Genomic DNA, 72,089 nt, shown 5'->3' with positions numbered 1-72,089 from the left:
AGATCCGCCGGATCAGCTCTTCCTTGAGCCGTCTGTAGGATGACTGCGTCAGCGGGGCATCTTGCACTTCGGCCGCATAATTCTGGTCGAGCTGGCTCACTAAATGTCCAAATTTTGCCAGGTTACAGGTTATGTGGTTGCTCATAAAGACTGCCTCCACTTGGCTGAACCACAAGGGAGGCAGCCTGATCAACATCCGACCAGTGCTTTTTGGCGTTCCAGTGATCATAGGAGGCATCACTGTGGCAGGGATTTGCACGCCAAAATTGTTCTGGGCTGTCTGTGGCTGTGCAGCATCCGCACGTGTAGTCCATGCTTGTAGCTCACTCTCCAGCCCCTTGTTGCATGCGAATGGGTCTTCAACAGCCTTTTGCAACTCTTCCAATGTCGCTATCTTAGCTCAGAGTCGAATCCTCACTAAAGAGTAAAGCACACAAAATAACACGACAAAGGAAATCACACAAAGAAGAATAACACTAGACAGCTCACAAACGAAACATATGCGCACAAAAACAATACAAAAAAAGAGTTCATACACAAAAAAAGTTTATCACTAAGGAGCACTGTTCAGCCTACTCGCGGTTCCACATTACTCATACCGACAAACATTCGTCACCATGTGTTTTTAGCCTTGGATCACGTCGGGGTCACCTGTGAAGTGGGGACATGTGGTATCACTGTCATGATGTGCAGTGAACCAGCTTTATTGCCGTGCCAATGCACTGTGTTCAAGGGAGAGGCTTGGTGACAGAAACAACTAGGGCAGTTTTTGGTCGTGACACATTTATTCTTTACTAGTTTTACAATAAGTAACAAATACCATTCATCAGTAATGTCCATCCATACAGGTGTGTTGAGCTAGCTGCACACCTTGATCACCAATCCTGGAGGGTGTACACTCCATTGATGAGCCTTGGCGCTACAGTGTGGACTGACTGAGACAAAAGCCGTGTCACCAAAAGTTTAGTTCCTGGCACGACCGGAGGCGCCATGATGTCTGTGAAGGGGCGAAAGGCACTGCCAATGGAAGAGTGTACACCACTAAACGGGCGACTTCATTTAGGACTGTGCACATGCATTTGCGGTGGAGTCGCTTTCACTCGATGCATGTGGTCCGCGGCATGAGAAGTCAGAGACATGTGTTGCGTCGCATTGATCAGCTCGCACTGTCTGTCTGCTTTGTCCTGTATGATCTGGAGTGGGATGCACCAATGCCAAAACTTGGTATAACGGTGTAGCTGCACTCGTGAATGCCGAGCGTCGCTTACTTGTGTCGTCTGTGCAATAGTTCAGCCCTTTGTGGTTTTGAATGGTGTGGCCGCCACAAGCCTATCCTCAGTTCATGCCAGTGGCTCGGGGAAGTGGAGTAGCCCGCTGGCCTCGCCTGTGGGATGCAACCAGAGATGGCAAATTGCAGCATTGTTTCCTCAACCATTATCTTTGGCTCTGTGATGATCTTGGATGCAGATTTCTAGGGCTACATTATTGAGTGGAAAGTCGTAGGACCCCTGTTGACAGGTCACGGGTGTATTACACAAAGGAAGGAGCTACTCATGTAGCAGGGGTATTCGTGGAGTGCTCAAGGTTTTTTTTAAAGGCTATGTGATACTTTGTATGCATCTCATAACATACATTTACAGATTATCCGATCATGCTGTACAGAATACACGTCAAATTTAGCCTTATGATATACGTAATTACATAACAGTATTTTTACCATTACTGGTTGATACTGGACACAGCACTATTATTAAATTGTTTATCTTATGATGTGACGGTACATTACCTTTATATATGTGTACAATATTATACACAATTCTATAATATTAAACAGTCACACTGTAAAAATGATGGCCATAGTAATTATATAAAATTGTTTTTCTTATGATGTAACAGTACATTATCTTTATATATGTAACCAATATTATACCCAATGCTATAATATTAAACAGTCACACTATTCAAATGACAATTTCATTGTTGATAAATTCCTCAATTGAATAGTAGCATTTTTCCAAGAGGATATTATATAGTTTTCTCTTCAATGAGCCTATCTCAATGCTCAGTACATCTCTACCCTTGAGTTTATTGTAAATTTTCATTCCCATGGACTGAGTTGTCCGTTGGTAGAGTTTTAAGTGATGTGGAAGCATGAAATTTTCTTTGTGTCTAGTGTTGTACGTATGTTTAAAATGGTTTTCTTCTGTCAGCTCAGGTTTACTATTTAAAAAGATGATAATTTAAAATCTGTACAATGCAGGGATAGGTAATATTTTTAGGTTCTTGAATAATTGGTGGCAGGATGTTCTTGGAGGGGCAGCACAGATTTTTCTAATAATTATTTTTTGAAGTAGCTGGATTCATGACATGTAGCTTGAATCCCCCTCCCCCCAAATTAAACCATATCTAATTACAGGTTCAGAGTAACTGTGGTTCACCGCTTTTCTGCAGCTTATGTCTGGTATACCACTGCAAAGGCAAGGCTGTTTAATTTTGGAGTTAAATAATCTATATGTGCTTGCCAGCTTAGATTTTTGTCCAAGTTTATTTCCAAGAATTTAATGGACAGAGCTTCGACCATAACTTGATTTTTGTGTACAATACTGAAGTCACTGATTTTTTATTGTTTGGTTCTAAATTGTGTAAAGAAGGTCTTTGAAAAGTTAAGTTTACGTCCATTTTCTTGAAACCATGTATCTAGGTTGTTTAGTGTGTTTATAACACCATCTGGAATTTCTCCCACATTTTGTTTTTCAAGGAGTACTGAAGTATCATCAGCAAACATGACTGGCTCAGCAGTGATATTAAGAGGTAAATCATTTATGTAAAAGAGAAACAATATTGGCCCTAAGATTGAGCCTTGATGGACTCATTGTGATAATGTACCCCCATGGCGTTAGTTGTTATGATTAGCATTTGCTACCTGTTTGTCAGAAAACGCCTGAGCCACTGCAGAGCATTTTGCCTGATGCCATATCTGTCTAGTTTATGAAGCAGCATGGAGTGCTTCACAGAATCGAATGCCTTTGTAAGGTCACAGTAGACATGTGATATGTGACCATAATAAACTTTATGTCCTCCTTAGCTGAAGAGCATTTCGTTACCAGCTTGTGGACTGCAATATCATCTCCGTAACGCTTTCGCAATTACTAAATGATCCTGCAACAAAGTGCGATGCTCTCTGTTGGATCTTCTCTATCTCTTCTATCAACCCTAACTGGTATGGATCCCACACCAGTGAACAGTATTCAAACAGTGGGCGAACAAGTGTACTGCAACCTACTACCTTTGTTTTCGGACTGCATTTCCTTAGGATTCTTCCAATGAATCTCAGTCTGGCATCTGATTTACCAACAATTAATTTTATTTGGTCATTCCATTTTAAATTACTCCTAATGCCTACTCCCAGATAATTTATGGAATTAACTGCTTCCAGTTGCTGACCTGTTATATTGTAGCTAAATGATAAAGCACCTTTCTTTCTGTGTATTTGCAGCACATTACACTTGTCTACATTGAGATTCAATTGCCATTCCCTGCACCATGCGTCAATTCGTTGCTGCATTTCAGTACAATTTTCAGTTGTTACAACCTCTCGATATACTACAGCATCATCCACAAAAAGCCTCGGTGAACTGCCGATGTAATCCACAAGGTCATTTATATACACTCCTGGAAATTGAAATAAGAACATCGTGAATTCATTGTCCCAGGAAGGGGAAACTTTATTGACACATTCCTGGGGTCAGATACATCACATGATCACACTGACAGAACCACAGGCACATAGACACAGGCAACAGAGCATGCACAATGTCGGCACTAGTACAGTGTATGTCCACCTTTCGCAGCAATGCAGGCTGCTATTCTCCCATGGAGACGATCGTAGAGATGCTGGATGTAGTCCTGTGGAACGGCTTGCCATGCCATTTCCACCTGGCGCCTCAGTTGGACCAGCGTTCGTGCTGGACGTGCAGACCGCGTGAGACGACGCTTCATCCAGTCCCAAACATGCTCAATGGGGGACAGATCCGGAGATCTTGCTGGCCAGGGTAGTTGACTTACACCTTCTAGAGCACGTTGGGTGGCACGGGATACATGCGGACGTGCATTGTCCTGTTGGAACAGCAAGTTCCTTTGCCGGTCTAGGAATGGTAGAACGATGGGTTCGATGACGGTTTGGATGTACCGTGCACTATTCAGTGTCCCCTCGACGATCACCAGTGGTGTACGGCCAGTGTAGGAGATCGCTCCCCACACCATGATGCCGGGTGTTGGCCCTGTGTGCCTCGGTCGTATGCAGTCCTGATTGTGGCGCTCACCAAACACGCATACGACCATCATTGGCACCAAGGCAGAAGCGACTCTCATCGCTGAAGACGACACGTCTCCATTCGTCCCTCCATTCACGCCTGTCGCGACACCACTGGAGGCGGGCTGCACGATGTTGGGGCGTGAGCGGAAGACGGCCTAACGGTGTGCGGGACCGTAGCCCAGCTTCATGGAGACGGTTGCGAATGGTCCTCGCCGATACCCCAGGAGCAACAGTGTCCCTAATTTGCTGGGAAGTGGCGGTGCGGTCCCCTACGGCACTGCGTAGGATCCTACGGTCTTGGCGTGCATCCGTGCGTCGCTGCGGTCCGGTCCCAGGTCGACGGGCACGTGCACCTTCCGCCGACCACTGGCGACAACATCGATGTACTGTGGAGACCTCACGCCCCACGTGTTGAGCAATTCGGCGGTACGTCCACCCGGCCTCCCGCATGCCCACTATACGCCCTCGCTCAAAGTCCGTCAACTGCACATACGGTTCACGTCCACGCTGTCGCGGCATGCTACCAGTGTTAAAGACTGCGATGGAGCTCCGTATGCCACGGCAAACTGGCTGACACTGACGGCGGCGGTGCACAAATGCTGCGCAGCTAGCGCCATTCGACGGCCAACACCGCGGTTCCTGGTGTGTCCGCTGTGCCGTGCGTGTGATCATTGCTTGTACAGCCCTCTCGCAGTGTCCGGAGCAAGCATGGTGGGTCTGACACACCGGTGTCAATGTGTTCTTTTTTCCATTTCCAGGAGTGTATATTGTGAATAGTAATGGTCCTACGACTCTCCCCTGTGGCACACCTGAAATCACTCTTACTTCAGAAGACTTCTTTCCATTGAGAATAACATGCTGCATTCTGTTACCTAGGAACTCTTCAATCCAATCACACAATTGCTCTGATAGTCCATATTCTTTTACTTTGTTCATCAAACACCCGTAGGGAACTGTAACAAACGCCTTGCGGAAGTCAAGAAACACGGCATCTGCCTGGGAACCCGTGTCTATGGCCCTCTGAGTCTTGTGGACAAATGGCGCGAGCTGGGTTTCACACGATCGTGTTTTTCGAAACCCATGCTGATACCTACAGAGTAGATTTCTAGTCTCCAGAGAAGCCATTATACTCAAACATAATACATGTTCCAGAATTCTACAACTGATCGACGTTAGAGATATAAGTCTATAGTTCTGCACATCTCTTCGACGTTCCTTCTTGAAAATGGGGATGACCTCTGCCCCTTTCCAATCTTTTGGAATGCTACACTCTTCTAGAGACCTACGGTACACCGCTGCAAGAAGGGGGGCAAGTTCCTTCGTTTTACTCTGTGTAAAATCGAACTGGTATTCTATCAGGTCCAGTGGCCTTTCCTCTTTTGAGCGATTTTAATTGCTTTTCTATCCCTCTGTCATCTATTTCGATATCTACCATTTTGTCATCTGTGCGACAATCTAGAGAAGGAACTACAGTGCAGTCTTCCTCTGTGAAACAGCTTTGGAAAATGACATTTAGTATTTCGGCCTTTAGTCTGTCATCCTCTGTTTCAGTACCATTTTGGTCACAGAGTGTCTGGACATTTTGTTTTGATCCACCTACCGCTTTGACATAAGACCAAAATTTCTTAGGATTTTCTGCCAAGTCAGTACATAGAACTTTACTTTCGAATTTGTTGAACGCCACACGCATAGCCCTCCTCACACACATTTCGCTTCGTGTAATTTTTGTTTGTCTGCAAGGCTTTGGCTATGTTTATGTTTGCTGTGAAGTTCCCTTTGCTTCCGTAGCAGTTTTCTAACTCGGTTGTTGTACCACGGTGGCTCTTTTCCATCTCTTATGATCTTGCTTGGCACATACTCATCTAAAGCATATTGTACGATGGTTTTGAACGTTGTCCACTAATCCTCAGCACTATCTGTACTTGAGATAAAACTTTTGTGTTGAGCCGTCCAGTACTCTGAAATCTGCTTTTTGTCACTTTTGCTAAACAAAAAAATCTACCTACCTTTTTTAATATTTCTATTTACGGCTGAAATCACCTATGCTGTAACAGCTTTATGATCACATGATCGCTGATTCCCTGTTCTGCATTAACTGTTTCAAATAGTTCGGGTCTGTTTGTCACCAGAAGGTCTAATATGTTATCGCCACAAGTCGGTTCTCTGTTTAACTGCTCAAGGTAGTTTTCAGATAATGCACTTAAAAAAATTTCACTGGATTCATTGCCCCTGCCACCCGTTATAAACGTTTGAGTCTCCCAGTCTATATCTGGCAAATTAAAATCTCCACCCAAAACAATAGCATGGTCGGGAAATCTACTAGAGATATTTTCCAGATTTTCCTTCAGGTGTTCTGCCACAACAGCTGCTGAGCCAGTGGACCTATAGAGACATCCAATTACCATGTTTGAGCCTGCTTTAACCATGACCATCACCCAAATTATTTCACATTCCAGATCTCCGTCAATTTCCTTCAATACTATTGCACTTTTTATCGCTATAAACACGCCTCCCCCTTCACTGTCCAGCCTGTCTCTGCAGTATACATTCCAATCTGAGTTTAGAATTTCATTACTGTTTACATCTGGTTTCAGCCAACTTTCCGTTCCTCGTACCATGTGGGCATTGTGACTGTTTATTAATGAGAGCAGTTGTGGGACCTTTCTATAGATGCTCCTGCAGTTTACTATTACCACACTAATATTGTCATTCACTGTTGCGTTTTGCCTACTGCTACCTTGTCGCGTCCTAGGAGGCGTCTTGTTGGGCCAAGGGAGGGAATTCTCTAACCCAAAAAAACCCACATGCACACTCCACAGGTACTCCGCTAACTTGTAGCCGCTTCCTGGGTGTAGTGCATGCATGACCTATTCATGGGGACCCTACAATTCTCTGCCCGATAGCAGAGCTCGAGAAATTTGCACCCCAGATCTCTGCAGAATCGTCTGAGCCTCTGGTTTAAGCCTCCCACTCAGCTCCAAACCAGAGGCCCGTGATCGGATCTGGGAATGACATTCAAAATAGTTAGCTCCGTTTCCACCCTGCGATCTAGGCAGCCACCTTCACCAACTCCGCCAACCGTCTATATGAACTGAGGATGACCTCTGAACCCAGACGGCAGGAGTCATTGGTGCCAACATGAGCAACAATTTGCAGTCGGGTGCACCCAGTGCTCCCTATTGCCGCCGGCAGGGCCTCCTCCACATCTCGGATGAGACCCCATGGCAAGCAGAGTGAACACTGGCCTTCTTCCCTGACCTTTCCGCTATTTCCCTAAGGGGATCCATCACCTGCCTAACATTGGAGCTCCCAATCACTAATAAACCCCTTCCCCCATGTGCCTGCTCGGACCTTGCTGAAGGAGCGGCCACATGTCCACTCACAGGTTGAGTGGGCGATGCCACACGGACAGCCTCCACATTGACCCTCCGCCTCATGCGACGCGAACATCGTTGAACCCGCCACTCCCCTTGGGAAGAGGGTGGCCCAACTGTGCCCGGTACCCGCGAAGATGTCTCGACAGCAGGGACTGTGGGTGAAGCATGTAACACCTGGGGTGTACCATGCGATGCATCAGACTCCCCACTGCCCCTACACTCCGAGGCAGCAGCCTGAAGACGGCTGACTGTGGCCATCAGCATGTTCAGCTGTTCACAAACAGTGGCCAGCTCCTCCTGCATCCGTACACAGCAGTCACACATCCTGTCCATCCCAAGGAATCAACAATTTACTGTAGAGCATTAAGTAATCAGTTTTGAACTAGACTGCTAATTCAGTAAAGGCGGCTAATAGCTGACTAAACTGTGGTTACTAGACACTTCTTGTTGGAAACAATGAGACTAAGCACTAACTGTCTCTGGACTTTATTCGAAACAAACACAAAATCTATGGAACACTATTACTAGTGCTTGAAAATTAAAGTTTCCTAAAAGCAAAAACACACGGAAAAAGAAGTGACAAGTAAGAAAAACACAGTTCATACTTAAATTTACGTTGCTTGCCGCACAGGAGATGTGTAGCAGATGGCAGTTACCACTGACAATCATGTGGTGTCAGCTAACAGATACCTTTCAGAACATTTCCAGAATGCTTTTTAATGACATTCTGCAGTATGTCTACTGATATAATAGAGGTATATGCAAGTTCACTGCACTACTAGAAAAGAAAACCCTCTGCATCTAAATTGACATCGATCTGTGCTAAAAGATGATAAAAAGTAGGTGGATTAATCAGCTGAGAGGGGCTGTAATGAGTTATGATTTAATGGTAGACTGATGATGCATTCTAGAGACAGCGAGAAGTTGTGGCAGGTCATGTATTGCACTTTCAACCATTTTTTTCTGATGTTTTCTCATAGTGTATCAGTTGTGTGGTATAACTTTCATTCAACTCATATATAATTGTATGTTCTATGTGTGATTTAGAGAGCTATGTACCTGCGATCATTAACAGGAAACCCCTCCATACCACAGCCAGCGGAGCACTTCCAACGCATGTGCGATGAACCATGTCTACCAAACCAATGGAAAACCTATTTCAGCATCCTCCTCTAAACAAATGAAGATGTATGCAAAGTACTCCATTCCCCTGCCACATCTTGAACATAAATTGAGGCAGGGGTTTGTGAGGTACTGTAATCCCTGCGTATACATTTGCTTCACAGTTATTGTGTTTGGAAGAGATTGTGTTCTGTTCTCATAGATAGTGTAGCATTGGTGTAGTCTGACATGTCAAACACCACTGCTATGCGTTTGTCTTTTTCCTCATAAGATGTGGTAGTTTCATGAATTTTCCATTGCTGACAGTCATTTAATATGACTGATGTGAGCGTAGAATAATTTTTGAACCATATTTGAACATGAACAGTGTGTGCTGTACACCTCCAGAAAGCTATATAGTGCATGTTTCACAAAGAATCTATTTTTTCCTTTTGGTGTAGAAGGTAGTAGTTTTATCATCATAAAGCTTCTCACCATAGTAAGTGGGATAGAAACCTTAGAGGGTGAATATATGTCAGGTGTTAGACATATATTTACTCCATTGGAGTATTAATAGCATCGCATTCCATGTGACTAACATATTGGAAACCACACTGCTTTTACATTATAGCATGTTTAAGTGTTGAATCGTGTAGTCTTACGAGTGTATGTTCATGTTCTGCGACAATTTATCTTTTTCCAATACTACAGAATTGCTAGCACAAGTGATTTATGTACAATTTTTTAAACTCCTTCCTCCTGGAGTTCCATCATGCATAAACCAGACGTTTCTTCTTCTTAATCATCTGTTATATCACCGCAACAGTCTCAAATGTATCAGGCTCATATTCGCTACACACCAGTAAAGGGTGCTAACCTCCTCAGCATGGATGCATCTAGAGAGATCGTGTGTAGTTGGATGAGTGATGTAAGATTGGCATCAAACAGTCTTCACAGAACAGCAGCTACAGTAGTGGAATTTGCATACTGGTCTGTATCGCTAGTATCAGTCGGTTGTGCAAGTTTGGAAGTCGTGTTATGCTCTTTCTGAAAGCACAATATCGAAATATATTGATTACATGGAACTCAGTTCATCCCGTTCTTTAACAAGGTATCGAATGTAGTGGGTATAGTGCGCTCATACTTCAGGTCAGTTCCAAATTAAGTTGGCGACAATGTGCGCAGGGAAGGTTGGTTAAAGGCCAAGGGACAGTTACAAGATGCATAGAGAGAGCATCTAGAATTTTTTCTCAGGATCATTAGTCGACAGGTTCAATCAAGGGGCAGCTCATTTCGATATAGAGGGCAGAGTGCTGCTATGAATATGATTCTTTTGTTGGGATGGTAGTTATCAAAGGTGATCTTTCAATCTCAGACTTTATTCTATGAATGCAAGGGACATAGGCAATTGCAATAAAATCTTACAGAATGTATGCAGTGTTTTGGCTAAGGAAAGTAGCTTTTGCACATTGTCTCTGCTAATGACTATTCCCCACATTAAAGAACAGTATTTGTCTCATGTCATGTAGGAAGTGTAACAGGGTTTTGCGATATGTCCACATGTATATAGCACTCGCAAAGTAATGGAGGGTATGGTTTAGCAGTGATACAGAAAATGAGACTCATGCTGCAGTCCCATTGGCTGATAGCATAACGAGATTGACACAACGAAACTCTTTGTTGTATTGACAGGTCGTCGAGAGTGGTGGTCTGGAAGTCGAGTAATTGGGAAAATTGCCTTATGGGAAACCTGGCAAAATTACGAAAATTAATGGAAAATACGTAAAACTGAGGTAAATGCGACAGAAATGTGGAGGAATAAGGGTACTTACATGATCGCCTGGGTGTACAAAAATCATTCCATTCCTCCACCAGTGTAATTGACAACTGATTCTGCATACTATCCATGCTCTATGGGTTTAAGTCCTACAGAATACCCCATGTTCCACATGTGGTTATACATTGTAAGCCATAAAAATGAAAGACGCAGTGTCCAAAGATTCAGAGATCATGATGACGACTACCTAGGCCACCAAAACAGTAACCCCACATGTGAGTGCAATAAGCACCACCAGTATGAGGAATCAATGCTTTTGGACTATTAAAAAATGGAACACTGAGACATCTGCTATCACATCACTGTGGAACTAGAGTTTAATTGCAGACGTCATGACCTTTAGATATCTGTTTGGAAATGCTTTTACATTACTGCAAAATTTACCAGTTTCCATATGTTGCAGTCTCATCCACATTTTCGTCACTAAGTAACACCACCCCTGTCTTTTATTTCAACCATCCTGTGTGTTTTGGGAGCAGCTTAGTTTACGCCATGGGATGTCCAAGTTTCTGTGAGAGCTCAAGGAATCGAAAAGTGTTAATGTCAGTTTAGCACCTGACACAGACCTCAAAGTCAAGGTAGGAAACCAAAATGTATGGTGGTGTACAAAGCTGTAGCCACACACTGTTTCGATGCATTAAAAAAAAATCAATGTATCAAACTGCTTATGAAACATCAACACAGGAACCCTCTATTGTGACTGATGGTCTGTAGGATATGGTCCTTCCTCCAGCACAGACAAAAAAACTTTGCGCTGCTCTGTGCAAGCAACTTTAACCACTGGCCACCTGCTTCAGTGTGCCAATACCTACATATTTAATAGGATTATCAGATATGTCAGCATGCAGAAAGTATTTGTTTTCGACATATTGGAAATGAGAGGCATGTTAAAACCTTACCACCGTTCTCTACCAGGTGGCGTTGGTGAAGTTTTAATAGTTCATTGGATATTAAAAAAGCAAATTGTGTGTGTGTGTGTGTGTGTGTGTGTGTGTGTGTGTGTGTGTGTGTGTGTGAGAGAGAGAGAGAGAGAGAGAGAGAGAGAGAGAGAGAGAGAGAGAGAGAGATAGAAGAATAAGAAAAAGAAGAAGAAGAGAGACTGGTTGGTTGGTTGTTTGGGGAAGGAGACCAGGCAGCGTGGTCATCGGTCTTATCGGATTAGGGAAGGATGGGGAAGGAAGTCGGCCGCGCCCTTTCAGAGGAACCATCCCGGCATTTGCCTGGAGTGATTTAGGGAAATCACGGAAAACCTAAATCAGGATGGCCGGACGCGGGAGAAGAAGAGAGACTTTGCCATTAACAAAGGATCTGATGATCTGACACTATTACACTGTTGTATATCTAGCGTAGTAATCGTAGGAATATGATAAAGATTAGGACATGTACAGGGGGATATTTATAGACAGTCATTCGATATCGATGAATTGTAGGTGTAGTGCTTCCGAATTTCTTTGTACCATCCATGTATACCCTGCATAGTTGAGAATTTCCTTCTGCATGTTAGTGTTCTATTTTTCTCGTTGCGATATCTCTCTGACCAATCAGTGATGGGTGGAGGAATAGACAGTCTTCTAACTAATAGAATGGTGGTGTCAGGATGTAATGAGATTTTGAGAGAATGAACTGGGATGTGGGACTTGCCAGGGGACATCTCTTTCTCGTTGGAATCAGGTGGATACAAATGCTATACTGTGGAACCTCACTTAATGAGCACTGCTCATAACGTGCAATTCGCATAACGAGCAAAACAAATGGTAAAATATGACTCGATTAACGAGCAATGTTATACATAATGAGTGACGATGGCTAGTGTGATGTCACCAGCCTTTTGTGCATAGCAGGAGAAACGTTCAACAACATAAACACCTTTCATTGTCTGCAGCTACCATCTTGGTGCAGATTATGATCATACATTTTTCTAAATTTGTGTTCACATAGTGTTTTTCTGTGTGCAAATGTTAATAACTTTCATACAAATATCCCTTAGATAAAGCCATTAGGAGACGACAATAAGAGAGAGAAAGTGGCCTTAGAAATGAAACGTAAAATCATTGAAAAACGCAAATGTGGTGTGAGCATTGCTGATTTAGCATCCATGTACACTATGTGATCAAAAGTATTTGGACAGCTGGCTGAAAATCACTTACAAGTTTGCAGCGCCCTCCATCGGTAATGCTGGTTTGCACCATGACTGATGGGGATAATTTCACCAATACCAAACCTTTATTCTTTGCAGAACACATTGAAGACAAGTTTGGTGAAGTGGACTCCCTGAGAAAGATGCGGTCGGGTTCGTTGTTGATCAAAACTGCTTCAGCTGCCCGGTCTGTGGCCCTTCGTGCTTGTAACCATCTTGGCACAATTCCTGATTCCTGTGTCAATTACCCCCCCCCCCCCCCCCACCAGTCTCTAAATATGGTTCAAGGTGTGATTTTTCACAGGGGCCTCATCCTTCAAACTGATGAGGAGCATCGAGACAATCTCGGATGGTGGGGTGTTCACTTTGTTCATCGTGTTCAGAAGGGTCTGAAGTACAATCGCATTGATCCTGATGTCTTTATCCTGGCTTTTGAAGGGGGATTCCCTCCCTGAGAAAGTAAAGATTATGTTTTATCGATGTGATGTGATGCCGTATATCCCACCTCCTATGAGGTGTTTTAAGTCTTCCCGCTGTTCACGGGCCCCTCTCTGTGGTGACTGTGCACGTCCACTCCATGAGAGGAGTTTCTGTGTTCCCCCTCCTGTGTGTGTTAATTGTCATGCCAATCACTCTCCACATTCACCAGATTGCCCAGTTTATAAGAAGGAAAGGAAGACACAGGAGCATAAGTCCCTTGATCGTTTAACCTACACTGAGGCTTGTAAGAGGTATGCATGTCTTCCCCTGTGTCCATGACATCTAGTTATGCTTTAGTTACATTTTCACCCCTTCCTCCCCCTTCCTTACCCCAGTCCCGGACGGCTCTTCTCCCCCCTCCCCTGTGGCTCCCACACCTTCACCTCCAGGCGCTGCTCCCCCTCCCAAGCCAGAGAAGTGTCCCACTTCTTCAGCGTCTGCCGGTCAAGGGCGCCCCTCACGGGGTGCCCCTTTCCGGCACTTTCCAAGCCAAAGGTCTACTGCCACGCGACGACCGCGACAACCGTGGTCTGTTGGACCCCAGGTCACCCGATCTCTTTATGTTCCCAATCTTGTTGCAGCTGGCTCCATTATGCCGCACAGCCCTCCTCGATCTCAAACAGAAAAGAAGAAAAAACGTAAGTCCTGAGACAAGGAGCCTCTTGTGTCACCAGAGGTCCCATCCCCAGCTTCACAACCAGATTCTGACCTGCTGTTCATGGATGTCGCCCCCTTCTTGTCGGTGATGGGTGGTGACCCGGCGGTATGACTGGCGTTAGCCTGTTCAACCCCCATTTGAATCATCGTTCTGTGGTTATCCAGTGGAATTCTAATGGTTATTACTGTCACCTTACAGAGTTGCAATCAGTTATTTCGTCTTACTGTGCAGCTTGTGTAGTTCTACAGGAATCTCATTTTACTGATAATCATTCACTGACCCTCTGTGGGTTCAGTGTTTTCTGTCAAAATTGGGTCTGACAGCTGCGGGCTTCTGGTGGCGTTTGTACGTTGGTCTGTACAGATGTTGCTTGCACGTGACTTCCTCTTCAAACTACATTGGAAGCGGTTGCTGTTAGGTTCCACATGGACTCTGAGGTCACGGTTCACAATCTTTATCTCCCTCCTGACAGGACTCTTACACCTGCTGCCGTAACTACCCTTCTTCAGCAACTTCCTCCTCCCTTCCTCTTTCCCAGGGATTTTAATGCTCATCATTGTGGGGCAGTGCTTTTCCATCTAGATGAGTTCTTCTCATACCCCAGTTTATTACAGACCTCGACTTCTGCCTTCTTAATGATGGCTCCCCTACTTATTTCTTGCTGGTCATGGTAACTTTTCTGCCTTGATCTTTCTCTTTCTTCTCCCTCCCTCCTCCCTTCATTACACTGGTCACCACACGACGACCTTTGTGATAGTGACCATTTCCCGTTGATTCTCTTGCTCCCTTCCTGCTCCCCAATGGACAGATTACCTCGTTGGTCTTTCCAGTGCACCGATTGGCCTCTATATACTGCACAGGTCATGTTTTCTCCCTCTTTGTCGGGTTGTATTGATGATGTCTGCTAGCATTGCTGTATTGCGCTCATCTGGACCATTTCGTCGCCGGCAAGTCCCATGGTGGAGTACGGCCATTGCCATTGCCATCCGTGATCGCTGTTGAGCTTTGCAACACCTTAAGAGACACCCATCCGTTGCCAACCATATTACCTTTAAACGCCTTCGCAGTAAAGCCTGTTATTTAATCAAACGGAGCAAATGGATATGTTGGGAGCGCTTTGTTTCTTCCCTCAGTTCTACTGTCCGTATGTCACGGGTATGGGCTACACTTCACTCTCTCCAAGGTTGCCATCGGCAGTCCACCCTCCCAGGCCTTCACCTTTGTACGGACCTGTTGATTCTTGCAGAACATCTTGCGACCCATTTTGCATCAGCATCAGCCTCCTATCCAGCTTCTTTCCTTCACCGGAAACAGCTGGCTGAATCTTCTGCCTTATGTTTTACCCCTTGTCAGTCAGAATCTTAAAACAAACCTTTTACTGAATGGGAATTTCTTTCCACTTTCTTCTTCTCATTATACGGCCTTTGTGGCCTTTGTCAGTCCTTTGGTCACCCCTGCTCTGTATGTGGATGATTTCTGCATCTGGGTTAGTTCCTTTTTGATGGCCTCTGCAGAGCGGCAGCTCCAGGGAGCTATACGGTGTGCCTCTGTATGGTCCCTCTCACACGGGTTTCAATTCTCTCCTTTAAAATTGTGGGTGGTCCACTTCTGTCACCGTACTACGATCCAACCTGATCCAGAGCTCTATCTTGATGCACAACGATTGCCTGTGGTCCCACACTTTCGTTTCCTGGGTCTTCTTTTCGACAACAAGCTCACTTGGCTGCCCCATATCAGACTTCTGAAGGTAGGATGTTTCCGTATACTCAATGTTCTTCGCTTCCTTGCCCACACCTCTTGGAGTGTGGACCGCTCCCTCCTTCTTTGCCTTTATCGTGCTTCAGTTCTGTCTTGCTTGGACTATGGTTGTCAAGTTTATGGCTCGGCTGCTCCGTCCACACTGCACGTGCTGGATCCAGTCCACCATCATGGTATCCATTTGGCAACCGGTGCCTTCCCTAGTAGTCCTGTTGATAGTCTCCTGGTTGAAGCAGGGATACCCACCCTTTCTGTTCGGCGGTCCCAGCTTCTGGTGTCTTATGCAATCGCTGTCCGTTCCTCTCCCATACTTCCTATTCTGTCCTGTTCCAAAACCATGGACGCCACCCACCTGATTCCTGCCCTTGGACAGGTTTACCGGTTGGGCTCTGCTTTGCGTCTCTCCACCGTGATTTTCAGCTTCCTTCTTTGTCCTGTCTTCCACGCTCCCTCCACCCACCTCCACCCCTGCTTGGTTAGTTCCTCAGCCCCGAATTCAGATGGATCTCTGCCAAGGTCCGAAAGATTCCATTTTATGGGAGTTTCGGGATGCTGCTGTTTTTTACACCGATGGCTGTAAATCTGCTGATCATGTCGGATATGCCTTCACGTCCTCTGTTGGAATGGAAAATCATCTGCTGCCACCTACATGTGGGGTGTTTACTGTGGAATTGATGGCAATTTCCCAGGCCCTTACCTTTATTAAACAGTGCCAACAAACAGTCCCAACACAACCACATTTTGTTATGTGTGGACTCAATGAGTGCCCTTCTGGCTATTGACCCGTGAATTTCGGGCCATCCCTTGGTCTCTGCCATCCATGACCATCTCGCTGATATTCGCCGTGCTGCTTGTTCTGTTGACTTCCTTTGGGTCCCTGGCCATGTGGGTATCCCAGGTAATGAGCTTGCTGATCGTTTGGCTGGGGGAGCAATCACTTACCCCCCATTTTCTGTAACCCCTCCTGTAGCGGATTTACGGCTTCAAATCAAATCCCACTTCGCACAATAAGGGGCAATTCTTGGGAGGCTACATCCCTGTCTAATAAACTTCATGCGATTAAGGTGACACCAGGCCCATGGCATTCTTCCTTTCGCCTCTCCCGAAAGGACTCGACCACACTGTGTCATCTCCGCATTGGCCATACAAGGCTGACCCACGGTTTTCTTTTGCGTGATGAGCCACCCCCACTTTGTGGTTGTGGAGCCTTCCAGTCAGTAGCCCACTTTTTCGTTGAATGCCCCCTTCTTCTGGCTCTGCGTGCTAAGTACAGACTCCTCTGCACTTTACCTTTGATGTTGGCTGACGATTCCTGGATGGTCGAACTGGTTCTCGGTTTCCTCTGGGAAAGTGGTTTTTATTCTCAGTTTTAAGGTTTTTAATCTCTCTCTGGTGTTGGGGCAGGGCGGTGAGTTGGGGTATCTCCCACTGTAAGCTGTGTTTGGAGATTCCCGAATCCCCTCCCTGGTCGAGATCCTCTTTTCTTCCCCATTTACTCTGTTTTTATCACTGTTTAGAATTGGTTAGTCTCCTTTTCCCATACACACTTCTACATTCTAGCAGTTGCACACTTTTAAGTCGCAGGTGGTCTTGCCTCTACTGCTTCAGAGGTGGGATATTTCCTGCCTCTAGCATAGCTCTGGGTTTGCTCTCTTGCTGACTTGCTGTTTTTACCATTGACAACGTGACTGCACTTTTACATATTTTAGCTTTTCCCTTTTATCGTTCTGACTTTTCTGAGATGTCCCACTATCGGAATGGACTACATTTGAAACAAGGGACTGATGCCCTTGCTGTTTGGTCCCTTCAACCCCAATCAACCAACCAACCATCCTCCCAGATAAATGGACACAACCTCCACAAAAATGCGGCAAGTCAGGGGTTTGGTATCAACCTGTTTCTAATCCACCATGATTTCAGCTGTGATAGATGTGGAGTGAGGCATAGATGATAGATGTAACAGTGGAGATGGGGTCCAGCAGAGGGTGAACACCAAACAGGGAGATCTCGAACCACAGATAAACAGAAAGTTGAAAGAAACTCAGATTTCGTGAGGTTACACCATAAGAGGTAAAACTAAATGTGCAAATTTTTCAAGTGATCTGCTGCAGAACAAAAAAATGCTTCAAATGGCTCTGAGCACTATGGGACTTAACATCTGAGGTCATCAGTACCCTAGAACTTAGAACTACTTAAACCTAACCAACCTAAGGACAACACACACATCCATGCCCAAGGAAGGATTCAAACCTGCAACCGTAGCGGTCGCGCGGTTCCAGACTGAAGTGCGTAGAACCACTCGGCCAAACCAGGCATCACTGCAGAGCAGCTCATGACATCATCATCCAGATAATTAATGCAAACTGGGACAGGCATAGTCAATTCCTCTAAAAATTCTTGGAAAATAGCAGGAATGCTAGCCACACCAATAGGAGGGTGCAAATATTGATATAAACAAAAAGGAGTATTCAAAACCAGAACTCACCAAGACACTTTGTCCACAGTAACCAGCAGATATGCTTTAGACAAATCAATTTTAGAAAAGTACTGGTCACCCAATATTTTTGACAACGGTTCCTCCTTGCATGGGAGAGCATATGTATCCACAATCGACTGTGCATTGACAGTAGTACTGAAGTCGCCACAGAGGTGAAGTTTCCCTGACAGCTTCTGAACTACAGTCAGCAGAGATGATCATTCACTATCTATAACACATTGTACCAACCCTAGAGATTGAATTCTATCCAATTCTGCTTTCGCTTGATCTTTCAGGGCAACAGGAATAGGACGCGCATGACAAAAGTGAGGCAGATACATGAATTTTAACAAAATATGAGCAGAAAAATTCTCAGCACATGCTACACCTTCCAAAAACAAGCCTAAAAACTCCTCACACAGTTTTTCCAATAGAGAACACTGTACCTGATTGGATATAAGGTGAACTGTGCCAGTGATAGAAAATTTAAATGCTTGAAATGTGTCCATCCTGAACAAGTTCTCAACACGAGCAACATCAAACACCAAAAATTTAATGGAACTCCAGTACATTTTGTGGTGCGTACTTGTATGTGGGAATGTGTTGTTTTATTAGTTTAAGTTGTATGGCAAGTTGTTGATGTATTATTTTTGCTATATTGTCGTGTCTTCTAGGGTATTCTGTATTTGCTAGTATTGTACATCCACTTGTGATGTGATCTACTGTTTCTATTTGTTGTTTGCGAAGTCTGAATTTATCTGTTGTGGTATTGGGATCTTTAATAATATGCTTGCCGTAATATCTGGTGTTTATCGTTTGATCCTGTATAGCAATCATGAATCGTTCCGTCTCACTGTGTATATTGCCTTTTCTTACCCATGTGTTGTATGCGTCTTGATCAATGTGTGGCTGTGTTAGATGATACGGGTGCTTGCCATGTAGTGTTTTCTTTTTCCAATTTACTTTCTTTTTATCTGTTGATATGTGATCTAAAGGGTTGTAGAAGTGGTTATGAAATTGCAGTGGTGTAGCCGATGTATTCATATGACTGACTGCTTTGTGTATTTTGCTAGTTTCTGCTCGTTGTATAAAGAATTTTCTTAAATTATCTACCTGTCCATAATGTAAGTTTTTTATGTCGATAAATCCCCTTCCTCATTCCTTTCTGCTTAATGTGAATCTTTCTGTTGCTGAATGTATGTGATGTATTCTATATTTGTGGCATTGTGATCGTGTAAGTGTATTGAGTGCTTCTAGGTCTGTGTTACTCCATTTCGCTATTCCAAATGAGTAGGTCAATATTGGTATAGCATCAGTATTTATAGCTTTTGTCTTGTTTCTTGCTGTCAATTCTGTTTTCAGTATTTTTGTTAGTCTTTGTCTATATTTTTGTTTTAGTTCTTCTTTAATATTTGTATTATCTATTCCTATTTTTTGTCTGTATTCTAGATATTTATAGGCATCTGTTTTTTCCATTACTTCTATGCAGTCGCTGTGGTTATCCAATATGTAATCTTCTTGTACAGTGTGTTTTCCCTTGACTATGCTATTTTTTCTTACATTTGTCTGTTCCAAAAGCCATATTTATATCATTGCTGAATACTTCTGTTATCTTTGGTAATTGGTTGAGTTGTTGATTTGTTGCTGCCAGTAGTTTTAGATCATCCATGGACAGCAAATGTGTGATTTTGTGTTGGTATGTTCCAGTAATATTGTATCCATAACTCGTATTATTTAGCATGTTGGATAGTGGGTCCAGAGCAAGGCAGAACCAGAAAGGACTTAATGAATCTCCTTGGTATATTCCACACTTAATCTGTATTGGCTGTGATGTGACATTATTTGAATTTGTTTCGATATTAAGTGTGGTTTTCCAATTTTTCATTTCTATGTTTAGGAACTGTATCAATTTAGGATCTACTTTGTATATTTCCAATATTTGTAGTAACCATGAGTGGGGTACACTATCAAAAGCTTTTTGGTAATCAATGTATGCGTAGTGTAGTGACCTTTGTTTAGTTTCAGCTTGATATGTCACCTCTGCATCTATTATCAGTTGCTCTTTACATCCTCGTGCTCAATCTTAACAGCGTTTTTGTTCTTTATTATTATTATTATTATTTATTTGTATAACATTTTTTAACAAACCCATACCCTGTTTTAGCTAAGTAATCCTTGAATGTATAAAATGTATTGCATAACAGGTACTTTTCAGCTGTATTTTTGCAAATTCTTTAATCTCTTTTGGTAATTTATTGTACAGTTTTATTCTTGGGTAGAAAGTGCTGTTTTGAGTTTTATGTTTATTTTTTCTTGGTAAATGTAAGTTGAGTCTATCTCTTGTTGGATGGTCATGGAGAGAGCTGTTTGTGCAGTAATTACCAATGTTATTTTTGATGTGTACAACTGACTGCTAAATGTATTCACATGGAGCAGTTAAAATCCCCAATGTTCTGAACAGATCTTCACAATGTGCTTGACTACTATTTTTGGTTATTATTCTTATGGTTCTTTTCTGGGGTTTGAAAATTGTGTTCATATTTTGTGCATTTGTTCCCCAATAAAGAATGTCATAGCTAAGAATTGAGTGTACATATGAATAATATGTAACTAAAAGACACTGCATGTTACACAGTGATGATAGGATTCTAAGGGCATAACATGCTGATGACATTTTGTTTGCAAGTACCTTTGTGTGTTCACACCACTACAACTCAGAATAAATAACCATTCCTAAATATTTTGCACTTGTTACACAGCCTATAGAGGTAAAATCTACATTTAATTTAACATGGTCTTTTTTCCTCTCCAAACTGAAATTCATGACATTAGTTTTCTTCATGTTCAATGTCACCTTATTGCTTATTGACCAATCATAAACTTCCCTGAGAGTTTCATTTGCTTTCTTAGCAAGGAGTTCTCTTGCTTTCTCAGTGAGTATAATATTGCTGTCATCAGGGAAGAGCCCCCCTGCGAGTCCGGGGTAAGAATAGGCCCGAGGTATTCCTACCTGTCGTAAGAGGCGACCAAAAGGAGTCTCAACCATTTTGGCCTTCAACGTGATGGTCCCCATTGGGGTTTGACCTCCATTTTTCAAAATTCTACAGAAGTATGAGCCTTTCGGGGAACGACACTTTACGTGGTGTATCACCGGTCCTCAGTGCAGTAAGACCTTGACACTCATCATCATAACGGCGTCGTAACTGCACCCACTGTTCATCAATTTGGGCCTAAACACCTGATGGGTTGCACAGGTTATGCCCGTAGTGTGTCCCCATCTGCACCTTCAATCGTGATGGACTTTCCATGGCACCCGATATCCAGCACAGTAGCTAGCCCATTGTGGTGGGGTCATCATGTACCCTCTAGGTTGTAGCCCCCTGACAACACAGGGATCGTACTGCCGGTACCTGAGCTGCACCCTCCCCACGTAAGACAAGGAGTAGATGCCCGTCTACCTGGCGCATCAGGACTCCCGGCAATGGTCATCCTGCCAGGTGGCCCTTGCTGAGGCTGGGTGGTGCCTGTGGGGAGAGCCCCTGGTTGGAGTGGATGGTATTGGGGCGGACGTTTCGCAGATGATGCGTCAACATGAATCGGGGCGCTCTGAGGCCGCGTCTTCTAAGAGGAAAGGTTCTGTTTCTGGTTCTGGTCCTTTTGCCTTTCCCCCCTTGGCCACTCCCTGGGAGGAAGGCAGGCCCGCCGGCTTGGGGCTAAATACTTCCCCCGCTATTTAGTCTGTTCTCGGACCAATGGGGGATGTTCGCCACCTCAAACCCCATGTTCTTTGTACAGCATATCAAGGATATCTTCGGAGAAATTGATGCTCTTAGTAAAATGCGTTCGGGGTCCATTCTCATAAAGACCACCTCCGCTACACAGTCGGTGGCACTCCAGGCATGCGACCAACTAGGGGACATCCCAGTGTCCATTGTCCCACATCTGGAGCTCAATAGGACGCAGGGGATTATTTTCCACCGGGACCTCCTGCTGCAATCAGATGAGGAGCTCAGGGCCAACCTGGAGCGCCGTGGCATGCATTTCATCTGGCGAGTCCAGCTCGGCCCCAAAGATCATTGCGTCGACACTGGGGCCTTTATTCTCACCTTCGAGGGGGATGTTGTCCCGGAGAAGGTAAAGGTGGTGTGCTACCAGTGCGATGTTTGACCTTACGTCACACCTCCTATGCGATGCTTTCAATGTTTGCGTTTCAGGCACATGTTGTCCCGGTGTGAAGCTGAGCCCCTTTGTGGCGATTGTGGATGTCGTCTTCATGAGGGACATACATGCACCCCACCACCTCAGTGCGTCTATTGTCCTGGCCTCCACTCGCCTAGATCTTTCAACTGCCCCGCCTATCAGAAGGAGAAGAAGATACAAGAATTGAAAACCTTGGACCGTCTGTCTTACTCTGAGGCCAGGAAGAAATATGACGGCCTCCATCCCGTGATGTTGACAATGTCGGTTGCTTCAGTCGTGTCCACTCCTTCTGCAGTATCCTCACCCCTATCCTGTCCCCCCTCCACTTCCTCACCCCATCCGGGGTCTATGCCTCCGCCTCCCACATCCCTCCCTTCCAAATCCTCCTCCCTCGCGGCCCCTGCCCCCTCTGCCCCAGGGGCCACTCTTCCTCCTCATCCTCATCCTCATCCTCCTCCTCATCCTCGTCGTCGTTGTCGTCGTCGTCGTCGTCCTGAGAAGCGATCCTCTTCTCAGGCGTCCATCAGGGAAACATTACGAACCCCAGCTTCCGAGGTCCGGCATTCAAAAAAGGACCCCGAGCGTGAAGACTTTCTTTGGGTCCAGCCCCCACAGCTCACCATCCCTGTGACTCATCAGTCTTCCAAGAAGGCCTCCAAGAAGAAGTCTTTATCCCCCTCTCCACCCCGGCGCATTTCGTCTGATGCTCCATCTGACAGTCGCTGCTCCCGGATGTCATCAGTTTCGCCGGGACGCTCGGCTGCCAGGCGCTTAGCAGGCCTGTTGCCAGCAGACAATGCTGCCCGTCCTGTGCAACCCAATAATGTGGCCGCAGCTGGCGACGACTCGATGGAACAGGATCCGCCTCCCAACGGTTGTAGCGATGTTACCTCAAAACCTGGCCCTCCGTGGCCATCGAGGTGACCGGCTCTCCCCCGTTTCGTTCCCCCTTTCTCTGACTCGCGGTGGCTCTGTTACATTGGAACATAAGAGGTATTCGATCTAATTGGGAGGAATTAAAACTGCTACTCCGCCTGCACTGTCCACTTGTCATTGGTCTCCAGGAAATGAAGTTACGCCCAACTGACCGTATTGCTTTTACCCACTATACCTCCGAGCGATCTGACCTAACCCCTGTGGACGGTATTCCAGCTCATGGTGGGGTCATGTTGCTCATTTGGGACGATGTCTGTTACCATCCCATCCCATTGACCACCCCACTCCAAGCAATAGCTGTCCGTATTACTCTTTGTGCCGTTACTTTTTCTGTTTGTACTGTCTACAGTCCATCGGCATCCGCAGTTAGTTGGGCTGACATGATGCACCTGTTTGCTCAGCTTCCTCCGCCGTTTTTATCGTTTGGTGACTTCAATGCCCATCATCCCCTTTGGGGTTCTCCTGCATTCTGTCAGAGAGGCTCCCTCTTGGTGGATGTTTTCAACCATCTCAATCTTGTCTGCCTCAATACTGGTGCCCCGACTTTCCTCTCAGACTCTACTCATACCTACTCCCACTTGGACCTCTCGATCTGTTCTACCAATCTTGCCCATTGGTTCGAATGGTATGTCCTTTCTGACAACTATTCGAGCGACCATTTCCCCTGTGTTGTTCGTCTCCTGCACCACACCCCATCCCCACTTCCCTCGAGTTGGAACATACCAAAAGCTGACTAGGGACTTTACTCCTTCCTAGCGACTTTTCCAGACCAAGATTTTCTCAGCTGTGCCAGTCAGGTCGAATACCTCACGGCTGTTATCATCAATGCTGCCAAACGTTCCATTCCTCGTACTACCTCTTCTTCACATCACGTTTCAGTCCCCTGGTGGAATGAGGCTTGCAGAGATGCTATCTGTGCTCGACGACCTGCTTTACACACTTTTTGCCGCCATCCTACACTGGCGAATTGTATTAATTACAAACGACTCTGAGTGCAATGTCTTCGAGTCATCAAAGACGGCAAAAAAGCTTGTTGGGCCTCTTTCACAAACTCCCACTTCTGTCGTCTGGAGCGGCCTGCGGCGGCTGTGGGGCATTAAGGCCCACTCCTCGATACCTGGCCTGACTTCAGGTAATGAGGTACTTGTAGACCCTGTGGATGTCTCCAATGCCTTCGGCTGTTTTTTTGCGGAGGTTTCAAGCTCCGCCCATTACCACCCTGCCTTCCTTCCCAGAAAAGAGGCCGAAGAGGCTCGGCGACCTTCCTTCCGCTCGCTGAATCTGGAAGATTATAGTCCCCCTTCGATTTGGAGAAGGCTTACGATACCTGTTGGAGAGGAGGTATCCTCCGCACTATGCATAGTTGGGGCCTACGTGGTCACCTGCCCCTTTTTATTGATTCATTTTTAACAGATCGAATGTTTAGGCTACATGTGGGTTCCGTATTGTCTGTCTTCCTCCAGGAGAACGGAGTGCCTCAGGGCTCCGTTTTGAGCGTAGCCCTTTTTGCCATAGCGATCAATCCCGTTATGGATTGCATTCCACCTAACGTCTCCGGCTCTCTATTCATCGATGACTTCGCGATCTACTGCAGTGCCCAGAGAACATGCCTCCTGGAGCACTGCCTTCAGCGTTGTCTTGACAGCCTATATTCATGGAGTGCGGCTAATGGCTTCCGGTTCTCTGAAGAGAAGACGGTTTGCATCAACTTTTGGTGATATAAAGCATTCCTTCCACCATCCTTACATCTCAGTCCTGTTGTTCTTCCCTTCATGGAGTCAACAAAGGTTTTAGGGCTCACACTGGACAGGAAACTTTGTTGGTCTCCGCATGTCTCTTATTTGGCTGCCCGTTGTACACGTTCTCTGAATATCCTACGTGTTCTTAGTGGTTCATCTTGGGGAGTGGTTCACACTGTCCTGCTTCGCTTATATCGGTCCATAGTGCGATCAAAGCTGGATTATGGGAACCTCATCTACTCGTCTGCTCGCCCATACCTCTTACACCTTCTCAACTCCATCCGTCATTGGGGGTTACGTCTTGCAACCAGAGATCTCTATACCAGTCCCGTCGAGAGTCTTTATGCTGAAGCTGCCGAATTACCATTGACCTACCTGCATGACATACTGCTTTGTCGGTATGCCTGCCAGCTGTTGTCAATGCCCGACCACCCCTCTTATCAGTCCTTCTTCGACGATTCTCTCGACCGTCAGTGTGGGTTGCATGTGTCTGCCCTGCTGCCCCCTGGAGTCCGCTTTCGTCGCCTGCTTCAACAATTGGATTTTGCCCTCCCTACCACCTTCAGAGAGGGTGAGAGCCCGACACCACCTTGGCTCCAGGCTCCGGTTCACATTCATTTTGACCTCAGCTCACTCCCGAAGAAGGGTACTCTGGATGCAGTGTATTGCTCGCGGTTTGTCAAACTTCGTGCGCGACTCACCAGTAACACTTTTATTTACACTGATGGCTCCAAAACTGATGATGGTGTCGGCTGTTCCTTTGTCGTCGGGAACATCACCTTTACATACCGGCTCTTTGACCAGTGTTCCAGCTTCACGGCTAAGCTTTTTGCTCTCTCTCAGGCCGTTCAGTATGTCCGCCGCCACCGCCATTCTCCGTATGTACTCTGCTCTGATCCACTCAGTGCTCTTCAGAGCCATGGAGCTCCATATCCGGTCCATCCCTTGGTGCAACGGATCCAGCAATCCCTCCATTCTTTTGCTGATGATGGCTCTCCAGTTAGCTTTATGTGGGTTCCAAACCATGTAGAAGTGCCTGGGAATGAGGCTGCTGATGCTGTGGCCAAGGCTGCAGTCCTCCTGCCTCGGCCATCCGCCCTTTGTGTCCAATCATCTGACATTAGTGGGGTTGTTAGTAAGAGGTTTGTGTCATTATGGTGGGATACTTGGTAGTCACTTCAAGAAAATAAGCTCTGGGCCATAAAACCATTCCCAACAGCTTGGACAACCTCCTCCCGACCATCTCGGCGAGAGGAAGTCATTTTGGCCAGGTTGCAGATTTGGCATTGCCGGTTTAGCCACCGCTACCTGCTATCTGGTGACCCCGCCCTGCAGTGCCCTTGTGGTAATGCATTGACAGTGCGCCATGTTTTATTGTTGTGTCCCCATTTTACTCAATCTCGTGTTGTCCTGTCTCTGCCCTCTACACTACAGAAAATTTTAGCTGATGACGCTCGAGCAGCTGTTCGTGTTCTTTGTTTTATTACTTTGACGGACTTATCCAAAGACATCTAACTCTTTTAATTATTTTATCTGTGTCTTTGTAAGAACTTTCTTGTGTCCCCCCCCCCCTTGAGTTGTACCAAATTATGTGTGCACTTACATTTTTGACTCGGCACTAATGACCTCAGTAGTTGAAAGATCCAAAAATATGCCTGTGGCACACTCATCTTTATCATGGGCGTCAAGTACAACTTTTGTGAATTCTAATGTGGCTGACTCTGTATTTTTGCCACTTCGGAAACCAAACTGAAAAGATTGTATTTATTCAGGTAATTCATTAATCTGTCTTTCATAATTGCTTCTATTATTTTTGAGAATGCCGACAGCAGGGAAATGGGCTGGTGATTTTCTATGTCTTCTGCATTACCTTTCTTAAGCAAAGGTACAACTCTTGCCTGTTTTAACTGCTCTGGAAATGCCCCTGATGTGAAGGATTCATTCATTATATTTGTTAAGGGGCCTTGTATAATCCCTATCCATTGTTTCAGTACACACATTGCTACTTCATCTAAACCTACTGACTTTTTATTTTTTAGTTTCTGAATTGTTTTACTGACTTCATTCTCTGTGGTTGGAAGTAACATCGCCATGCTTAGTGCAACATTATTTGCAGGTGTTATGTTTATTTGGGGGAATTTTTGTCTCTGCAATACTTCAAATATGCTAGTTTACATAGTTTGCTAAGTGCTGTCAATCATTTATTACTTTATCCCGCTCCCTTAGCAGTATGTTATTCTGCATTCCTATTTTTATAACATCCCAGACTGCTTTGCTTTTATTCTCTGCATTATATATTATTTTATCATTAAATGACTTTTCTGCAGCAATCAGCCCATTCTTATAGATCTTTTTGTATCTATGATAGAAATTTATGAATTCTGGATCATTGCGAATCTTTTCCATGGAACTGAGGTGTTTAAGTGTTTGGGAGCACTTCTTTCTTAATACTTGCTGTTATCCATCTGTTTTTGTGTGATGTTGATACAGACATGCATACATTTGGAAATTCCTTTTCAAAGTTAAATTTAAACAATGTGGAGAATTTAGAGAACTTCATATCCACATTGGTTTTCTTATACACTTCATCCCATCTTTGTTTTTCTAGTTCTTTTGAAAAAGCTTTTATTTTGATTTCTGATAGATGTCATTTGTAGGCATGTAGTTTAGGGAATGATTCAATGCCTGACTTTACCTAGTAATGCATGAAACTTATCAAAGTAACACAAATAAATGTTTTATTCATAAACCCCAGAACAGTAACAGAAATAGGCCTCTCACGAATCCACACAACACGAGACACAGAACAATGAGTGTAAAAAGTACGACTGGATAAACAGAGAGAGTCAGCTCTGCTCCATGCATAACGCCTCCCAGGGGCAGTCACCAATCGGTGGTAGATAGACACATTAAAAAACACACACACACGAATTTCAAGCTTTTGCAACCCAAGGTTGCTTCATCAGGAAGGAGTGGGAAAGACGAAAGGATGTGGGTTTTAAGGTGAGTGTATACCTGTCCTTTTTTTCCCCCTAAGGTAAGTTTTTTTATTCCCGGGATTGGAATGACTCCTTACCCTCTCCCTTAGAACCTACATCCTTTCGTTTTTCCCTCTCCTTCCGTCTTTCCTGATGAAGCAACCTTGGGTTGCGAAAGCTTGAAATTTGTGTGAGTGTTCGTGTGTTTTTTATTGTGTCTATCTACCAGCGCTTTCTCATTTGGTAAATCACAGCATCTTTGTTTCTTATGTAAAATTTTCCCACATGGAATGTTTCCCTCTATTATATATGTCACATGCACTGGTAGCAGGATACAGCATTGTCACAGAGCTTCTCTCAGGGAAATCCTGTATCAACAACTAGCTGCTCTTTGTTGTGGTTCTTTACCTGGTTTTGCAATATGTTGTGGCTGTTTCTGTGTTATAGCTTGAATTTAATTTATTGTAACTCAGTTAAAATGGCATCTGAAGGTAGGATTTCTTTTCACATTCATGATATTATGCATGTTCCTGAATGTGAGGTCATATTGCTGACCAGTAATGCAGATGATACCAATTTGTTATTGAAAATTGCTTGTTTACTATTTGTTTGCAGGTTAGAGAGAACAATGCTTTAAGGATGGCACAGATAGAATTATTCGAAATGAAACGAAAGTTTGATGCCTTGAGAGTTGTGGAGACAGAGAAAAAAATGATGGTTGCCTTGTTGCAGAGAAAGGATGAAGACTTAAAAACTCTGAAAAGCTTGCTTGAAAATGAAAGGAAAGAAAAAATGACTATAATTAATGAAAAGGAACATTTTGAAAAAGAAAAAGCAGAAGAAGTAGAAAGAATTAATAAAGAAAATCTTAGATTAAAAGCTGAGCTTGACAAATTAAATGAGAGAATAAAATCTAATCAGTTTGGAGCAGCAGGTAAACCAGTAGCACATTAAACATATGTCATTCATAAATACCAAAGTTTCACCAACATTATTTTACTTTGTTTCTACTTTGATTTATTTATTTAAATTTGAAAGTTATTTGATCAGTTAAATTTTGTAGATCTGTAATATTGACATACAGCTTGCAGATGAGATTACTTACTTGGGATCATCAGCACTTAATACCTCTTTTCTATGGTTTATCTCCTTCATTTGCACCCCTTTGTTTCCTTCCTCTCTTTTACTTTTTATGCTGCCACTCTGTCCATGCCACTTGCTGTCCCCTTCCCCCACCTCCCCACCCACCCCAACCCCCAAGAGGCTCATAACTCTTCCATTAGTACATGCATGGTGAGCACGGCCCCCCAATCTATTGTAGTACACAATAAAACTGCAAACCCACTAGCTCAAATAATGAATCAATGTTTTGAAGAGGGCTGTTTCACAGAGGAACTAAAATATGCTGAAGTCAAACCACTCTTCAAGAAGGGATCAAGAGAGATCATGGGAAATTATCATCCTATCTCAATTCTCCCTGTCCTATCTAAAATATTTTATTTGAAAAACTTTCTGTTGCACAAATCCAAAACTTCATTGCAAAATATTCTGTTATTCTAAACAATCAGTTTGGTTTTCAGCAGGGGGAAAACGCTATAGACGGAGTAAACAGTTTCATTGAGAAAATAAGTACATCATTAGACAAGAGAAATAAGATGGCAAGAATTTTCTGCGACCTCACAAAGGTGTTTGATTCTGTACACAATACATTGCTTGTTTACAAACTTGAATAATATGGCATTAGTGGCAGTGCCCTACAATGGCTTAAATCCTAAATCCTACTCATCCAACAGAAAGTAAAGAGTTATCATTTCTTCAAATGGCATATATTATTTTTCTGACTGGAAAAAAAAAAAAAAATTCTTGTTGTTCCACAAGGCTCCATATTATGCTCAGTCCTGTTTCTCTTTTATGTTAATCACATACCATTAAATATCAGCTCCCCATCAGTTCTGTTTGCAGTTGATACTTCTGTCTTAGTTGAAGATCAGTATTCAGAAAAAAATTCCCAAATCTGTGATCAGTAACCTCAGTGCTTTAGAAACTTGGTTTCAGCTAAATGGGTGGAATCTAAATGTATCTAAGACTCGCATGATGCAGTTCAAAACCAAACAGTCCAAATATGAGCAGACTAAGATTGTACACAACAACAAACCTATAGAAGAAGTTGACTCAGTCAAGTTCTTGGGTTTAAATGTAGATAAAAATTTGAGCTGGCTGGCTCACGTTGAATACCTGGCAAACAAACTGAGCAGCTTTGCATTTGCAATGCAAATATTATCAACTGCAACTGACATGGACACACAAAAAGTAGCATATACAAGTTACTTTGAAACCATTATTAGGTATAGTATTGTTTTTTGGTGTAACTCGACAAATAGTGCAGATACTAAAAGGACAGAAAAAATCATACAAAATATGTGCAGTGCAAATCACAAAGAACCATGCTGACCAGTATTTAGAAAACTTAAAATATTAACACTGCCATCCTTATACATTTATGAGATTATTATATTTCTGTACACCAGACATGAATTATTTGAGAGAAACCATTTTGTCCATTCACGTGATACTAGAAACAGAAAATTTTATGCTCCCCACCCACCATATCAGACTGTATGCCCAGGGACCTCAATACGTGGGAATGAAAATTTGTAATAAATTAAAAGGGAACAAGTTAATGCAGATGAATTTAGACTCACTTAAAACAAAGCTATATGAGGTACTGACACGGAAGTGTTAGTACTCAGTGGATGAATTCATGCAGGACAAACTGGAAATTTTTGAGCTGGACAATGTGTTACACGTTCTAAGAAATATCCTTATAGTGTTATTATTTATTATAGTGCTATTATTTATTAATGTAAAAATCATTGTAACTGTTTTATAGATTTTTGACATGTCTCCTATATGCAAACCAAATGGATTGCAAATGTACATCATGAGACGAATAAAACACAAAAACAATTCCCCACATTGTCTACCTAATGGGCCAGACAGCTGGGAGCAAAAAAATTTATTCGGTACCTGGTATGTACTAGAGTAAATGGGAATACTTCTACAGTGAAATCACCATTACTTTTGTGTAGGACAAAATGGTTCAAATGGCTCTGAGCACTATGGGACTCAACTGCTGAGGTCATTAGTCCCCTATAACTTAGAACTAGTTAAACCTAACTAACCTAAGGACATCACAAACATCCATGCCCAAGGCAGGATTCGAACCTGCGACCGTAGCGGTCTTGCGGTTCCAGACTGCAGCACCTTTAACCGCACGGCCACTTCGGCCGGCTGTGTAGAACAAATTGAAGATAAATTTGTAGTTGACTCCCTGTGAGAAATGCACAATGGATCACTTTTAAGGCCACCTCTGCTGCACAATCTCAAGCTCTTTAAACATGTGGACGACTGGGTAGCTTACCAATGACTGTTCACTAAGTTGAACTCTGTCCTTGAGCCCTGGCAGGCTCGTCAGTACTGACTTACCGCTGTGTCATCCTCAGTCAATGGGACTATTGGATGTGCAATGGAGGGGTGTCAGATCAGCACATGGCTGACCCAACTGTCAGTTTTCATAACCTGGAACCACTACTTCTAGGTCAAGTAGCTCCTCAGTTGGCATCATGAGGCTGAGTGAACCCTGTTCCAGTGTTCCCACCAAGGAAAAATCCCAGAAGTACTGGGAATTTAACCCAGGTCCACTGCATGGCAATCAGTACTCCTGACTACTCTCTATTGCCCCATGTAAATCTCTAATCCGGTCCAAGGAAACCTTACACTGTAGATAGTCAAGAAGCTATAGGTTAATCTCAAATGGCATGGTTTCCATTTTTTTGCATGTACAAAAAGGTCCAAAGAATAACCGAACAGATACAGCTGCTTTCATCTTAGTATTTGAAGCAAATCTCCTCCCAGAGGAAGTTAATCATGGTGTACAGGTGTGAAATGAAACATTATGTCCTATCACCCACGAGGTCCTTCCAATGCGTATGCTTTGGTCATATGTCATCCTGCCACATGCCACAAAATGTGGCAACTGTAGATGGCCATTCCATGAAGAGCCTTTTAAACAACCACCTTTGTAAAAGGTTTTTGATTGTGCTGAGTCACAGTCATGCAGTATTTTTTAAAAGAAAAACCGCCATTTGACTGTGTATTACTGTATTTTTCTTCTGTACTATCTATATTTCAGATTTTATGCCATTATCAAGTACAATGCTAAAAGTTCTTCGACAATTAACACATTATATATGGTGAAAAACCAGATATAACTAGATATGATGTCTTAATGGTGTAAGAGCTTTTAGCATTGTACTCAATAACTATGTAAAATGTGAAATATAGGTAGTACAGAAGAAAAATATAGTAATTTACAGTCAAATGGTGGTTTATTCTTTGTGTCTCACTTGCAAAAAAAAAAAAAAAAAAAAAAAAAAAAAAACACTATCCTCCACATTTACTGACTTGCCCAAATTTAAAAAAGAAAAAAAAAGTACAAAAATATAAAAAATTGAGCACCTGTCATATATTGATGCTTAAAAAAAATGAATACTTACATCCTGCCTCTGCCCTTCTCTCATGGTTTCCATGGCCCCATCTTTGGGAACCACATCCTGCTCCCATCCAGAGAAGCAGCTCTCTCCTCTAGCAGGGCTCCCTCTCGGGACCCCTTTCTCCAGAAACCCCAAGGTCAGAGGTTTGACACCAACTATTGCCTGGAGTTGCCACATCCTGGGGGTGCCAGAGTTGTCTGCCCTTCATCCTTATCCACAACTGCTGTGGATAAGTCCTCGTCGGCCGGTGTGGCCGAGCGGTTATAGGCACTACAGTCTGGAACCGCGCGACGGCTATGGTCGCAGGTTTGAATCCTGCCTCGGGCATGGGTGTGTGTGATGTCCTTAGGTTAGTTAGGTTTAAGTAGTTCTAAGTTCTAGGGGACTGATGACCACAGAAGTTAAGTCCCATAGTGTTCAGAGCCATTTGAACCATTTTTGATAAGTCCTCACAAGAATGTCAGTGACCAAAGGTTGTGAAGCAGAAGGGAAATACCAGGAGAGGGCCATTCCAGTGACTCCAGAGGCATCAGATCTCTCCACTCATTTGGATATGGAACAAATGTTAATCAATATGATTCCATCCCCACTGATGACAGGTAGTGATTCTGGGGCACAACTGATCTTTCTGGCCCTTCTAGCCTAATCAGGACACCCAGCACATGATGATCTAATCAAACCGTAATGGATATTACTGTCACCTGCTAGAACTACATTATCTCATTTACTCATCTTCTACAATTCGTGTTGCTCTATAACAAACATGCTTCACTGATGACTATTTCCCAATGCTGCATTGTTATCATGCCATCAATGTGTGAATTTCTGTTTGTACTACAGTGGAAGCAATTGCAGTGCATGTGAGAATGACCTCAGCAATCACCACCACATCCAAGGCAGGCTATTATTTACCTTGAGATGACCAACTTAATCCAACAACTCCCCTCCCCCTCCCATCTTTCCTCTCCAGGGGGCTCATGGTTCTTTCGTGAGTTTGTGTGTGGTGCACATGAGGCCCCGAGTTATTGCAGCTCATTTTTCATTCCCTCACTGCTTTTCCTTCTCCCTGCCCCCTCCCTCCCTATCCCTGCTCCTTCCCTGTTGCCACCTCCTTCCCCTCTCTTGGTGTTCTGCTTTATGTTGACCTGGCTATTCTCCTGGTTTCCTGTATTGGTTGCAATTTTGTTCCTTTTGCCCGTTCTTTCACCCTTTTGACGTTTTAGTCCCCACTTGAGGTTTTACCTCCACTTCAAAATTTCCTGTTTTTATTGTGAGCCATATGGGGAAGAACTCCCTCCCTAGCATTTACGGTGTGGATTCCTCTCCCTTCTCAGTTCCCCTCTCTCTTTCCCAGTCTAGCCCCCTTCCACACTGCTAGGTCACCAGCACGTGTAGCCAGTCCTTGTGGTGGGACTGTTATGTACCCATATGGCTGAGCCCCCTGACAACACAGGGATCACACTGCTGATACCTCAGTTGTTCCCTCCCCGTGTATGCCAAGGAGTAGTTGCTTGTCTTCTTGGAGCATTGGAACTCTTGGCAACAGCCACTGTGCCAGATGGCCCTTGCTGTGACTGGGTGACGCCCATGGGGAGAGCCCCTGGTTGCAGTGGGTGATATCAGGGCGGATGCTTGGCGAAAGCTGCAAAAATCTGGCTGTTCTCACACAGCCATCTCTTCAAATGGCGAAGGATTCTTAAGTGCTGTCTCACATGACCTGGCAACTTTTCCCTCCCTGGCTACACCATGGGAGGAGGGCCAGGCTCCCATGGAGCTGAAACCTTTTCCCTGTTACCTCATCTGTACTAGGACAGATAGGAGGGACAAATTCACCACCACAAAGCCGTTGTTTTTTGTGGAAAATATAGAGGACAAGTTTGGTGAAGTGGAGTCGATTAGTAAGATGTGATTGGGTTCCGTGTTGATCAAAACTACTTCTGCCACCCAATCTGCAGCTCTTTGTGCCTGTGATCGTCTTGGCAATGTCCCAGTGTCTATCACTCCTCACCAATCTCTGAATATGACCCAGGGAGTCATTTTTTTATAGGGATCTTGCCCTGCAAACTGATGCGGAACTCCAGGCTAATCTGGAGTGGCATGGTGTTCATTTTGTCCGACGTGTGCAGAAGGGTTGCAAAGACAACTGCACCAATACTGGCGCCTTCATCCTGGCTTTAGAGTTGGATACCCTCCCAGAGAAGGTTAAGGTTATGTGTTACAGATGTGACATGAAGCTGTACATCCCTCCACCTATGTGGTGCTCTTGGGGGTTGCGTTTTGGGCATATGTCTTTCCGCTGTACGGCGGACCCCTTGTGTGGTGATTGTGACCACCCCGTCCATGAGGGAAGCCCTTGTTCCGCTGCATGTGTGTGGTAATTGTGCTGACTACCAGTCCCCTCACTCACCAGACTGCTCAGCTTACAAGAGAGAAAAGAAGATACAAGAATATAAGCCCCTGGATTGCCTGTCTTACACTGAGGCTCGCCAAAAGTATGAGAGACTCCATCCGGGATCACTATCTTCAACTTTTGCCTCTGTTACTTCCTTTCCTCCTCCTCCTCCTCCTCCTCCTCCTCCTCTTACCATGCCCCCCTTCCCCCCTCGTCCTTACCCCAGCCCCACCCCACTCTCTCACCTGACGATTTACTCTGATTGGAATCAGCCATCTGACAGGCTTTTACTCACTGCTGGCACCTTGTCCCACTGTTCTTTTACCTACATAAGGTGTATGACATGGCTTGGTGCCATTACATTTTAGTTACACTCCATGACTGGGGCTTCCATGGTCCTCTTCAGATTTTTATTTGCGAGTTTTTATCTTACTGGTTCTTCCGAGTTCAAGTTGGCACTTCACCACAGGGTTCTGTGCTAAATGTTACTCTCTTCCTCACTGCCATTAATGGGTTTGTGACCTCTGTTGGGCCTCTAGTTACCCTGGCATTAAACGTTGACAATTTTTGCACCTGGTGCAGCTCCCACTCGATGACGTCTGCTGAGTGCCAGATCCAAGGCACCATCCGATGGGCCTCTGTGTGGGCCACCACCCACGACTTCCCGTTTTCCTCCTCCAGAACGCAGGTTATGCATTTTTGTTGTCAACTCACAACACCCTGAACCAGAACTTTACATAGGCAACCAGCTCCTTGATTTTGTAACACAGTCCCGTTTCTTGGGCCTTATTTTTGATAACAAGCTGACATAGCTGCCCCACATTCACTACCTAAAAACTACATGCATACGGAAGCTTACTGCTCTCCACCTCCTGGCCCACATATCTTGGGGTGCAGACCATTCCACTCTCCTTCTTCTTCTTCTCCTCCTCCTCCTCCTCCTCCTCCTCCTCCTCCTTCTCCACCATGCTCTGGTTTTGTCCAGACTCTATTATCTATTATGGTAGTCAGGTTTATCGTTCAGCAGCTCCTTCCACTTAGAAACTCCTTGACCCTGTCCATCATTGTGGGGTGCATCTGGCTATTGGTGCCCTTTGCACTACTCCTGTTGATAGTCTCCTCACATAAGCGTGAATTTCCCCTCCCCCCATAGACATCCAACAGAGCCAACTCCTTGTTTCCTGTGCAGTTGCCATTCACCACTTCCTTGGCCATCCTCTATACATTGCAGTCTTCACCAATGAGAAATGTCTCCCTCATAACACCTGCCCAAGGGTGGGATTGCCAGTTGGCATGCATCTCACTACCCTCTGTCAGGATCTCCATCTGCACTCTCTTCCAGAGTCCTAAGATCTATGTTGATCCTATGGTTTACTGGCATCTTGTATGTGCCATCCTTGCAGAGTTCCAGGGTGCCACCATCTTTTACTCTGATGGTTCTAAGACTACTGATAAGGTGGGATATGCTTTCACGTCTCTTACCAGCTTTGAGCACTATTTGTTGCCAGGATCATGTAGTGTATTTACAGCAGAGCTTCTAGCCATTTACAGGGCCCTCCTTTTTTGTTTCTCAGGCCTCCCTCCATAGTGTTTTAATTTGTTCAGACTCCATGAGCAGCCTTCAGGCTATTGATCGATGCTACTCTCATCACCCCTTGGTCTCCGCCATCCATGACTTTCTCTCTGCCCTTGAGCATGCTGCCTGTTAAGTCATCTTTGTCTGGGTCCCAAGTCATGGAGGAATCCCAGGGAATGAAGTGGCTGACTGTTTGGCTAGAGAAGCAGATACTTACCCCCTTTTCCTTTCACGATTCCAACTGCGGATATGTGGATCTATGTCAAATCTCTCTTTGCCCAACAGCGGAATGCCATCTGGAGCGCTACTGCTCATGGTAATAAACTCCGCACAATCAAGCACTCTACTGCAGTTTGGGGCACTTCTTTCGGCCCCCTCTCAGGAGTCCACTGTTTTATGTTGTTTACTTATTGGCCATACCCGGCTCACCCATTGTTTCCTCCTACATAACGACCCTCCCCCCACAATGTGGTTGTGACGCCAGACTGGCGAAATCTCGCATATTGGTGGCATGTCCCTTCTTTCGACCCTTCGTGCTAAGTATAGTATCCTTGCTTCCTTAACTTTAATGTTAGCGGATGATTCACAGATGATTGACCTGGTCCTCACATTACTCTATGGAAGTGGTTTTATTTCCAGTTATGAGGTTCTCCTTTTGTCTTGGAGCAGGGGCAGGTTGGTTGTGATTGGGACTCCTTTTGCAGTCTTCACGGTTTGTGATCCCATGACTGCCTCCACCCCCCCCCCCCCCCACCCCCCCCCTTTCCCTTTTTCCAGTTTTTAGGTTTGGTCTCACCTTTTATGCTTATACTGTGTGTGTTTAATGTTCATTCTTTTATAATTTTGCTCCTCTGATTGAAGCTTTTCATTTCTAGTGGACTCTCTTTCTAATGTAACCTCCTTTGGAATCGCGGGACTGATGACTTCACCGTTTGGTCCCATACTCTCTCAGTTAACCAATCAGTCCCGCCCTTTCCTCTTACTTTACAATTACAGTGCACATCATCATGCCCTGGGGAAGTTCCATTTCTTCTGGTTAGGCCTTCTGATTAGCTAACTTCTTTCCAATCTTGGTCTGTCTCCCCTCAATGACAATACTCCTAGCCACTTTGTTGCTTCCCATAGCGCCTATTCAGCTGCTGACCTTATGATCTCTTTCCCTTAAGCTCATGGCTTCGCTAGAATGGCCTGTACCCAATGAGCTTCGTACAGTGACCATTTTTCAGTGTCCTATCACTTGTCACAGCCCTATGGACCAATAACCATGTTTGGCACTTCAGAGAACCAATGACAGTTGTATGCTTTTGCTATCATCTATGTTGCCTGTTTGTCAGATTGCTTCAACAAGGTTGTGGGAGATGTCTTTGATACAATCTCCCATGCTGCTGGAACTGCTATTCCTCTTTCTGAATGTTGCCTCCGCCATTGTATGTGCCATGGTGGACCAAAGAAACTGCAATGCCTATTCAGTTTGGCAATACCTTGGAGAGTTTATTGTAGTGCCTCTTTCCAGGAAATCCACCATCCTCCCTTTCAGGCAACTAAATTCTGAGGTTCACTATCTAATTAAATGCAGTAAAAATGAATGTAGGGAGCACTATGAACATTTCACTGCATTGGAGCTACTTCAGGCACTTTCCTCATCTCACAGTATGGTCCCAGGCCTTGATTAAATTCATTATGAGATGATCCAACATCTGAATGAATATTATTCAGTTGCTCCATGTACTGAGGATCTTTAACCATATTTCTCTTCACAATGGTTAGGTAGTATCATCATACTAGTTCTTAAGCTAGGCAAAAACCCCTTTGTCCATTGACAGATATGTCAGTTAGCCTCAACACTGACTTGGCTGCACAATATTTGTCAACTAAAGACTAACAGTCTTTGCTTTCTTGCCCACACCTCTTCAGGTGCTGATTGCACTACTCTTCTCTGTATTTATCAGGCCCTGCTATTGCCACAGTTGGACTATGGTTGCCAGGTTTGTGTTTTGGCACCCTTTTACATTTTGAAACTGATAGATCCAGTCAGTCATCATGGGGTAAGACTGGCCACTGGCACCTTCCTGACTAGTTCCCTAGACACACTTCTTGCTGAAGCAAGAATCTTCCCTCTTTATTTCTGACAGTACCAACTGTTGCTCACTTATGCTGTTACCATCAGACAATTCCCTAATCATCCAAATGATCACACATTTTTGACCGAGAGAAGTCTCACAGTGGTTAGCACACTGGCCCCACTTTCAGGATCACGACAGTTCAATACCCTGTCTGGCCATCCTGATTTAGACTTTCTGTGATGTTCCTAAATCAGTTCAGGCAAATGCTGGTATGGTTCACTTCCTTCTCCATCCTTCCTTAATCCAATGAGACCAATGACCTTATACGAAGGCTATCCACAAAGTACATTACGTTTTGGAATTAAAAATAAATAAAGTATTGGAAATTCTTTTAATTATATACAGATGAAAGCCGCACTTAAATACTACTTTTCTACATAGTTGCCATTTAAATTAAGGCACTTATCATAGCGATGGACGAGCTTGGAAATTCCTTCGCCGTAAAATTCGGCCGCCTGCGCCTTCAACCCTGTGGTTACCTCTTCTTGAAGCTGTGCGTCGTCATCAAAATGCTGCATAGCCAACCACTTCTTCATCGCTGGGAATAAGTGGAAGTCGCTCGGTGCCAGGTCAGGACTGTACGGCAGATGAGGAAACAACTCCCACTTAAAAGATTCGAGAACTTCACGAGTGGCATTTGCCGTGTGGGCCCGGGCATTATCGTGAATCAGCAAGATCTTTGAGCCCAACTTTCCCCTGCGCTTGTTTTGTATTGCTCTTCTGAGGTTGTGCAGAGTTTGGTAATACCTTTGACAGTTTATTGTAGTGCCTCTTTCCAGGAAATCCACAAAAATCACACCTTTTCTGTCCCAAAAGAAGAGGTAACCACGTGGTTGAAGGTGCAGGTGGCCGAATTTTACGACGAAGGAATTTCCAAGCTCATCCATCGCTACGATAAGTGCCTTAATTTAAATGGCAACTATGTAGAAAAGTAGTATTTAAGTGTGGCTTTCATATGTATATAGTAAAAAAAAATTCCAATACTTTATTTATTTTTAATTCCAAAATGTAATGTACTTTGTGGATAGCCCTCGTAGTTTGGTCTCTTCCCCCAAATCAACCTAACCCAACATATTTTTTGGCTTTGATCTCCTGACACCAACCCCCTGATAGGATTACCAGTTGGCGTATGTCTCACAGCCCTGTGCCGGGATCTCCACTTAACTTCTTGAGAACATACTCCCTGCATCCTCCCCTTTGGTCAATACCCAAGCTATGAATTAAGACCAATCTGTTTCATGGTTGTAGAGTTTACATTGCCACCATGACTTTTCAGCATCTGTTACTTTGAGTTTTAGTATCAGGGTGTTACCTCTCATTTATGCTCTGAAACCATAGACAAGATGACATGTGCTTTTACATTCAGCCCCAGGAACATGTAGTGTTCACACAGTGGAGCTGATAGCCATTAACAGAGCATTAAGTTTTCTGAAACTGGCCTCCGTTAATAGCTCTTTAATTTGTGGCTCAAGGAGCAATTTTCTGGACATTTATCTAATGCTGTTCTTGTCATCCTGTAATATTGGCTACTTATAACCTCTCTTACCTTAGTCACACTGCCTGCATAGTTGTCTTTCTCTGACCTCTAAGTCATGTGGCTATCCAATGGAATGAACTGGCTGACCATTTGACTAGAAAAGCAGTTAAATGCCCACATATACTTTGATCACCCCAGATGGACATTTTCCAGTGCAAATAGTCTCTGCTCAGACTGAGTTGGAACATCTGGTGGGCTACTGCCCCTTCTAATAAACTCCACACTATAAGGGAGACTACTGCTACATGCCACTCCTCCTTCCATCCCTCCCAGAAGGACTCTACTGTTCTATGTCACTTCCTTATCACTCATACCAGACTAACTCACAGCTTTACTTCATGTAACAAGCTACCTCCACATTGTGGTTATGGGACCTTACAGACAGTAGTACACACAACCTGGTAGAGTGCCCCCTCCTGGCTTTAATTCTTTGCCTCTAATATTGACAATCGACTCATGGGCAGTTGGACTGGTTTCCTGTTGTTCTCCATGAAATTGGTTTTTTGTCAGATATGTTTTCTCCCCCATGAACCATGGACCTTACCATGGGTGGGAAGGCTTACATGCCTCGTGTGGATAGCTGTAATGGAGGCGCAACCACAATGGAGGGGTATCTGTCAAGAGGCCAGGCAAACATGTTGTTCCTGAAGAGGGGCAGCAGCTTTTTCTGTAGTTGCAGGGGCAACAGTCTGGATGATTGACTGATCTGGCTTTGTGAAATCAACCACTATGGCCTCACTGTGCTGGTACTGTGAATGGCTGAAAGCAAGAGAAAACTAAAACAGTAATTTTTTTTACAAGAGCATGTAGCTCTACTGCATGTTACATGATGATGACATCCTCTTGAGTAAAATAGTCCCCCGTTCAGATCGCTGGGTGGGGAATACTCAGGAGGATGTCATTATCAGGAGAAACAAAACTGGCATTCTGCATATCAGTGTGTGGAATGTTAGACTCCTTAATCAGGCAGGTAGGTTAGAAAATTCGAAAAGGAAGTAGATAGGTTAAAGCTAGATATACTGGGAATTAGTGAAGTTCGGTGGCAAGAGGAACAGAAGGACTTCTAGTCAGGTGAATACAGTGTTATAAATTCAGAATCAAATAGGGGCTTTGCAGGAGTTGGTTTAATAATTAATAACAAAATATGAACACAAGTAAGCTACTATGAACAGCATAGTGCAAGCCTTATTGTAGCAAAGTTAGATACAAAGCCCACACCCACCATGGTAGTACAAGTTTATATGCCAACTAGCTCTGCAGATGAAGAGGAGATTAAGGAAATGTATGGTGAGGAAAAAGAAATTTGTCAGATAGTTAAGGGAGATGAAAATTTAATAGTCATGGGGGACTGGAATTCGACTGTAGGAAAAGGAAGAGAAAGAAAAGTAATAGGTGAATGGAGACTGGAGGGAAAAGAATGAAAGAGGAAGCTGCCTGGTAGAACTTTGCACAGGGCATAATTTAATCATAACTAACACTTGGTTTAAGAATTGTGAATGAAGGTTGTATACGTGAAAGAGATCTGGAGACACCAGAAGGTTTCAGATTGTTATACAAAGGCAAGACAGAGATTTCTGAACCAGTTTTAAACTGTAAGACATTTACAGGGGCAGATGTGGACTCTGACCACAATTTACTGTTTATGAACTGTAGATTAATACTGAAGAAACTGCAAAAAGGCAGGAATTTAAAGAGATGGGATCTGGATAAACTGAAAGAACCAGAGGTTGTAGAGCGTTTCAGAAAGAGCATTAGAGAATGACTGACAAGAACAGGAGAAAGAAATGCAGTAGAAGAAGAATGAGTAGCTTTGAGAGATGAAATAGTGAAGGCAGAAGAGTTCCAAGCAGGTAAAAAGATGTAATAGAAATCATTGGGTAACATAAAAGATATTGTATTTAATCAGTGAAATGAGAAAATGTAAACATGCAATAAATGAGGTAGGTGAAAGGGAATACAAATGTTTAAAAAATGAGATCGACAGAAAGTGCAAAATGGCTAAGCAAGAATGGCTAGAGGACAAATGTAAAGATGTAGAAGCATATATTACTAATGGTAAGATTGATGTTGCATACAGGAAAATTAGAGAGACCTTTGGAGAAAAGAGAACCACCTGTATGAATATCAAGAGCTCAGGTGGAAAACCAGTCCTAAGCAAAGAAGGGAAAGCAGAAAGGTGGAAGGAGCATGTAGAGGGTCTGTACATGGGAGATGTACTTCAGGGCAACATTATGGAAATGGATGAGGACATAGATGAAGATGAGAAGGGAGATATGATACTGCATGGAGAATTTGACAAAGCACTATAAGACTTAAGTCAAAATAAGGCCCTAGGAGTAGACAACATTCTGTTAGGGCTACTGATAGCCTTGGGAGAGCCAGCCATGACAGAACTCTTCCATCTGGTGAGCAAGATGGATGAGACAGGTGAAATAACTGCAGACATCAAGAGGAATGTAGTAATTCCAATTCCAAAGAGGTCAGGAGCTGAGAGGTGTGAAAATTACTGAACTATCAGCTTAATAAGTCACGGTTGCAGAATATTAACATGAATCCTTTACAGAATAATGGAAAAGTTGGTGGAGGCCAACTTGGGGAGGATCAGTTTGGTTTTCATAGAAATGTAGGAACACATGATTCAATATGACGACTTCTCATAGAGATAGGTTAAGAAAAGATAAGCCTACATTTATAGCATTTGTAGACTTCGAGAAAGCTTTTGACCTAGTTGACTGGAATACACTCTTTCAAATTCTAAAGGTGGTAGGGGTAAGATACAGAGAGCAAAGGGCTATTTATAATTTGTGCAGAAACCAGATAGCACTTGTAAGAGTTAAGGTGCCCAAAGGGAAGCAGTTGTTGAGAAGGGTGTAAGATGGGCTTGTAGCCTATCCCTGATGTTATTCATTCTGTGTATTGGGGAAGCTGTAAGAGAAACAAACGAAAGATTTGGAGTAGGAATTAGAAGCCCAGGGAGAAGAAATAAAAACTTTGATGTTTACCAATGACATTGTAATTCTGCCAGAGGCAGCAAAGGACTTGGAAGAACAGTTGAACATAATGGATAGTGTGTTGAAAGGAGGATATAAGATGCAAAATGAGGATAATGGAATGTAATAGAATTAAATTAGGTGATGCTCAAAGAATTAGATTGGGAAATGAGTTTTGCTGTTTGGGAAGCAAAAAACTGGTGATGGTCGAAGTAGAGAGGATATAAAATGTAGACTGGTAATGGCAAGAAAAAAATTTCTGAAGGAGAGATATTTGTTAACATTGAGTATAGAGTGAATGGAATTGGGGAGATGAGAATTTTGTGGTACAACTGAATTAAAGAAGGGATTTGTTGGAAGGACACATCAAGGGATCACAAATTTAGTACTGGAGGGGAGTGTGTGGGGCAACAATCATAGAGGGAGACTAAGAGATGGATGCAGTAAGCAAATTCAGAAGGATGTAGGTTACAGTAGTTACACAGAGATGAAGAGGCTTGCACAGGATAAAGTAGCACAGAGAACTGCATCAAACCAGTCTTTGGACTGAAGACCACAACAACAACAACAACAACAACAATAACAATAACATAATGTTTTCAACTACTTTCGTGGTGGGGGTGGGTGGCTGTGGTTGAGGTGTCTCCCACCTTATGCTAGGTTTGGGAGACCATCAACCATACCTCAACCTCCCATTTGTTCCATACTTGTCTCCAACACCACAATGTGACACCATTGCTTATCAGTTATCCACAGAATCACAGAATGTAGATGCACACTTAATAGTTGGTAACAGGCCAAACAGGGGCATTTCTAAGGCACTTTCACTGAGATGTTATTTAGGAGAGCATATGGGATTTATGATACCCCTAGCCTGATATAGGCTCATATCTTTAGAGTGTGCTAAACACATTGGTATCTTTTCCTCAGCTGTATGTGTATAAAGTTCTCTTTGGTAGTGAATGCCTCTGTATGTTTGGACCAACTTTGATATCAGGCTGTATTTATTTCATGCAATTGTTAATTCTTAATTGTAATTGTTAATTCATTGTAATATTTCAGACCCATATTGATGGGAGAAGAAAAGCCTGCAGATGCCAAATATAATCATTCTTATAACAATTTATTCTGCCACTCACATTTTAAAAAATCCACAGGAAAGCTTGTGATTGAACTACCTAGCTGACATCAAGCAGCTACTGTGTGGAAAGTGACACTAATAAATACTTTCATCTCTTCTATTCTCACACATTGTTCAATCTTGAAACAACATTCTTGGAAAAATGACATTGCATTTAAACTCATTTGAGGACTTCATTCTGGCCCATTATTTTTCATTATTGAGCCTGTAATATTCAAAATTGATAAGACTTTGTGTGTAATTTTTAACTGTCAGTATTCTGTGTTAAAAATTCCTTTGAATACAAAAGCAGCACCTTGTACTATGTATACAGGAGTGTAAAACTATGCAGAAGAGCAACAGTTTTTTCAGTTGGTGACTTATGCTTGTTTTCGGTTAATCATTCACTATCTGATTATAGTTGAGCTTAAATTTATCAGAATGATTCATGTTTGTATTATTATTAGTCCATGGCACTAAAAAAATGTATACACTTACTTTGTAGTCACTCAGATTTGTATTTCCAATAATGCTTCTTTTGATGCTATCAACATTTATTGAGACTAGTATATTATGTATGCTAAAATGAAGACACCCTTTTAAGGATATACTGCAGTTAATTGTTTCCACTGGACATGCTACCCTAAATGGTATATATTTTAGTGATGTTATGCAATAATTTTCTTTAATTTTAGTAGAGAATCTACAGGCTTGTGTTGAGCTAAAAAGGCTGATGCTGAGCAAAGATAGAGATGGATATCAGAAACTCCTGGAAGAGCACAACCTATTGAAAAAACAAAATGAAATCTTGAAGAATGAAATGGGTCACCTGCAATGGCATGGGCATTCTAAAAGTACTCATCAGTGTTCTTTTTATAGTCCAATCACTGATAGTGCACAAGATAAAACTATAAGTGGTGTATCTGACCATGGGGAAGATGTAAGTTTTTATTCCTTTATTATCCCCACTGTGTTTATCTTGTGTTTGCAATGTCTGTATACTATGGGATTTACTTGTAGGTGAAATGCATTTTGGGGTAATGCAGAATCAGATAACTTACACAGATGAAACAATTTTGTCTTCACATATTTTTCAAATTCAAAATAATAATTAAAACTTCAGGCTTGTCTCATGTGAATGTTAAAAGGAGGAAGGGAATTCCAGCAAAAGAAAAAAATCGTTATTCAGGTTCCACAGCTTGCTGAAGTAGATGGAACAGTATCAATATTATGCTCTGTTAATTTAAATATATCCACCTGATGATGAATGTATGATCACTTTGGTTATTCCAGCACTTGTAAAATGAACCATAAACATGGTTATAATTTGAATATCTTCTTCTGTAGCAAAGGATCTACCTATGACTCAATTTTTTTCAGTGTTAAAGTACATACCATGGCCTTTTGGCCTTTATACTGGTGTCCCAAGAGGATTTGTCAATATTCATGGATATGATGAGAAGGACCATTCCAAGGAAAAAAGTCTAGTAAGCATGGGCTCTAAAATGCATTCCTTAAGCTCTATGAGAATATGTACATCTTTACTACTGGGAAATGTATCTCTTCTATTGAATAAGTGCTCACAGATCTTAAGGTATGCATTTCAGAGCCCAAGTTCACTAGATTTTTATTTTTTCCCCCAAATGATCATTCCTGTCATATTCCTGAATGTTGTCCCAGTAGAGTGCACACAGAATACCATTCCGCGAGTTACTGCAAGAACTGTCAGCCATTTTGAAGCTTCCAAAATAAATTTCATTATAGCGTATATGGTCAAAAAAGTATGTGCAAACATGTTTATAATTTTATTCATTGTTACCACTTTGTACAAAATATAAAATGTAATGAATTTACCTGGAAATCAGATGGAAAAAGTAAGTAAACTGTTCATTATTTTGAAAGTAATCACCATAACTGTTGATAAACTTAACCCACTATGTGATACACAGTCAATACCATCACAGAAACATGTTTGTGGTTGCCTACCAAACCATGATTGTACCCAGACATGCACCTCTTCATCAAAAGCAAATCTGTGGCCACAAACATCTTTCTTCAGGTCTCCAGAGAGGTGAGTTATAATTAGTCTGATCAATTCCATTTCCACATTCTTCTGGAAACTTCATCTTGGGACACCAGTATAAAGACCATGGTATGTACTTTAATATGAAAAGAAATTTGACTCATTGGTAGATACTTTGCTACGTAAGAAGACATTCAAATTGTGTTTGCCAATATTATTGAAAACCAGGCTTTTCACCTCAAAAATACAGGATATGGAAGTAAAACTCTACCAGTAAGGAAGCTTTATTATTGATTCATGTGCTTTAGTCATGCTTTTCAGTGCTATCTTTGTTTTCAGACTGAAGGTGTTCAATTGGTTCTCAGGCTCCACCAGAAGGTAAAAGAACTGGAAAAAGAAACAATCAAGTTGCAGAAACAAATGGAAGAGGTAGAGAAAGAAAAAGATAGTCCATGTGGTGATACAGCATTTACACATGTTGGTTTTAGAGTATGACTTGAAGTGATGATTAAACTTTCAATTCTGTGTACTACCATTTAAATAATCTATTTGATAGTATATTAGAATTTGATATCAAAAATAAATTTGATTAGGGGATTATTTTTTCTGTGTCTGTTTTTTGTAAGAACAAGATGTGTGTGTGTCATCTTCGATGGTTTGGGCATGTTTTACGGGCTGGTGATGACTCTATTGCCAAGGTGGGTTACACACTTGAAGTTGTCAGCAGCAGACCCTAAGGATGACCTAAGCAATAATGGGCTGATACAATTCATAAAGACCTTAAATGTGTGAACATCCACCCAGATGCAGCCCTTGATAGAGCAAAATGGAGACAACGGACCCATATAGGGGACCCCGCAGGCACATGGGAAAAATGCTGAAGGAAAAGAAGAAGAAGAAGAAGAGTAGTAGATGATGACTTGAAATGCAATAAAAGAACCATTTTGAATCATGGGTGCTGTGCTGCTTTGATCTATATGATGGTTTTTCTAATGTGTATTGACATAAGTTGCTTGCATTAATTATTTTATGTTTCTTCAAACTTCCTTACCTGACCAGTTCTGTACATTAACACTAGCTAACAACACATAGATGAATTTTGTAACCTACAATTTGAATGATACATTAGGACAGTACAAACTTTCTCACAAAACATACATACAGCTTATATAGTAAATCGATATTAAAATGCATCATCTGTGTGGTCAACTCCATTGCCAACTCTTGTTTCAGATTTCAGAAACAACATCCAAATGTTTTAAGGTTAGTGGAAAGAAACTTTTTGTGGAGTGGGAACATATTGCTACTGAAATAGGGTTACAGTTGGTGGTTTTTGTGTTTGACATCAACAGGTGGTTTTATTGAGCCATCTCAAACAGAGAAATCAACATCTGGGAAGGTAGCTCATTGATGGTCAGATGAAGCAGGTTTTGGAGATGATGATGATGATGATGATGAAGCAACTTGAAAAAAAAGCCCCAAGATCATGATGATGTCAATTAATTTAAACCAAACAAGGGCTGTTAGGGGTCAAACAGGTATGGATTATTTGTTTAGGTTGCCCACAAACAGGTTAGCATTTAATGCAAAACTGATACTCATCACAATTCCATGGAGCTTTTGTAGATTTAGGCTTCAAAAGAGAGAATTATAGGGCAGAATGTCATTGACTGAAAGGATTAGGATTTAAGTGGTGGATTCATATTGGCAGGTTACTGGGAAATGTGTTCATGGCAATAAAGCTGTGAGCATAGGGGATGATGTGTCAGGAAATAGCATCCACAGTGCAAAGCACAGGAGGAAGTGATTTAGTCTTTGATGTAAGAAGGCAGACTGTGGACAATTGATTGGAGATGATGCTCAACAAAGGCTGGAAGATCTTTCTATGAGTGTGTTATATCCAGCCACAGTGAGGCGAACTGTAAGGGGTTTAGTGGTATTAGCTTTGTGAAATTTGGGGTGAAAGTAAAGATAAGGGTTCAAGTGGTTGACAATGTGTGAGCACGTGGATTAAGGTAAGAGCTTTGGAAAGAGCTGCTGGCGGTTGTGTAGGCTGAAGGTCGTATAGGGATAGCATCCTGTGGTAAAGTATGTAAGCATTGGTGTTGAAAACATGAGGAGAGTTCCCTCTGCCTCGTGATTACTTTGATCCATGACCATGCTTCTGGAGCCCTTTTCTGAAGGGGGCTGAAGTTCATTTTAAGGCTGAGGTTGTTTTGTAAGTGTGCAGTTCACCTTACTGGAAAGAGATCTAAGGCAGGAAGGTAATGTTAAGTTGGATGTGAGGAGTTCCTGGAAAGTTATCAGGAATGGCTGCTTAGGGTGGATTGAGGACCACAATTAGTAGTAGCTTGGAAGTGTTTGAGACAAGCTGCTGTGTGATTTTTTGCTGGCTGAGCTCAGTTGTGCAGATGACAAACAAATGAGTTGACTGAAGGGAACAAATAAAGGAAAGCAGAGCCTTTGCTATTCCATCATTCTTAAACTGGATTTGGAGCTAAATGAGAGGCATTTTGAAAGTACTGTAATGTTGCAGGGGCCATGTTCTTGCAAGACAAGATATTGACAGTATTTATGTAGAAAGGGGTTAGGTGAAGGTGATTTCTCTGCCTTAATGAATAAGTGACATATAAAACTATCTCTAGAAACATACTGCACCAGCCTTGCAATAGTCGTAGCAGCAATAGTTCACATGATCTCCAAAAGTAACAGTGTCACACTACCCTTAGGTCTATCAACAACTGTATCTTTCAGCCTAAGTAGGACCCAAGATGGGCCAGTTTCTCTCAACACAATTCCAGGTGGCCACACTAAATAAAATTGTGTTCAGATGATCTTGAGGACCTGGTAGGTAACTGAATTTCCATGGCTTGTTGATCAAACCACTGACCAAATTTTTGGGTGGGGATGTGATACTTTCTCAATGAATTTTCAAACTCTGCCTGCAGCTTTTTGTGTAACTCACATACATTGTAGAAGAAAAGATGTATGAGCAGCACCATTTCAGCCCTTTGTAAATTAAAGAAACGAAGCATGTGTAATGGGGTCAGGATGGTCTTAGTGCTATTAATCTCACAATGGACAAGAATGATAGACTGAAAAGTAGGTTAGAAGAACCAGTTTCTCAGCTGTCATAGAATTGTAAAGACAGTGAAGGTAACATTATTATTTATATAGCCAAAGTCACGCAAGTCAAGTAGTCAGCGTCCCAGTGACGCGTGTTGACCCTGGGCTGTGGTATTTCCTTTGCTTGACACATGGCAGTGGGAGATTCCACTAGTGCAAAGATGTCAGGCTGGGCAAGTGGCCACAGAAGTACTGAAGTCAGCACATTGTCTGGTGTGGAGTTGTGTCATACCTGCCAACATCAGACACACAACGACAGAAAACTCTGGTGTAGGCTGGCTATGCTATCAGGTGCCAATGCAGCAGGCCAGGAGCTCGCATTGGACATGGTGCAGAAAATATGCAAGGATGGGCAATGAACCAAGGACACCAGAAGGTGCCCCAGAGTCAGTTGATGACAGCCAACAGTAGGCCTCTAGCTGGCAGGCAACAGTTTGGCTACTGGCAGCATTGAGATTACATGTGGGTCATAGATGCATAGGTAGAGGAGGTAGCACCTAGTTGTAGTTGAGATGACCCACTTTGGGTCGACGATCACCATGGAGTACTTTTCAGTGTATGGTGCAGTTGACAACAGTTGGATGAGGCATGCGATATTTGGGGCCGCTCGATCTGGCTCTGTTATGACAGTATGTCACTTTTGGCCACTTAGACCACAGAAGCAGCAGAGTGCCATGCCCTGGCAGGATGTAATCCAGGTAGTCACTGCAATAGCCTGGATCTCACACCATGCTGTGTGAACAGTGTTCCAGCCCCAGCAGCAGCTGGCAGGGCCTGGTATGTGGCAAATGTACACACTTCAGTGCTGGAGCAGAGGTTTCCTTCATGTCAGCTCAGTGTGTGTCCAGTACAGGCACCATAATTTGGTAAGGTACCTGGTGGTTCATCTGGGTGCAGGTTGCAGACATTGATTTGGAAATGTAGTGCCATAACACATGATTAGTTCACATTTTCGTGTTTAAGTGTGTAAGTACTGCCACTAGCCTGAACTGAATCTTGCTGCTAAGAGTGATCCATCATTTATTGTGGGTTTTATGTGCTTCTACCTTGCCACTGCTGTGTAGCAATGTGTAATGTGACTCACCAGTCAAAGAGGAATCTTTCATGCTTCAGATATGCAGTGGCTGGTGTTTATGCTCAGAGCTCTCCTTCCACCCTATTACATGCATCTAGCAGAGTTACTTCAGGGCAGTGACTTCAATACATGATAAAAACTGGATGATTGCTCGCACATGATGTTGTTGGACAATTTTCTGCACTGTGCCAAGCGTGTATACTGCTACAATCAAAACTGAACAATGGTGCATTTGTCATTTACTTTGTATTGGACACACCAGTTTACACTTCCCGCAGAAATGTTACGTAACTGAGGTACTGCCAGTATATTTTGCAAGTTGTCATATAAGTGGCTTAGCTTCAGTGAGGAAGAGCTGTATGTTATTGTGACTGAATCTTCCATTATCATATATACTGAGGTTTAGTCTTCTCTATTCCAACCACAAATGTCAGATTTATTAACACATGTATATGTTTTACAAGGAAATAATTTTCTAGAATGTTAAAATATGGACACAAGAAATGGTGAATTTGGCTCCTCATAAACTTAATAATCATTAAATGGTTGTCTACACATATTAATACTACAATCATTTCTCTTTGAACTGTGCACATACTTTTTCTGAAAATCTGTCTGGATCTTTGTATTTTTCCTATTAGACATATTGCTGTATTATAACTGGCATTTTTGCCTACCACCTATCCTTTTTAAAAGATCTTCACCTTTTCCAATTCTCCAGTTTTACTGGCTGGTCTGTATTATTATTATTATTATCTTCCCTTTCTCAGACGTTATGTCTGGCTAAAAATGGAAAGTGACATGGACCTTGATCAAGCGTGACTTCCTTTTAACTGTACGGTATATGTTACATTGCATTTAGGAACTTTCAGGTAATTGAACATGTATCAATAATTACAGATTTCTGTAGTTGTAGTCCGCAGCTCGTGGTCGTGTGGCAGCGTTCTTGCTTCCCACCCCCAGGTTCCCACGTTCGATTCCCGGCGGGGTCAGGGATTTTCTCTGCCTCGTGATGACTGGGTGTTGTGTGATGTCCTTAGGTTAGTTAGGTTTAAGTAGTTCTAAGTTCTAGGGGACTGATGACCATAGATGTTAAGTCCCATAGTGTTCAGAGCCAACATCTGCAGTTGTATGTATATGTTTGGATGTAGCTGTATTGCGTTGATGTACTGGTGGATATTGTGTGGTATGACTCGTGTAGTTGATAGTACAATTGGTATAATGTCAGCTTTATCCTGATGCCACATGTCCTTGACTTCCTCAGCCAGTTGGATGTATTTGCAATTGTTCTCCTGTTTTTTTCTGTATATTTGTTGTATTGGGTGTGGATATTTCGATTAGATGTGTCAATTTCTTCTTTTTATTGGTGAGTATGATGCCAGGTTTGTTACGTGGTGGTGTTTTATCTGTTATAATGGTTCTGTTCCAGTATAATTTGTATTAATCATTCTCCAGTACATTTTGTGGTGCATTTATTTATTTATTTATTTATTTATCCACCTTTAAGCATTTACATGCAATCGATATCGTCATGAGTAATGTACAATTTACATATTAAGAAATATAACTATTGTGAGGTATCACACAAAGCTAAAGTATACATTTTAAAAGAACATACATAATAAACGAATACATTTGAAACATAAAGATAGCCCACATAACTAAAGTGTTCATTTTAAAGAATGTGCATAATAAAAGAATACATTTCATACATAAGGATTTCTCCACATGTTTAACAGTTAAATGTGGAACTACAGAGGCAAAAAAAGTTTAGAGGTACAAACAGAGTTGCAAGTTGTTTTGTAAGTCAGGTCTATTTTTGAAGAGTTTTCAAATTCTTTAACACTGTAAAAAGCTTTGTCTATCAGCCATTTTTTAGTCTTACTTTTAAACATATTAAGAGAGACACAACGTGCCTGCACAGGTAATGTGTTGAAAAGTCTTATTCCCATGTATTCATAACTGTCTTGTGTTTTCTTGAGTCGAGTTGTTGATATGTCTATCTTAAATGTTTGACGAGTGTTATGATTATGAACGGACTGCCTAAGGTTTTAACTGTTAAAGTTTTCTTTTATGTACAAAAGGCAGCTGTCTATAAAAAGAGAAGGGACTGTCATTATCTGTAATTCTTTGAAGTATGACCTACATGATATGTTATTTTTGGTAATCCAAGAGATGCTCCTGATGGCTTTCTTCTGCCAAATAAAAATTTTCCTGGACCATGGAGAATTACCCCATAGAAGAATACCATAGCTAATATGGCAAAGAAAGAATGCATAATAGGAATTAATCAGCAGGATTTCAGAAACACATGTGCGTAATTTTTTCAGTAGATAAATAACTCGCGAAAGCTTTTTAGATATGTTGTCTATGTGACTCTGCCAGGTTAATTTCATATCTAAGTATATGCCAAGAAGTTTGGTAGAAGTGTACTCAGTATCAGCATTGGATAAGCTGAAGGATATATTTACAGTCTTTTCATAGTTAATAGCTAACTCATTGGCTTCGAACCACATATTGGATAATCTGAGAAAATCTTTACTTTGCTCCTTCAGTTTATTTATGTCCTTCCCTGAATTGATGAAAGTTGTATCGTCTGCGTAAAGCACAGATTTGCATGGCATATTGCTGGTCAGGTCATTTATAAATATTATAAACAGTAATGCCCCAAGCAGTGATCCTTGGGGTACACCTCTAGTGACGTTCAGTAACTGTGACTTTTGACCGTTGTAGCTTACAGTTTGCTTTCTGTTACTGAGATATGATTTAATGAGGGAGAGTTGCAGATCCCTAATGCCATAACACCATAGTTTCTCCAGCAGTATTGTTTGGTTTACAGAATCAAATGCTTTGTTTAAGTCCACTAGTGTGGCTTCAGCAGATAATTTAGATTCAAAAGAAGATTGCACAATAGAAACAACATTTTCAACAGTATTAATTGTTGGTAACTGGGCCCTAAAACCACATTGAGACTTAGTCAGTACACGGTTTTTTGACAAATGCATGTTAATTTGCTTTTGTATACAATATTTGATTAATTTTGAAAGAATAGGTATCAGAGAAATTGGACGATAATTATTAGTGCAGTTTTTATCACCCTTTGTGTAATGGAATTACTACTGTCTTCTTTAGACATTCTGGAGAAATACCACAGTCAAATATCCAGTGAAGAGGGGGAATGACATCAAATCGATTATTTTTTTTAATCACAAAATTTGAGAGGCCATAAATATCTTCTGATCTGGAGTCACTTAACTTTGCCACTGATTTAATTACATCACATATTTCCACATGTCCCCAATTACAGGTTGGCACAGTATCAGCAAAGTTTTGTAAAAACTGGTTTATATAAGTAGATTGTGAATTTGGTTTTGAACTGTTCTTGTGAGGAGATGAGGGATTAGGATTTGCTGCATTGATAAAAAAGAGGTTAAATTCATCTGGGGTGACATTAACACCAGTTGTAACTTTTACACTATGACTACCTGTACCTAATTCTGCTCTAATGACCCTCCATGCAGCCTTACACTTATTATTGGAGTTTTTAATGAAGATATCATTTGCTCTACATTTAGCTACTCTGATTTGTGATCTATAGTGTCTCTTGAGGCTAACATATGTTTCATTGTCAACACTACCATTTTTTACCTTATCATAGCATATCAAGACCATTAATCTTAGCTTCTGTAAATATGGTGTGAACCACCTATGTGGAGTAGTTCTACCATGCTTTCTTGCCATAGTTTTGTTTTGTTTGGTAACCATTGGACAGGAGGTATTGAAAATTTCAGATAAAGTACTAACAAACCTGCTACAAGCCTCCTCAACATTGTTGGAAGCATATATTATATTATTCCAGTTTAGTACCTTCAGCTTATCCCTGAAGCTATTTATGCCTTTATCATTTAATAACCTGACAAACCGGGTTGGTTCACAATCCCCCATTGTTTCACTAATTGTTAGTTTTGCACATATACCTTTGTGATCTGTCAGATGGTCAACATTAAGGAGTCCCAATTCAAAATCATCTTTATGTATATTTGTGATAAAACTGTCGAGACAAGAAAGTTGCCTTGTGGGACTATAATTTGCACAGAAGAGATTATGGGATCTTAGCATGTTAAGCAAATTAGTATTTTTGTGTGTGTGTTTTTTTTTTCTTACATCAAAATTTAAATCTCCTAAAATTACTGTCTTGTGTTTGGTATATTTTTCTGTATGGTGAATAAGTTTATCTAAACACTCTACAAATTGATCAGCATCACTATCAGGAGAATGGTATATTGAAATAACTGTGAGTTTTAATGTTGGTAGTAGCATGACAGCCGCTTCAAGAATGCCTTTAACACATATGTCCTTAACATCAACCACAGTATATCTTAACCCTAGGTTGTCACTTATATATATTGAGGAACCCCCATAACCTTCATTGGGTCTGCAGTAACTTGTAATTAAATTAAAACATGGTGGTACATACAGTTTTATCTCTTCTTCTCTTAACCAGTGTTCATTAATACATAATACAATTCTATTGTTTCCATTCAATACAACACCAAGTTCATCAGCTTTATATTTCAGAGATCTAATATTTATGTGCATGAATAATATTGATTTTTCACAGCAAGAGGGAAGATGCATGATGTCTTGGGCCCAACAGGATGCACACATGGTGGTTTGCCTTTCACTGGTCCTCATGATTGGTGTGGTGATGGTGTTATGTTTCGGTAGCGGCAGGACTTCCTTGTGGCAGGCCATAAAAAATCATTACTTCTCTGTGGTATTTTTTTGGTTCTGTTTGAGGCTCGGGTGGCAGACTTGTTTATTTCACTTCCTGCATAATTTATCTGGCATGGGGGATTTGATATAGGCCTACTTGATAACACATTTGTGTGGGATGGCTGATTTGATGCACTAGATAACACTTCACTATGGAATGGAGATGATAAAATACTTACTTAGGTTTCTGTCTTCTTATTCGGTAATCAAGGTGACATTTTTGTTGTCTGTTTCTCAAGGTTCTTGTTTGTCTCACATGTTACATAGTTTATGTGGGCAGGCTGAGTGGAGGCACTTGATAACACTTTGGCGTAGGATGGAGGTGGTGATACAATACTCACTGTGGTTTCCTTCCTCTTTTCTACCAGTGACTGCAGTGGAACTGCTACAGTTGTTGTTGACACCATTTCTGCTTCTGTTGCTTGTGCTGCTGCTGTTATTGGTCTTGTTGCTCAAGCTGATTCTGATGTTGCTGGTTTTGATGGTGCTGCCATTGTTACTGAATTTGATCGTGATGCTGTAACAATTTATGGTTCTGTAGCTGCTTTAGTTGTTGTCTCCAGGACATATTCACTTCCTGCATGGTTGCTTTCAGTAATGTATCGGTAGTTCATTGCAATAATTGGTACTGACTCATAGATACTCTGTTTTTCATATGTTTCTAATGTTTCGTAAATTGCTTTGCACAGAGATGACTTGCCTCTTCTATTCAGGTGCATGCCATGTTTTGTAAAGCTGCATCTATCCAGGAAATCGACTGATTGAAATCTTATGTTTGAGTACACTTGACGCACTGTTTGTATCTGTTTATTTGCTTCCTTCATTTCGGCTTTCACACATGAAACAGATATGAGGTCATGCCTATGTGGTATACCAATAACAGTTACTTTTTAGTTTTCTAACGAGCTGAAGGCACTTTTGAGACTGATAATAGCGTTAGCTAACTCGTTACAATACACATCATTTGCTCCTCCAATTAATACAACATGATGATTTTTGTTGTCTTGTTGGTCCCGTAAAACGTCCCTAATAATTTCCCACATTGGTGCTCCTGGTTTCACATGACTGCATACTTTCAGTGTGTTTTCCCTTGACTATGCCATTTTTCGTACATTTGTCTGTTCCGAAAGCCATATTTATACCATTGCTGAATACTTCTGTTATCTTTAGTAATTGGTTGAGTTGTTGATTTGTTGCTGCCAGTAGTTTTAGATCATCCATGTATAGCAGATGTGTGATTTTGTGTTGGTATGTACCAGTAATATTATATCCATAATGTGTATTATTTAGCATGTTGGATAGTGGGTTCAGAGCAAGGCAGAAACAGAAAGGACTTAATGAATCTTCTTGGTATATTCCACACTTAATCTGTTTTGTCTGTGACGTGATATTATTTGAATTTGCTTGGATATTAAGTGTGGTTTTCCAATTCTTCATTACTATGTTTAGGAACTGTATCAATTTAGGATCTACTTTGTATATTTCCAATATTTGTAGTAACCATGAGTGGGGTACACTATCAAAAACTTTTTGGTAATCAATGTATGCGTAATGTAGTGACCTTTGTTTAGTTTTAGCTTGATATGTCACCTCTGCATCTATTATCAGTTGCTCTTTACATCCTCGTGCTCCTTTGCAGCAGCCTTTTTGTTCTTAATTTATAATTTTGTTCTGTGTTCAATGTGTCATTAATTTCTGTGTAATGACTGAAGTTAATATTTTGTATATTGTTGGTAGGCATGTTATGGGGCGATATTTAGCTGGGTTTGCTGTGTCTGCTTGATCTTTAGTTTTCAGATAGGTTATTCCATGTGTAAGTGTAGCAGGGAATGTGTATGGGTCTGCAATGTAACTGTTAAATAATTTAGTTAGATGTGAATGTGTTGAGGTGAACTTCTTTAGCCAGAAATTTGCTATTTTATCTTTTCCAGGGGCTTTCCAATTGTGCATAGAATTAATTGCTCGGGTGACTTCATGTTGCAAAATTATCACTTCAGGCATTTGTGGTATCATCTTGTATGTGTCTGTTTCTCCTTGTATCCACCGTGCATGTCTGTTATGTTGTTCCGGGTTTGACCATATGTTGCTCCAGAAATGTTCCATGTCTGTTATGTTTGGTTGGTTGTCTACTTTAATGTGTGTGTTATCTATTGTCTGATAAAATTTCTTTTGGTTTGTGTTGAATGTTTGGTTTTGTTTCCTTCTATTTTTACTTTTTTTGTATCTTCTAAGTCATTTCGCCAATGCTTGTAATTTCTGCTTCTTTTCATTTAATTGCCCTATCGGTTCTTGTTGTGAGATTTTACCTAACCTTTTTCATTTTTTGTCTGATATTCCATTTCTTATAAATTGTGTTAGCTGTCCGATGTCTCTTCTCAGTTTTTCTATTCTAATCTGTAGCCTGTGTTGCCAAGCTGGTTTTGTGGGTTTCTTCTGTGTGTTGGTTGGTTCTGATCTCTGCCTAGTGTGTATATTTAGTGTAGTGAGTGCTCCTATATAAACCAGCAGTTGTAACTCTTCCGTAGTTGTATTTTCATTTATTTTGTTGTGTATGATTGTGTTGATAGTTGTTATTGTTGTTTCGACTTGTGGGTTATTTGGTGGTCTATGCAAGAATGGTCTAATGTCTGTGTTTGTGTCTTTGTATTCTATATATGTTAGCTGAAATTTTTCTTCTATATCTAACATGTGTGTCACTTCGTGTTCTATTTGTGCTTGTTCTGGTGGCTGTCTTAAGATTTCGTTTTCCTCTGATTGTTTAATTGATGCTTGGTGTTCTTTGTTTGTTTGCTCTGGGATGTTTGAGTCCATTACTGTATTTTATTCTTCTTCTGATTGCATATTATTTTGTTCCAGTATTTGTTGTACTTGTTGTTTGATGGTTTCTAATTCTGACTGGGGTATCCTGTTATTTTTGATTATTACATGGATCTGATCAGCTAGTCGTTCTGTTAAAAATTTTAATTCTGGGTATCTGGTAATAAATGTTGTGTATACTTGTGATCTGTATCCAGTTGTGTTGGTTCCTAAGTTTGTTGCTTGGTAATAACAGAACATGAGGTGTCGGTTAACTTCATCAGACCATCTCATCCTCTGTCTTTGTTTTCCTTCTAGGGTGGTTGCAGGAAGCATATCCTGCAAAACACCTCTATTTGGATTTAAATCATTTTCCGTGTGGCTAGCAGTGTCGTTACCATTGTGGACGGGCATGGGGTTCAAGCGTCGTCCCTGACCATGACAGCGCTTGTCCGAGGCTTCATTAGTTCTGTCCTGAACCAACTAATCACACTAAAAGGGGGGTTAGCCCTGTTAGTGGTTTGTTCTTTTCGTTGCCTTTTACGACTGGCGTATTATTATTATTATTATTATTATTATTATTATTATTATTGATCTTAACAATTACTAATCATTCATTAATACTAGTAATAATTGAATATAAATAATTGTTTCTTAATTATTAATAATTAAAAGTATCATCAATAACAATAACAACATATTTATGCAAAATGAGACTGTCAGCCAAAGGTCCAGTACTATCATATTTATACATCTTCTGGGAAGAATATAAGAACACATGAGGCGATACTGAGTCTGTGGCTTAGGGCTTACCTTGGAAGACAAAACTACATTTGTGAAGGTAGTGTGGATAAAACACGTGGAATTGCAGGCTGTCTACAACTTTCACAGAAACCAGACAGTAGTTATCTGTCAAAAGATATAAAAGGGAAGCAGTCAGTAGATTGGCTATGATGGCATTGGCACACATTGTTTACATTTGTGACATCACTTGCACAGGTCAGTGCTGTACCCATGATGAGCAGTAGAGCATAGCCCCTGAGCTGGCAAGTGAATTGGGCTGCTGATATTTCAGACTGTAGTGCAGTTTCCCTGTTCTAGCATGTCTGCAGTGTTGGTGGTAGCAGTTGTTGTATGGTGACCCATCAGATAAATGTTCCTGATTGAGAAAGTCTTTTATTCATAACAGTTACAGTGATGGCATCAGGGAAGTATCATTTGCATCCATGATGTAGGTGACAATAGCTGCTAAAGTGTGCTGGCATTAGCAGTTGTCTGCAAGGAGGGTGGCCCAGGGTGGCACACAGTACGATGGTAACCCATCATACTGTAATCAGCAAATCAGCACAGCAGCAGAGTGCTGATGCAAGGTAGTAATGGCTACAGGTGACAGGGAGTAGGAAGCCACCTTGGTTCTCACTTGCTATTTTGACACGCCAGAGAATACAATGGAGTAGGTGGGGTTAAACTGCAGCCACTGGGATGACTGATGACAATGGCATGTGCCTGTTCTGAACAGTGAACAGCAATTACATGTGTCCACAGAGGGCAGTGATGCAAGGGTAGCTAGATCACCAGCCTCAAAACCATGGCCCACCAGGGAGGTGGCTATTGGCAGATGGTAGTCAACCAGTAAACTGCATACAGGCTCAGCTCAAGCAGAGGCCTGCAGCTCTTGACAGCGAAGTCTGACAGCAATGGCTGGTTGCTTCATCTTTGATTGCAAGCAAATTTCTTTTCATAGCTAGTGGCCAGCATAAACTGTGTAACTGGGCCTTCTGTGTGCAGATTAATGCTACTGAGACTGATGGACTAAATTAGGATTTGTGTGTGTGTGGGGGGGGGGGGGGGGGGGTATGTATGTAAATGAGCTGGGCTGGATAGTGTTTCTCGAACAGCAGCAGTCCTGACCTGTAAGTCACAACAGGTTGGTATTGTCAGACTTAATCATTGGGAAACTGACTTCATTTGCCATGGTTTTCCTATCTTGTTAGCTCCTCCAGAAGCTCTACTGGAGTAGGGAGGCATCATAACTTCAACTTCTGGACTTCTGTAGATGATGGCTGGCATCTTCTCCACTTTCAGTGTACTGAATACATGTTCTTGAGTGCTGAATATGCACTCTTGTGCCATATCACCTAATTATTGAGCTGAAGTACGCTTCCCTCCACATGACGTCATTCTGCTGAATGAACACAGCAGTTGTTTGCTACACCAGGCAAAGCCATGGTAGAGCACTACCTTCCACTTTGAGATTCAGTCTCTCCAGTTGTGATATGTTAACATTTATAAAGAAAATCTTAATAGATGTTTCATATATGTCCAATATTCTCCACTTCTCTCTTCTCAGGTTCAGTGTGAACCACTTTGTTCATTTGCTGTTTACTAACTTAAGTACTGTTTCCGAATATTAACACAGTTTATTGGTAGTCATAATAAAAGCTAAAGCAATCAGGTGGTTTCCCACTTAAAGTAGATACTAGTAACACACAGTAGTCACAACCATGGTGATACCAGACACCAGGACATTGTGTCATGTTTTTTATGAATAACTGATCATGGTATTGCCACACATGCTGGAGCACCTGCTCTGCAGTAATGCATGATTTCTGTGTAGCTGTAAGCTTAACCAGTGAAAGGAAGTCAGGTTTTAAGCATTGCTTATGTAAGTTTAAGTCTGGATTGGTAGTAGTTTCAGTAGTTTTTTTTTCAGCTAATACAACAATGGCTGTACCATATTCGTTATAGTGGTTCCATTGATATTAGCTGTAAGGCAGTTCCTGCTATGCCACAAGTTGTACCATTTACCAGTAGCACACTACCTCATAATTTTAGCCTCATCCTCCCTTTCTGTCATCCTTGCTCATAGCAGTTTATAACAACTATTTTGGTTGTAAATATGGATTAGATATAATACATTCCAGCCCTTTGAAAGTAAGGATACAGTGCCATGACATCCCTTTGGCATCCTAAGGCATCTTTTATCACTAAAAATAACCCCCCCCCCCCCCCCCCCCATGGGCCTCACGGTCCTTCTGTGAGTACGTGCATGGCGAGCATGGGGCCCCGAGCTATTGCAGCCTTCCTTCTTTCCAGGGCTGCATTTCCTTGTCCTTTCCTTCCTTTCCTCTCCTTGCTCCTTCCCCTTCCCCCTCTCCTCTCCCTCTCTTGGTGTCCTTTTTTAAGTTGGCCCTGTTATCCTCCTGGTTCTGTTGGCTTTGCAATTTGGTTTTGTTGCGTGATCACCTCATCCTTTTGGCGTTTCCTGGTTCCCCTCTGGGGTTTGACCTCCATTACTAAACTTCTGTTCCGTAGTGTGAGCAATTTGGGGAAGAGTGCCTTACCTAGTGTCTGCGACGTGTGCCCTCCTAGTTCATTCCACCTTTTCTTTCACATCGTTGTCTGATGCTAGGATGCATAGCCTGCTCGGTAGGCAGCCCGTGTGGTGGGGTCGCTATGTACCCTTTTGGTTGAGCCCCCTGAACTCACAGGGATCACACTTCTGATACCTGAGCTGTGACCTTCTCGTGTAAGCCTAGGAGTGGTTGCTTGTTGCCCTGGAGCATCAGAACCCGGCAATGGCCACCGTGCCAGACAGCCCTTGTTGTGGCTGGGTGGCGCCCATGGGGAGAGCCCCTGATTGGAGTGGGTGGTATCAGGGCGGACGCTATGCAAATGAAACGCATACAGGTCCAGAACTCTGGCCGTTCTTCTGCGGCCATCTCTCTGCGTGGAACTGATTCTTTTAGTGCTGCTTCTCCTGCTCCTTCGGCCTTCCTATCCATGGCTACCCCCTGGGAGGAGGGTCAGGCTCATCAGGTAGGAGCAAAACCTTTCCCTCATTATCTAGTTTGCACCAGGACTGATGGGGATACTGTCACCGATACCAAACCTTTCTTTTTTGTGGAACACATTGAAGACACGTTTGACAAAGTGGACTCTCTGAGAAAGATGCAGTCATGTTCGTTGTTGATCAAAACTGCTTCAGCTGCCCAGTCTGTGGCCCTTCGTGCCTGTACCCATCTTGGCACAATTCCTGTGTCCATTACCCCCCCAACAGTCTCTAAACATGGTTCAAGGTGTGATTTTTCACAGGGACCTCATCCTTCAAACTGATGAGAAACTACGGGACAATCTCAGCTGGCAGGGTGTTCACTTTGTTCGGCGTGTTCAGAAGGGTCCGAAGGACAATTGCATTGATACTGGTGTCTTTATCCTGGCCTTTGAAGGGGATAAGCTCCCTGAAAAAGTAAAGATCATTATTTATCAATGTGATGTGAAGCCATACATTCCACCACCTATGAGATGTTTTAGGTGCTTGCGTTTTGGGCACACATCTTCCCGCTGTTCGCAGGCCCCTCTCTGTGGTGACTGTGGACGTCCACTCCCTGAGAGGAGTTCCTGTGTTCCCCCTCCTGTGTGTGTTAATTGTCATGCCAATCATTCTCCATGTTCACCAGATTGCCCAGTTCGTGAGAAGATACAAGAGTAGAAGTCCCTTGACCATTTTACCTACACCGAGGCTCGTAAGAAGTATGCACGTCTTCACCCTGTGTCCATGACGTCTAGCTATGCTTTAGTTAAATCTTCAGCCCTTCCTCCGCCTCCCTTACCCCAGTCCCGAACCCCTCTCCTCCCCCTCCCCTGCGGCTCCCACACCTTCTCCTCTGGGCGCTGCTCCCCCTCACCAGCCGATACGTGTCCCATTTCTTCGGCGTCTGCCGGTCAAGGGAGCCCCTCCTGGGATACCCCTTACCGGCACCTTCCAGGTCAAAAGTCTGCTGCCACGAGATGACCACGAGAACCATGGTCTGTGGGCCCCCAGGTCACCTGATCTCTTTCTGTTCCCGATCTTGCTGCAGCTGGCTCCTTTATGCCACACAGCCCTCCATGATCTAAAACAGAAAAGAAGAAGAGACATAAGTTCCGGGACAAGGAGCCTCTGGTGTCACCAGAGGTGCCATCCCCACCTTTGCATCCTGATTCTGATCTGTTGTTCGTGGGTGTCGCCCCTCCTTGTCGGTGACAAGTGGTGACCCGGTGGCATGACTGGCTTTAGCCCGTTCAACCCCCATTTGAATCATCATTCTGCGGTTAGCCAGTGGAATTGTAATGGATACCACCATCACCTTCCAGAATTGAAATCCCTTGTTTCGTCTTACTCTACAGCTTTTGTGCTTCTACAGGAATCTCAATTTACTGATGATCACTCACTGACCATCTGTGGGTTCCATGTTTTCTGTTGAAATCGGGTCGGGTCCCTGCGGGCCTCTGGTGGTGTTTGTACGTTGGTCCGTACGGACGTTGTGGATTCCTCTTCAAACTACATTGGAAGCGGTTGCTGTTAGGGTTCACCTGGACTCTGAGGTCACGGTTTGCAATCATTAGCTCCCTCCTGACAGGACTCTTACGCCTGCTGCCTTAACTGCCCTTCTTCAGCAACTTCCTCCTCCCTTCCTCTTTCTCGGGGTTGCTCATCATCCCTTGTGGGGCAGTGCATTTCCATCTAGATAGGGTCTTCTCATAGACCAGTTTCTTGCAGACCATCTATCTTTCTATCTATCTTTCTATCTATCTATCTATCTAGGTTGGTCTTTTCAATGTGCCGATTGGCCTCTATATACTGCACAGGTCGTTTTTTCTCCATGTTTGTCAGGTTGTATTGTTGACGTCCTATGTTATGTGTCTGACGCAATTGTTTGCGCTGCTAACCTTGCTGTACTGCGCTCAAGTGGACCATCATGCCGCCGGCAAGTCCCATGGTGGAGTACGGCCATTGCCATTGACATTCGTGATCACTGTCAAGCAAGTCCTGTGGTGGAGTGCGGCAATTGCCATTGCCATCCGTGATCACAGTCAAGCTTTGCAACACCTTAAGAGGCACCCATCTGTTGCCAATCTTATTACCTTTAAATGCCTTCGTGCTAATGCCCCTTTACTCAATCAAACAGAGCAAATGGATGTGTTGGGAAAGCTTTGTTCCTTCCCTCGGTTCTACTATCTTTATGTCATGGGTATGGGCTACACTTCGCTCTCTCCAAGGTTGCTGTCCATCCTCCCAGGCCTTCACCTCCCGGATGGCCTTTGCACAGACCCGTTGATTCTAGTGGAACATCTTGTGACCAATTTTGCAACAGCATCAGCAGCAGCCTCCTATCCGGCTGCTTTCCTTCACCAGAAACAGCGGGCCGAAGCTTCCACATTATGTTTTACCCCTTGTCAGTCAGAATCGTACAACAAACCTTTTACTGAATGGGAACTTCTTTCCACACTTTCTTCTTCTCATTATATGGCCTCTGGCCCAGACTCCATTCATAACCAACTGCTTCAACATCTCAGCGCTCCTCAATGGCAACATCTTCTCTGGGTGTTTAAGGGGCTCCGGAACGCCCTATACTTGCAATGTTAAAATAACGCTTGTAAATTACATATTTCCTCACAAAGTATTTGAGGTAGGAAGTTGAACTTTTTACAGATAATTTATTGGAATATGGGCTACAACTTGACACAGGGATTTTACAAAATTTTGGTTCAGTTATTAAAGATGATTTTTTTCAATTGTAATGAAAATTCACATTTTTTTGCAATTTTTTATTTATATATTCAAAAATATACAGTTTTTGGGAAAAGGGCTGTGTTAAATTATGCAGAAGGTACTGTGTAACATTTACTGAAAGTTTGAAACAAATATGTTTGGAAGATCCTTAGAAAACATGTAATTAGTATGAGAAAATAAAAGTTTTGGGAATCGAGCGACAAAGATTGGATTAACTTTTTAGTGCATTCCAGGTCCATAGCATGGATTATCTTCATCCTCTGCAAACTCCTCCTCCAGCTTCCTCTTGTTCCTCCTCCTGTTTACTCTTGCTTGTATTTCTAGACTCTTTACAGCCCTGTCTGCAGCCCGAAGGTGTTCCTTCTCTAAAGCAAGCATCACTCATACCATGTTAGAACCTATCTTCATTCCCATATTTCTAAATACCTTGCACCTTACAATGTTGCCATCATTGAAAGTCGCAACAGCATCATACACACCAAAGTGAAGTGTTTCTATTGCAACAAATACAGTCTTGGGGATTCTCGACCATATAACACTGTTTACACTTTCATTGGGGTTTTGAGTTTTTCCGTGAATACACTTTTTCAACAGTTCAGGTGCTGCTAAGTCTCTGAAAATAGGTTTTATCACCTCCATTATTGCATGAGGCAGACTATGCTTATGAGTGTACACTTCACCAGTTAGCAATCCTTTGTTATATTTACACCAACTGTCTTCTTCTTTGGGACACAAGCTATGTTGGGGATTTTCATCGGTTGAAGAAGTATGAAGAAAAAGAGCCCAAACAGCCTTCTTCATTTCGTCGACACTTTGTGTATTTTGCCTAATAGCCATTCCATAATAGTTCTATATTTTGTCAATTACACTGTCAGTTAACCTTCCCTTCCCATCCAAACCTTTACCATCACTGAGTTTTTGTTTTTAGTACGAAGCTTTCAGTCGCCAAAGTCTTGTTCCCATTCACTTCTGTACGTGTCCAATACACTCAAATTTCTGCACTACAACATCATCATAGGGCTTCAGTCCTTGAACATGTTTGAAACTTTTAGAATCACCGTCACCAAGGTAATTGACATATCGCACTTTATCACACGCCTCAGAACGCTGGAATATGCTGGCAACACCAGCCACTTTCATTCCTCCACTACTGCCACTATAGTTAGCTTTGCAATTATTTTCATGTGTACCTTTATATTTTTGTGGACATCTACAATACTTTGATATTACTGCTACATCTAAAACTTTCGCTGTATACATACTGGTGGCAGATACTACACCATGAAGAGATGTGTGTCCCCGTTTATGCCAGGTACCATCGAACGCTGCAGTCAAATCTCTGTTACCATTATTTTCCATTACTGCCTCTTCCACAGCGTTCTTCATAGATTCTATACAGACATCTTCTACTTTAGACCCTATTAATTTATTATAGGTCGTAAACTTGGTTGGGGGATTTGGAAGATTCATGATGCCACAGAAAATTGCACCTGCAGTAGCACCCTTACCAAGTGAACGCAAGGAATAAACAAATCTAATGTTGTGTTTGTAGATTTTGCTACCATTTTCTTCAGTTGCAGTTACTGCAACACTGTTCCAAAAGGTGGTCATGTATGAACACTTATCACATTTCAGTTGTATTTCACTAGCAAGTCCTACGTGCTTTATTATAGAGAGTTCCAGACCAGCTTCACTACAATGAGTACATCTTATACAGTTTGAAAAAATTCCTTTGAGAACCAACATATCAAATATTTCATTCACATCCGATTCGCCCATAAAACATTCATAGTTTTCACTCATTGAACCAAGCTTCTTCTGTGAAGTATTTTCTTTCCCACTTTGACTGCTATGGGCAGGTGTACTTGAGAGGTTAGGTTCACTCACTTGGTTATCGTCTTTATTGTTTACAGTAATAACACATACCTTTGGCTTTCCAAGATTTCTCCTTTTCTTAAAAGCCTTCAGAGGATTTCTAATAACTTTACTTTTACTCATTATTATACTTCAACAAAACAGAGACTCAAGAAACAGAATTAATTACGAATATTTTCGAGATAACGACAGATTAAATAAACATGAAACAATCGACAATCACACCAGCGATATATATTGAGTCATCACAGGTTAGCCACAACACATACTTTATCTCACATCACTAAAATGTACCTGATGAACACGGACGTTAATAATAACACCATTTGACAGCAGTTTAACAGCGCCACAGTGGGTCATGCCCATGTAGAACACATTTCAAAAAAAATTTAAAAATAGTTGTAGTCTTTGGAATTGAATAAATTATATATCTATTAAAAGGTAATAATCTACAGATTCAGAAAACGCAAAAAAGTAAAAATTGAACTTTTCATGATTTTGAGCCTTTCCGGAGCCCCTTAACTGTATTTGGCTCCAGGGTGACTTCCCTTCTCAGTGGAGGTATAGCATCATGGTTCCTGTCCTTAAGACTGGTAAGAACCCCCCTTTGTCGAAAGCTACTGGCCAATTAGCCTGACAAATGTTGTTTGCAAGTTACTTGAATGGATGGTAGCCCGTCGGCTCACTTGGATCCTCGAATCTCGGGGTATATTGTCCCCTTACCAGTGTGGTTTCCAAGAGGGGCGGTCTCTGATTAATCATTTACTTCACTTGGAATCCACAGTTTCACAGGCTTTTTCCCAGCACCCCATTTGGTTGCAGTATTTTTCAACTTTCGCAAGGCCTATGACACTGCTTTGCGCGATCACATTTTACTTACACGTCATCAGTGGGGTCTTCCAGGCCCACTCTCGATTTTTATCTGCCAGTTTCTGTTCCATCAGTCATTCAGGGTTTGGGTTGGTACCGTTTTTTGTTCTCCACAGACCCAGGAGAATGGCATCCCACAGGGTTCCGTATTGAGTGTAGAAATTTTCCTCATTGCTATTGATGGCCTTGTGGCCTCTGTCAGTTCTTTGGTCACCCCCTGCTCTGTATGTGGATGATTTCTGCATTTGGGTTAGTTCCTCTTCGATGGCCTCTGCAGAGCGGCAGCTCCAGGGAGCTATACGGCATGCCTCTGCATGGACCCCCTCACACGGGTTTCAATTCTCTCCTTTAAAACCATGGGTGGTCCACTTCTGTCGCCGTACTACAATCTACCCTAATCTGGAGCTCTATCATGATGCACAACAATTGCCTGTGGTCACACAGTTTCATTTCCTGGGTCTTCTTTTCGACAGCAAGCTCACTTGGCTGCCCCATATCAGACTCCTGAAGGTAGGATGTTTCCGTGAACTCAATGTCCTTCGCTTCCTTGACCACAGCTCTTGGGGTGCGGACTGCTTCATCCTTCTCCGCCTTTATCAGGCTTTAGTGCTGTCTCACTTTGACTATGGTTGTCAAGTTTATGGTTCGGCTGCTCCTTCCCCACTGTACCTCCTGGATCCGGTCCACCATTGTGGTATCAGTTTGGCCACTGGTGCCATCCATATTAGCCCTGTTGATAAACTCCTGGTGGAAGTTGGGATCCCCCCCCCCCCCCCCTCCCCCTTTCCGTTCGGCGGTCCCAGCTTTTGGTTTCTTATGCAATCACTGTCCATTCCTCTCTCACTCATCCTTCCTATTCTATCTTGTTTCCAGACCGTGGACATCACCCACCTGCTGCTTCGAGGTCCGAAAGACTCCATTCCCCCGATGGTGTTCTGTTGTTTTTTATGGGAGTTTCAGGATGCTGTTGTTTTTTACACTGATGGCTCTAAATCTGCTGATCATGTGGGATATGCCTTCACATTCTCTGTTGACATGGAAAATCATCTACTCCCACTTACATGTGGGGTGTTTACTGCAGAATTGATGGCAGTTTCCCAGGCCCTTACCTTTATTAAACAGTCCCAACGCAACCATGTTTTGTTATGTACGGACTTAATGAGTGGCCTTCTGGCTATTGACCAGTGTTTTTCCTGCCATCCCTTGGTCTCAGCATTTTGGTGGAATGCCGCCTTCTTTTGGCTCTGCGTACTAAGTACAGACTTCCCCAAACTTTACCTTTAATGTTGGCTGATAGGTCCCAGATGGTCGAACTGGTTCTCAGTTTCCTCCGTGAAAGTGGATTTTATTCTCAGTTTTAAGGTTTTTAACCTCACTCTGGTGTTGGGGCAGGGCCAAGATCCTCTTTTCTTTCCCTTTTACTCTGTTTTTATCACTTTTTAGAATTAGTTAGTCTCCTTTTCCAGTACACACATCTACATTCTAGTGGTTGATGCAGTAGAGGCAAGACCACCTGCTATTTAAAAGCATTCAGAGGTGGGATATTTCCTGCTTCTGGCATAGCCTTGGAGTTGCTCTCTTGCTGAATTCCCTCATTTTGTTTTTACCATTGACGGCACGACTGCACTTTTTTCATTTTTTAGCCTTTTCCTTTCATCGTTCTGACTTTTCTGAGATGTCAGACTGTCTGAATGGACCACATTTGAAACAAGGGACTGATGACCTTGCTGTTTAGTCCCTTCAACCCCAACCAACCAACCAACCAACCAACCAACTGACCAACCTAAAAATAACTCTCACACACCTTTGTGTCAGTCTGGAGCATCTGAGTTAGGCATATTGTAACCCATCCTCTCTGCCATTGACAAATCTCATCCACTAACATTAACACATAGCATCCCCTTTGTTTGGAGATCAGCATCACCTCGTGTGTCCTTAGTTGTGTGTATTTCTCCAGAGCTTTCCACTATTTAGAACAAACAAACATAATTTTGGATACACCCTAAAACTGAATACACAACCCATAACTCACTACATAAACAGTACAAATAACAATAAAAAGTGCACAAAAAATACTACAGTTTGGAATGGTTCCCATAATCCAAGCATACTCTTCTTGACATGAAACCACAAGAAATGAACACCCTATCCCAAGAAAAATTCATGCACAAGTAAAATAATATTGCAAGTAACCAAAATTCCTTGCAAAGACTGCACTCATGCCCATTTTTGGTGGCAACACCACCTGGGGAAATGGAATCTGCATCACCCTACGTCCCCCTCATAAGAACACTGCCCATGGTCCATTGTTATACACCAGACATGATATAACTCATTCTGTTTTGCTGATATACATGTGTTCCACTCCTGTATTGCACTTCATACCAAGCCTATTACTAGAAAACAGATCAAAGTGAAAACACTAACAGAAAAATAAGAGAACTATACAAACACAACAGAATCTACCATGAAGTTTATCATGTACTCCATATCTCCCATACAATAAATCATACAAAAAATATTCATAAAATATACATACAAACCACTTATGTGCGTGACCTGAGAGCATATGGTATCTTGTGTGCAGCCTGCATGCGTGTTTGATTCTTTACTCCCCTTTACTCTTGCCATCTATCTTCTTTCCAAGTAGTGGTGCTGGCAATTGTAGTAGTATCTGAAGCACCTTTAAAAGATTAACTGTGCTCCACCTGAGCAATGGTTTGTGTGTCAGAAACTGCAGTGGAATGTTTACTAGTGATGTCATTTCCACAGCTTGATATGACCCATAATATTGCGTAATAAATTTCTTCAGTTTACTCTTTGGTTATAGGGGCCAGTTAACATTACCCTTCACTTGGCTCTGTACTCTGGCAGTTTAACTTTATACTGTCCCATTTTCTCTTGCCAATCGAATGCCTTATTGCTTGCCTTTTGCATTTGCTTTCTTATATCTTTTAATGCTTTGTGATAATTCCATATGTTTCCCATTTTTTCCCTATCTTAGGTTTAATACCTCAAAAGGTTATGGCATCTTTCTTCCATGTGTCACCTTATATGGTTACAACCCAACACTAATGTGCGCCTTTCAATTATACACAGCCATTACACAGGGTAAGTAAACATCCTAGTCATTATGGTGACTGTTGAAGTAATAGCTCAGCACCCTATCTATGGTTTGGTGAATGTGTTCAGTCCTCTCTTTAGACTGCAGGTGCAAGGACTGGTTCTTTGTTTCCAGATGTGTGATGGATGTAATGGCTGTTTCATTATCTCTGACATAATGATGTTGCCCTGTTCAGTGATTATCATGTTGGGGATGCCAAACTTCAGTAACCAGTTATTCACAATTGCTTGTGCTACTGTAATTGCTAGCTGATTTGTAATCTTTGCAAGGTAACACAAAAAGTGGTCTATGATAGTCAAAAAGGAGTGGTTTCCCATCATTTTTGGCTCAATGGACCCAAAACTGTTCATTCCAACCATCTAAAATGGCCTGGGTGATCCTGGTAATCATTGAATTGTGTAATCTTACCCTCCCTTGCATCACCAGTTGATTTTCACTCTTGTAAATAATTGACCGGTCTCATAAGCTTTGAGAGAAGTAAGATTTACGAATAAACTTTTTTACATATCTTCTTTCCTTATTGTTGGCTCTAGTTTGTCACATCTACGGATTGATTCTTGAAGCTTAAATTTTTTTGACTCTGTAGGTTTCAAATTACATGCTAACTATTAAGTAAGTCTGCTGTGTAATTTCTATTTTTGTGCTTTTTTGATATCACACTGTCTTTACAATTTCCACTTCCATAAAGCCTAGAATTGCATTGTTATTGCCAAAATTAAAATCTCAATAAATTCCATCAGATCCATAACCACTACTACTTCATTCTGCAGTACTAAAAATATTCAAGAGATTTTACAAAACAAAAAGAGTTTACAAACTTTCTTGACAAAAGAGGGATCTTCACCAAGCTATATCATTTTGTAGATGACACCAGAAATAAATATTGTCAGATTGTGCAATTAACAATAGGAATTTTAAGTATGCCAGATATTTTGTAATTTAAAATATTTCTAAAAGAAAAGTAATTGTAACTTTACATAGAGTGTCAATACATATAGATTGTGATAAAGTAATAAAATAATTTCTCCTTGTGCATTTTAGTCTGAAATATAATACATCATATACAAAAGCATATGAAATTCTTTCAGTTAAATAGCTGAGACAATATTAACCTGTTCAAAAGGTAGAAAATATTTTTGGTATCTATAACTTCTGTTGAATAAAGGTAATGTTAGAGGATGGTGTCCCTTTACAGTATCCCCTTCACAAAATTTTGAAACTGTTTGTTTACAGTATTTTGTGACAGACTATAAAGTTTGACACTCGGTGTACAAAATGATGCCAAAAGGTTGAATACTGATGTATAGAAGTATCTGGTACATAACATATTACAGAAAACAGAAAAATATCTGCTATACAAGTCATAATCTATACATATGTCAGGGCATGGCATTCAGCTTTTCAGATCTGTGGAGCATACTGTTAAAAGACAAATAATACAAAGTCAAAACATTACAACACTACACTATGGAAATAAGTACAGAGACTATAATTACAAATTGTAAGTACACATCCATAAAATCACACCTTCAAAGCCTTAAAAAGAGACGAGAAAAAATTCAGAGCCTAAGTGTACGATGAGTGA

This window comes from Schistocerca americana, chromosome X (assembly GCF_021461395.2).
Source record: "Schistocerca americana isolate TAMUIC-IGC-003095 chromosome X, iqSchAmer2.1, whole genome shotgun sequence".
NCBI lineage: Eukaryota > Metazoa > Arthropoda > Insecta > Orthoptera > Acrididae > Schistocerca > Schistocerca americana.
This window is presented reverse-complemented; position numbering follows the sequence as displayed.